At 37.7% G+C, this 71,844-nt stretch overlaps 5 protein-coding genes across 5 annotated transcripts; 2 read left to right on the top strand and 3 right to left on the bottom strand.

The window, feature by feature from the left end:
- Positions 1-15,865: 15,865 nt before the first annotated feature.
- LOC137391339 (AP-1 complex-associated regulatory protein-like) lies at positions 15,866-25,740 on the top strand. The gene is made up of 9 exons (XM_068077783.1): positions 15,866-15,913; positions 18,143-18,198; positions 18,497-18,551; positions 18,799-18,828; positions 19,283-19,308; positions 24,214-24,322; positions 24,425-24,585; positions 24,674-24,741; positions 25,282-25,740. The coding sequence occupies exons 2-9, from the start codon at positions 18,161-18,163 to the stop codon at positions 25,341-25,343; spliced, it is 549 nt and encodes a 182-aa protein (XP_067933884.1). The 5' UTR covers positions 15,866-15,913; positions 18,143-18,160; the 3' UTR covers positions 25,344-25,740.
- A 3,339-nt stretch (positions 25,741-29,079) lies between these two features.
- On the top strand, positions 29,080-36,064 carry LOC137390946 (acetylcholine receptor subunit beta-like 2). Its single transcript, XM_068077260.1, has 6 exons — positions 29,080-29,280; positions 29,615-29,769; positions 30,609-30,790; positions 31,466-32,111; positions 35,537-35,729; positions 35,857-36,064. The coding sequence occupies exons 1-6, from the start codon at positions 29,080-29,082 to the stop codon at positions 36,010-36,012; spliced, it is 1,533 nt and encodes a 510-aa protein (XP_067933361.1). The 3' UTR covers positions 36,013-36,064.
- Positions 36,065-37,224: 1,160 nt separating this feature from the next.
- LOC137390945 (uncharacterized) lies at positions 37,225-42,394 on the bottom strand. The gene is made up of 8 exons (XM_068077259.1): positions 42,293-42,394; positions 41,185-41,374; positions 41,029-41,088; positions 40,133-40,192; positions 39,578-39,840; positions 38,342-39,031; positions 37,792-37,983; positions 37,225-37,580 (listed from the first exon to the last, which is right to left on the bottom strand). The coding sequence occupies exons 1-8, from the start codon at positions 42,392-42,394 to the stop codon at positions 37,491-37,493; spliced, it is 1,647 nt and encodes a 548-aa protein (XP_067933360.1). The 3' UTR covers positions 37,225-37,490.
- A 1,342-nt stretch (positions 42,395-43,736) lies between these two features.
- Positions 43,737-60,772, bottom strand: LOC137389746 (dual oxidase 1-like). Its single transcript, XM_068075832.1, has 27 exons — positions 60,629-60,772; positions 59,591-59,781; positions 59,035-59,236; positions 57,915-58,081; positions 57,460-57,623; positions 57,039-57,208; positions 56,625-56,782; positions 55,385-55,575; positions 54,439-54,551; positions 54,148-54,279; positions 53,858-54,019; positions 53,370-53,569; positions 53,023-53,208; positions 52,838-52,912; positions 52,474-52,609; positions 51,586-51,679; positions 51,050-51,228; positions 50,498-50,791; positions 50,224-50,394; positions 49,904-50,134; positions 48,790-48,930; positions 47,819-48,100; positions 47,191-47,420; positions 46,323-46,465; positions 45,953-46,130; positions 45,585-45,713; positions 43,737-44,236 (listed from the first exon to the last, which is right to left on the bottom strand). Exons 1-27 carry the CDS (start codon positions 60,726-60,728, stop codon positions 44,114-44,116), a joined length of 4,542 nt encoding a protein of 1,513 aa, XP_067931933.1. The 5' UTR covers positions 60,729-60,772; the 3' UTR covers positions 43,737-44,113.
- Positions 60,773-62,534: 1,762 nt separating this feature from the next.
- On the bottom strand, positions 62,535-69,582 carry LOC137389509 (uncharacterized). Its single transcript, XM_068075526.1, has 4 exons — positions 68,552-69,582; positions 67,683-67,826; positions 63,714-64,208; positions 62,535-63,197 (listed from the first exon to the last, which is right to left on the bottom strand). The coding sequence occupies exons 1-4, from the start codon at positions 69,573-69,575 to the stop codon at positions 63,076-63,078; spliced, it is 1,785 nt and encodes a 594-aa protein (XP_067931627.1). The 5' UTR covers positions 69,576-69,582; the 3' UTR covers positions 62,535-63,075.
- Between the last annotated feature and the right edge of the window lie 2,262 nt (positions 69,583-71,844).

Below are 71,844 nucleotides of genomic sequence, written 5' to 3'. Positions count from 1 at the left end.
TGTATTAGAATACGGGAATAGAAAAGCTGGGAGAAATTTCAACAATAATGAATCAATAGTCCGGAAGTTGAGAAAGCAAGAAGATTATACGTGATAAGGAAAAACCAAAATGTTTCAGAAGTAACAGTTAAAGGACAAAATAGAACAGTGGGTTATTGGACAGAGAGCAACAAATGAAGAATCGACTAGAAAATATCACAAATATGGATGAAGTCCCTCTCATCTTTGACATCCCTGTGAACCACACAATTGAAAAAACGGACTAGTATGGTATGTTTACGCACCACAGGGAACGAGAAGTCATTCTTCACTGCAGCTCTCAGTGACCAGTCTACAGGCCCGAAATTACCACCCATGTTAAGTTTTAAGAGAGAGAGACTGACCCAAAGAGCTGCATGCACAAAGTAAGGATCAGTGAGAGACCAAAAAATTAACATCAAAAGACCGGGTAGCTTTTCCCAAAAGTTTTCCATCCCTATTTATTCATTACTCCATGCGTGCACATCGCACTGATATTGTCAACAACCAAGTGAAGCAAACTAATACAATGCTTGCCATCATTCCAAATGGATTGACCAAGGAATTTCAACAGCTGAATATTGGTGTCAACAGGTCACTTAAAATTTAACTGCAAGCTGCCTAAGAGCGTTGGATGACAGAAGATGAACACACATTTACCAAGACAGGGAGGCAATACCAGGTGAGTTATACAACTATCGATCAATGGATCGTGGATGCCTGAGCTATGGTATCAGTCTCAAGTGTCGTCTGAGCCTTTATGAAGACCAGAATCATCGGTGAACAGGCCAGTGAGAGCTGCGAGAATGACTTTGCTGATGATGAAAAGGATCCGAACTTGCTTGACGTCAAAATCACCCAACTGTTCAATTCAGACATTGAATGTGAAAAGTTTAAAGGATAAGTGGATGAAAAATGCAATGAATACAAAATCAAGCGAGTTTACTGATTTTCATGTGTTACCATTTTTGTGTTCCGGCTGAACAAGTTTTCTATTCTTTTATTAACCTACAACTGAACAATGTTGAGAAGTGTTGTGAGTTAGTTGAATAAACTTCAGCATAATGTGCTTGACACTTTGTTCCACCTATTGCGCATTATAATCCGAAGCGCTTTATATGTGGGCAATGATAGAAACTGACCGATGAATTAATGGTTTACCTTATAAACCGGAGTGTCTTATAGCCCGAAAAATACCAATCTTAAAAAGCCAATAGTCATTTGAAACTAGCTGCATGGTGGTGCAGCACAAGAGAGAACGAGTAAAGCTTTTGCACATGCTTGCGGATTATGTAGGTCTAATGTATGGTCTAATAATGGTCAGCAAGGCATGCCACGTCACTACGAGTGGCTAAGAACATTTGGAAGTGAAGAATTAGCAGTATTTTTAGTTTACAATGTGCTTGGACTAGCTTCGTCTGAATTTTGCAAAAAGGACTTGATGATAACAGTGTCAGGATGCTGAGATGAAAACCTGGTTTTGCTGTTAATTTTAGACAGTGGATAATTGAACTATTGGCAATGGCCTGTCAACAGTCCATTGCCAGTGGGCAATGGACTGGCAATTGCCAGGTTGGCAAGTAGCCTAGTTTGGGAATGGCTTACAAAACTTGACAGAGTAAGTTAGCGGTTTGCTGATGAGCACGAAATTTCTTTACGGTGTCTAGCTGTGTATGAGCAGTGGTGCAATGATGTTATGGAACATAATCAAAAGGTCATCAAAATCATCCCCTATAGAAAACTACAACTTTTGAAAAGATTTTAGATATGGTATATGTGTGATATAAGCCAATGAACTCATCATAATCCTGACCTCACAATCAGGTCTACGAGATAAAGACTAGAAGCCCATTATCTTTAACTCTTTTAATGTTTACCTCTAGATCAGTACAGATGTGTTTATCTTGTCTCTCATGAGTAATATCTCTAGGAACTCATTAAACTGCGAACAGTTCGCAATTGTAGCCTATGAAGAAAATGGAAGATACCTCAAACCAATAAAAGCAGCTGTTCAAATGATATTGGTGAGTGTCATTCAATATTAACAGATGGCAGGCTAATGAAAGTACTTATAAGAATTCCGAGTTACACAAAAAAGAGCCAAAATTCTTTTCAATTAAAAAGAAATACTTGAAACTAACAAATTGTCTTGAAAATTTTTTTATAAAACAAGTAGAGCTAAGCGTTGAAAGTGCCCAAGTCAAACTTTGGAAATAATTGAGTTATACATGTAAATACTATCTTTGGGATAGCAAGTTAATTTTCCATGCCAATTTTTCATTTTAGAAGGATAGTATATTGCTAATGTAGCGAATTTACTAGGGAGTTCATACATTTCATGACAAAAGCTCAACGCATCTATTTTATGCTAAAAAATAACAGCAACCCTCGCAGTCATTATTTATCGAAAGATTTTATCATCTTATATTTCATCTCAGTGCTACGTGGATACCTCTATACATCATTTTAAAGTGTACATTTTCACTTAATTAAATAAAAAGTTTTTGTACTATGACTACAAAGAGTTACAAGCTAAACTGACCTCTAATTCCAAAACTCAGAGTTAACTTGCCAATCATTGCATATCTCCAAAACGCTCTTTGAAGTTTTGCAATTTGCTTCAAGTGTTGTTGCCCTAGAAAAGAATTTAGCAACAACGCAGAAATATCTCAAAAGCAAAAAGCTGGCTATAAATTTGGTCTCAAATCATTTCAAAGTTTTTTTGCAACATGAGGCTGATCGACCAGAAAAGAGCTTACATCATTCATCTTCACTAGCAGGTCCAACAAGCAGATTGTTAAGGTGGTGACTTGTTCAATGAAAAGTGTTTCTGGCACAATCAACAGATGGAAGGGAACAGATGGAAGGGTACAGGCTCAACTGATGACTGCAAAGGCAGAGGGCCCAAATGAATAATCTCTACTAGAGATGACCGCAGCCTTGTACGCTCGTCATTTTTCAACAGAAGGAAAACCAGCACAGATTTGCATTGGGAATGGAGAGTCAATCGCAGTGAAAGCATCATCTTCAGTAGTATGGAAAAGATTAATTTAAAAATGGCATGAGAGGGTGTCAGGCATGACGAAAACTACTGATATCAGATCAATGACAAAACAAGCATATAGCATAGGTCAAGGCTCATCGTTCCTGGACTTCTGAGCAGTGGGTGAAGTTCTTTTTGGCAATAGGTCGACATTCACACTGTAGAATCATGCTGAAAACAATTATGTTAGAAGATCCAGGGAAAAATTCAGCCTTCAGTGTATTCTGTGATCGGGTGGAGGTTCACGCCTGCAGCTAGAGTCGGATGTTTGAAAGTCATCAAAAGAATGATGAATGCTAACAAATACATTGCATGCTAGTATGCACTAGAAAAAATGTTTCCCAAATGACTGGCTCTCCCAGGATGACAATATGCCATGTCATAGTGAAAAGATTGTCCAAAAGTGGGCAAATGATCAAAAGCTTGAGTTTCTTACTTGGCCAGTGCCATCTCCCGACCTCAATCCAATAGGAAATCTATGACAAAAAATAGGTTCAGAGATCAGCAAGTGAAAACCAGCTACCAAAAAAGAAATGATTGAAAAATTTATAGAGACCTGGTGCCACATAGTAACACTAGAAAATACTCGGAAGCTTGTCGACAGCATGCCAAGCCGGTGTCCAGCTACCATTGAAAACAAAGGCTTGCCAGCGATGTAATAGTGTTCAATTTCTAAAACCAATGGCATTGTAGGAGTCGTTGGGTTAAGGAAAGGAATACTCTGGCGCATCAGTGCCATAGAATAGGTGTCACATCAGTTATATAAGCAACCAACATCTGTACAAAGAGTTCAGTTCACAGTTTCCCTCTATGTGAACAAGATCTAATGCTAAACTGCCCTTGATGCTTTTTCTATATTTATGCTTGGTTCATAAACTATAGACATGAGTCAGGTTTTTGTTAAATAAAAATAGAGTTAAAATATATAGTTTCAATTGCATGTTTGAACTTGTAACAAATTCTGGATAAAAATGATATAGCTTTTGTTAGCTTTCCTTCCTCACTGCAGCCACAAACTACAGCTATTAGATAGGAGTGTATATAGGCAGTTGAAGAAATACTTTGATAATTGACAAAATTTCTATTTTATGATTCAATAATAAACATACAAAGTCACCACAAGTTCAACTAATCAGATGTAGAGCATATGAAAAATGAGCTGGACCAAAAAATTAGATACAAAAGCTAATTAGCTCCAGTATTAATAAAATAACTGACCCTTTTTGAAAACAAATGACACAGAAAATAAACAAATTTAAACCACGCAGTGCAATGCAAAAAATTTGCTCCCATACGCAAACAAAAAAGCCCTTGAAAAACTCAATGCGTCAAAAAGTTTTACTGACTAGACGACCGCAGATAAATGCTGTAAAAATTAACTGTGATGAGAATGTACTATAAACAGTCGGAACAAAGCAAAAAAATTATATAATAAGAAGGACAAAGAGTCAGAAAACTGGAAATCTAAATTTGATTAAAAATGAAGAATCAAATAAATGCAAAAAAAATGCACATTTTTCCACACGCAGGTTGCCGATCTATTCCGCAGAAATCAAAATAAAAAATTGACATTTTTGATGTTTGTAAAACTTCCTTACAGAATAGGAGTTTACCAATGTGACAGACAAGCCCACTACAATTATATAAAACACAAGATAAATAAAATACATAATATCATATTAAACCAAACAATTGAACTAATATTTTTAATTTTTTATAATAAAACACACTTCAAACTTGGTTTCACTTGTGGCACCAGCACTCAAATCATGAAGAATAGTTTTTTTCAAAACCCAACCTTGAAGCCATGTCATAGTACAACAGGACATCAATTTTAAACCCAGTCAACAGAAATCATATCAATACCAAAACCATGCTATGCCAACATACCAAGACCAACACAAACGAAAAACAAGAAAGAAAATCTCGGAGCATAGAGCTTAGTTACCCAAAACCAAAACAAAATTAACACCAAAATAGTTACCCAAAAAGATGTAAACCCTCATTCTCAAATTGACAGTTTTGATGCTATTTGAGTAAGTATCTTGGTCATTTTTACTGAGAAAGCATCATTTGCAAATCAATCCGAGTTGTATGAATGCTAAGTTACGCAAGAATACAACTCTTGAAAATAAGTATGAGACATCAAGCTGACTCAAACACTGGACATGGGATGCTGGTCTTGCAAAAGTCAGAAAATAATAAACAGAATGTATCAACAAAAATTATGAACTTCTAAAAAAAAGACACACCCGCAAAAGATAAAGAAAATGGAATCTAAACGTTCAGATGAGGCAGCCGACAAAGGAACAAGCAAAAGCCATTCTCTAAAGAAAATGTGAATTTTCCATTTTAAATCCAAGTCATTGGCAAGCCTATCTTTAACAAGACTATTCCAACTTCTCACCAGAATTGATACTGGTCTTTGATGACTGGTGATGGATGGTCACTAAAGTTTGAGTTCTCACACTCATGTCTTGATTAATAGATTACAAGTATAACGCACCAGTGATACTCAGTACTCCTCTAATAAACTGCCTCATAAAATGGTGGCACCTTTATACAGTCAAACAAGAGTTGAAGCGCAGTTTCCATATATGCCGCCAGCATCCGCGACAGGCTCACAGAGACATTGGCAGTGAAATGGGAAACTACGCGCCAAGGCCACGAGTAGCTGCTGGCAGTCAGAGCAGGAGCTCAGCGTTGTTCAACTTTCGCAAGGAGAGGCAGATAAAACCTTCTCAAAATGCACTGTACATGTGAGGGTCAGCACTTTCCGAACGGCATGGTGAGCAGCAGCAGCATGCCCGATGATGGAACACAGTTTTATCACTGGCTCGGAATTATCTAGCTCTGCACGACCAACAAGGTGAGGGTAAATTATTATAATAATAATAGTGGCGGTCGTAGATAGTGAAGAGAAAGAAGTAAAATTAGTATTATTTATGCAAAAACTATTATAATCGGTGATAATAATTATGATGAACAACAACATGAGAAAAACTAGTACTAAATAATGATACATAGTAGTGGCCTAGTGCACATATAAATATGTGCACTAGGCCACTACTATGTATTATTATTATTAATAAAATTACCAGCATACAGTATATTATTATATATATATTTAAATTAAGTATATACATAAGTTATATATAATACATATGTGTATCTATGACCATATTAATTCATTTTCTGGCATATGTATGTAGAAGTCTTTGCCGAATATGTATGTATAGTGTTTTGAGTATGGGATATTTTGGTAACTCAATTTTAATATTGCAGATAAATTCTACAAAAAAGTCAAACACAAAGGCAAATAAATGCCTGAAAGGAGATTTGTGACAAGTTCGCACTTAGTGCAAAGGAGTGCAAAACTAAAGTTAGGAACTTTCGGACTTTGAATGTTCTTTAAATAGTTAAATGAAAGAAGAGGTAGTTGAATGATGTGGATTAGAAATGTTTATAGAGTAACTTAAAGTATTATTTATGTTAAACCAAAGCTAAATATCAACCAGCATAATTTTAAATATCCCGAGACGCTTCTGGATCTAGAAAAGCACATACCGACCCACTACAGCCAGAGTTTGAGGCGGCAAAATTCCTCATTACACATATCAAGTACAAAGAACCCAAGTCGAATGAGACAGAGGAGATGAGAGCAGTAGGACAATCTTCATTGCCACCAGAGTCTGATGAACCTTCCAAACCTGGCCCTGCACCAGCAGAGACACCCCCTATCAATAACATCTACACCTGCGACATCAGAAAAAGCAACTCAAGCAAGAAAAATAATCTGGCAGAAAACTGTGGACAGTCTTGAGGCAATATAAACTAGATGACAGCAATTTTGTGAGTTGTTCAGTTTTAACTGTCCATAAATACAGTCAAAAAGGACTCAATTTTCAAAATGTTCTCTGCACATACAGATCATGTCTGTTTTGTTTAGAACAATCTAAGAGCTCGGAAAACATATAACTCATCATTATGCAGGATATACTTTAGTTGTACCATAAAATTGAAGTTAAGGGTTCTCAAATCGCCCGCAAAAAGCATTTTTAGTGGTTACACTATATTTGCTAATATTGGGGGAACTAAAAATGCCAGTTCACTGAATATTATTTCATTCTGCTAGTTACACTGTAAAACATAAAAGGGAAGCAATAAAACAATCAAAAATGTTTACAACTATTAGCTTTACTGTTACACGGCTAACCAAAAACATTGACAAGTTACTCTTGCACTCACACTATTCAACTCTCAGTATTTTTATTTCAAGTTATCTTAGCATTCACCATGAACACTCCATAGAATGAATTTCGGGCTTTGGGTGGCGGGACACCCCCCCCCCATGTTGTTGTTTTGTTGCCTTCATAATTCAATTTAATTATGTGTCTGGTTAGCGAACAGTACTAATCCTTTTGAGATTTTCATTCAATTAAAAGATATAAAAGATGTATGTTGATAGATTTTCAAGATCTGAATATAAAATCTAATACACTGCTGGCAGACGGGCTAACCAGCGCAATTGGTTTGCCTGGCCATTTGATGATCAAAGGAGATGATATGTGTTGTGTACAACGTTACACCACTGCATAAGGACACAGTGGATGTGCTAACAATCAGCATAACCTTGTTCATCATGAGATGCAGTCGACCCATGACCAATGCTGAAAAAATGAGAGCTCAAAAGGAGCGAATAAAAAAAGATCCTGTTAAGTATAAAGAGTTTAAAAGAAAGAAAGCAGAACAATCAAGAATTTCAAGGCAGAAGAGAAAAGCCAATATGACAGAGCCAGTATATAAAGCAGCAAAGAGCTAGCAACAAAGAACGAAAGCAAAAGCAGAGGGACCTAAAACGTAAAACTAACACCAGGTATGTAGTGATGGCTACAGCATAAATAGAGAGCATGAAAGTGAAGTATTAAGTTAGTAATATCACATGGACACTTTTTGGAGTGTTGCTGACCGTTCTTTAGTGTATTCTTATATTATCATGGATTTGTTTTTATTGTAGGCCCTTCTCCTTTTGGCTCTGCACAGTCTGCTGGAAAGGCATCGAGGAAAGCCGAAGCAGCTCTGCCAAGAAATCCCAGGAAATGAGCACGTGTACTTAAACGTCTCATTGATTAGTACGTTCCAGATGAGCCAAGCACAAGTGACTCGGCCTCAAGAGGAAGGAAAGGGCTGAGTGATGATATTATCAAAAGAGTCAATGACTTCTATGAGAATGATGACATCAGTAGGATGGCAGCAGGAAAAAAGGATTCAATCAAGGTCAATGGTAAGCTGGTCCAGAAACGCCATCTGTACAACAATTTCAGTGAGACATACAAACTGTACAGAGCTGAAAACCCTAATGATGCTATCAGTCGGAGTAAGTTTGTAGTTCTCAGACCCACACACGTGCTGCTATTCAATGAGGTGCGACACGCTGTCTGTGTCATCCATGAAAACTTCCAATTTCTGGTTGAGGCTCCTAAAAGAACAGGAAATGACTTGCCAATCACCGGAAGAGAGCTGGTTGACTTGTGTGTCTGCAGCAGAGAGAACCCCGTTTGTATGATGATTGAAGGCACTTCATGTGTTGGATGCAAGAGACGAGAAAAAGTCTACCAAACCCCTAGCTTTTCAGAGGCGACACAACTTAAATGGTACAGATGGTCAACAGCTGCGAGAAGAAGTTTGAAACCGATTCAGAATGGCACAGCGGGAGAAGCAATGGTTGCACTTCAAAAGCAATGGAAAGCCTATCTCAACTACTGCTTCTACAAAGATCACCAGTACTTGGACCAGAAAAGAGCCAGTTTGTCTGAGAATGAATGCATCATTCAAGTTGAGTTCTCAGAGAATTATCAGACTAGCTACCAGGATGAAATTCAGTCTGCTCACTTCACCTACAACAGCCCTGCAGAAGATCCATCATGTGATTGCTAGTGGAAACGAATCTGTAAAGTACTCAACCATCGCTGGAATGGAAACCAAGCGTCACCAGTTCAAAGTAGTCAGCAGACAGAGAGGCCACATTATTGATAATGACATTGTTGAAAATCTTTGATTGTGAATGTAGCACTAGTGTTGTCACCTTTATTTCAATTATCTTTCAATATAACCAAAGCGTTGCGCCTTTTTTTCACAATATTTTATATGTATAATCACAAAAGTCACACGACTATTTTTTAGATGTCACGTGGCTAACTGTTTTTCATTGAATTAGTTTGAGAATTAATTTTGTTTAATCAAAAGTAAAAGTGGACTTATCTCTTTGAACGCCCAGTTGATGCTAAATTTCCAGTAATTTTACTATAGGGCATCTCAATTCACAGAAATAATAAACCAAACACAATGCCTCCTATCAAGCAGAATTCTCTGAATCTCTAATTACACATGGCATTTCTATGATTTTACAATTGGTCTAAATCCAACTTATCAAGGCTCAAGCATGCTTCAAACACTAAGTGTTGTAGTCAAAAAATTATAAATTCAGAATATTTTGAATCATCATATAGCTAGGAAACCTTTACAAAAGTCACACGGCTAATTATGGACAACTCCAGCTGCTAAATGCTTACAGCATATTTTGTTGGTTTTTCCAAGCTGCCAAATGCTATGTCAGTTAATTCATTTTTTTACCAGATTCATTAGGCTATTCTTGCCGCAATCAAAGAACAGAAACAAAGTGAGACCGTTGAGGAGACGCTCTTTTGCATGGCTTTAGTATCCATGCTGCGGAAGTTGAAGGAAAGAATTTAACCCAGATGTCACCTAGATATCTTGAAATATCATATATTTGAAATAAATTAATAAACTAAATTTACTTATTATTAAAGTCACTTTATTATTTAGTTAAGTTTTCAACAACAATTATTGACATAATCCACTTGCCAGCTCAAGCTACCTTCCTCACTGTTAGCATAGTTTTTCAATTGTTCCCTTACAGATTCTGCAACATGTGCATAATTGGTGTCAGGCAAATTTCTCAAAATCAATTGCACCAAGGCAATTTTTTTGAACACAGTCAGAATTACCCCAAAAGCGATATATCCTTGTTGTATTTAGTTTTACAAAATTAATTTACAAACTTGGAATCTGGTTTAGCCTATTATATTTTTTTCACGTTGTCTCAACCGATTAAGTCAAGATGGAAGTGACGTACATTGAGAGCGAAGAAAGAAACTATGTTTAAATGACTATTTATACATAGTCATTTAAACATTTGAACAGCTTTGCTGCTCTGGAATAGCTTCAAAGGATTCTGGCTCAGTATAAAATCTATAAATATGATGCTATAACTCAGTCTTTCAGTATCTCTTGCTAGCTTCACGAGTAAACAAGATCCTATTTGGGCCAAGTTTGAGCGAAGCAGAGCTGGGACAGGCTAATCATCATACAAAATACATCAATCACAATGTAAAGACCATACAAGTTCAACCTAGCTTCAAATTTTTTTCAAAAATATCATAAATATCAATAAATATCATGATATATATCAGCGATATATTTTTAAAAATATCGATATTTTTGCCAACCCTGGTTTTGAGCATGGAGCCGCTGAAGGGGAAAACGTGAGGCAAAAACTTATATGAACACATATTGCTGCCATTGAGAGAATAAAATTACCATGGAGTAAACTTGCCAATGTCACCACAGACAGATCACCAAACTTAACTGGAAAAAATGTTGGATTGCTAAAAAATAATCCAGGATAAGGTGAAAGAACAAAACCCTGGGCAGGATATTATTTTTCTTCATAGCATTATTCATCAGGAATCTCGGTGTAAGTTTGCATTGCAGGTTAATTATGTCGTGGATCCAGTTGTAAAACTTGTTAACTTCATACGCGCAAGAGGACTTGATCATCGTTAGTTCAGTACGTTTTTGGAAAAGACTGATGCAAATCACCAGGGATTGATGTGCAAACACACTAGGCGATTTTATCGCGTGTGTGATGAGGAGTGCGGAGATATCGCGGGCGTGTGCCTAAACAAACTTGAGCGATTCACCAGCAAACGATAACGCGGGCACGCTCACAAACTGCCAATAAAATTCTGCACCATTAGTTTCTTCGGAGTTGTTAATAAACTTAAGTCAATATGGCACCTTCTAAACAACGACGTAAACAACTTCCACTTTTGTTATTAGGCCTAATCATGGATTGTACACTACAGGACAAGAAAAAGATTTTTGTATTTTTAACAGTAATATTTTACGATTTTTACATATAGTTTACTTAATAGTAGTTGTTTGTTTTTAATATAAATATTTACCATTTTCAAAATGGTCAACCTGCCCAACGATTAACTCTCAAATGTTAGTTTTCAACTGGGTTTCTTTGTAATTTTTGTTGTGTTGTGTCATACAGGACTGGTTGTGCTCACATTAAATCTATGAACAATTCAGTGTTAATTTTGATGTTTCAATCGTAACAAAATAGCAAAATGTTGTTGATGTATGTTGGTGAACATTGATACGAAAAAATCACCAGCCATTGAATTGCATTCTGAGAAAAACCAAACAATCGAAATGCATTTCGCGCGCGATAACGTTGTGATAAAGAATGTCTAGCGTTATCGCTCTGCATGAGCTCGCTGAGCGAGTTTTAGTGCAGATTAGCGCCACGCAGCGCGATATCACGCTAAATATCGCCTAGTGTGTTTGCACCTTTACTTTACCATTCTCGTGTCCGCTGGTTAAGTTTGGGGAAGTGCTTCAAGGAGTATGGAAGCTCAAAGAGGATATCATCTAATTTTTTGAATTGATTGGGAAATCCGAAGAGGTTCCCGAGCTGAAAGACGTGGGCTGGCTGTGTGACTTTGCTTTATCTGTAGTCGTATTTTCGCATATGAATGAGCTGAATGTAAAACTACAGGGCAAAGATCAGTTTGTGTACATGTACACAATCGTGCAAGCGTTCAAATCAAAGCTGGTTTTATTCTCGAGACAAATGTTAAACAAATCGATGGCAAGTTTTTTCACTCTCGTCAAGCTAAAAGAGGCCACTAGACACAAAGAAATACTGCAAAACACCGGAAAACTCGCACAGAGAATTTTGCCGTCGGTTCTCAGATTTTGAAACAATTGATAAGTCAATTAAGTTAGTTTCCTGCCCATTATCACAAGACCCTGAAACAGCGCCACCGGAGCTGCAATTCTGCTTCGAAGTTTGAACTTTTCTAAACCGGATCACTTTTACACTTCACTTAATGAAGCCATGTTTCCAAACCTGCAGAGAATGGCACAAAAGATATTGGTGTTGTTTGGCTCAACCTACGTTTGTGAGCAGGCGTTCAGCATCATGAACATCAACAAAGCTCATCGCAGATCCAAGTTAACTGACCAACACCTCTAACTCATCCTGAAAATTTTTACAGTAAAATTAACTCCAAACTTTGACGCAAAAAAGGGAAAGAAATGCAATGGGAAAGAAAGAAATGAATGTGTGCTGCACAAACCACAATATGTGGCATTCTGTTTTGCAAACTGGACTCTAATGTGTTACTGAAGTTCAGGAGATAAAAGAAATTATAAGAGAGGTCCATTGAGAGTGGCTTATGATAACTACCAACACTACCATGATAAGTTTTGCAGGTAATTAGCTTTTGTGGCTGCTGTTTTTACTTGATGCCATATAACTTCCAAGCGATATTCAATAAGTTATCAAAATATCCTAAAAGTATAATATTTTGTTAGTACCCAAGTATCCAGAAGCGGAGAGTCTAATACCATTTGAAAAGCTGCAGGAACATGAGATCTACAACATGGTGTGTAGACAGAAGAGGCTATGCGCCTACCAGTGTTGGCAAAAATATCGATATTTTTAAAATAATCATATCACTGATATATATCATGATATTTATTGATATTTTTGATATTGATGATATTTTTGAAACAAGGGATATTTTTGAAAAAAAATTTGAAGCTAGGTTGAATTTGTATGGTGTTTACATTGTGATTGACTTATTTTATAGGTTGTATGGGACCAGTCAGCAATGTTTAATACCAAACACTTGATATATTGTAGGCCTAGTCCCACGACCAAACACGAGCGGAGCGATGGTTTGGTAGATTTATGATAAATGCATGTGTACACAACTCACAACAATTATTCATCTACGGCTGTCGCAAACCCTTTTGCCGAAATCTCATCAACGAATTTAACCATTTTTCAATGGAGACGTTTAAATATTATAACGATACAAAACACATATAAACCTATTTGAATATCTTACCAAGTCTTTATTCTTTGTAAAAAATTCCCTAAACCTTACCCATCTGATCGGATTATACATAAATAGACAGATTAATTCGGCCTGAAATCGTTATTAAGACTTGACAAGCCTTATTTTTATTAAAATTAAGACCGGCAAACAAAAAGCCAATCGTCAGAGAATAGAACCATTAAGTCGTGCGCATTTCACGAAAACAAACATGCATGTCTATAGCATTGTTGAATTGCCGAAGTTTTCTGTAATTAACGTAGAAGTACTGAAAAGCAATAGTTTCTTTTTTGCCGATTTCAAAGTAACTGACATTTTGGACACTTACAATGAGTACTTTGGTATTCCAACTGATGTCCAAAGCAGTGAAAGTAAAGGAAACGACGATGATATTTTTTAACGATTCTTATGAGATTATTACAATATTTAATTACAAGAATGATTATTCGATTTTATAAGATTTAATAATAAGAATAAGCATTCGAATTTACAAGATCACAATATATAGTGACTGATGTTGGGCAATATGCTACTGTTATTATTTTTTCTAAAGTTTTGTTAAATAGATTTTCTAAAAAACTATTTAACAAAACATTTTATATTTAAATAGATTTTCTAAAAATCTATATAAATATCACAACTTCTTGGTATTGTTAGCTATGACGTTTTGAAATGTAAACAAAATTGTGCATTGGTTTTCTATTATTACTGTAGTACTATATTAATAATATTGGTTATTCTAATAATATCAGTGCATTTTACTTCTAATATTGCATTTCTCCTATTGCAGGGGAGAGATATAAACATATAATCTTTTCCTTTCATTATTGCTGTTTGTTGTACATAATAACACCCAGTACATTACAGCTATCAATGCAGTTATCCTATTGCACTGCAGTGCCATTTGACTGCTAATATTGCATTTTTCAACCATCAGTACCCTTTCTTTTTTCCAATATCACTTTGGTTGTGGGCTGTATGACAGGGAAATTTCTAGTATAATAATAATATTTATAAATATGAAAATGTTCGTCAAACATTGGATTGGAAATCATGACATGAATGCAAAGTGCAAACAAAATAGTGCAAATAGTAAATACACACTATGATAGTCCAAGCACGTTCTAATGTCCTACTCTTGTTTAGTTTAGGTATTTGTAAACAAACACCAGCTTGCCAGCCTTCACCACACCAAGACGATTTCTCAACTTGCTTTGAACCAGTCCACATGATGAAAACACACGCTCAACACTAGCAGTCAGAGTTATATCATCATATTTATAGATTTTATACTGAGCCAGAATCCTTTGAAGCTATTCATTGAAAGATTTTTACAAAAAATGATGAGATGAATTACTCTGTCATCTCAGTGTAATGTGCTTACAATTGTTTCTCGGTGTCAGATTGTTCAATTCAAAATCATGGATTAGGAAGTTCAAAGGGTTTTCAGCAGGCTGGTCTTCCAATAAGGCAATAAAATATAACAGTTTAACACGAGATGAGATAATCAGGTTAGGGAGATAGTACTGGGATGAAGGAATACAATTTAGATTTGAAAAACTCTTCTCAACTCAAACACTAATTAATTGGTCTAGCCAATGTCACCTCCTTGGTCTGGCGGTCTTTGTTTGTCTGTGTTGGGTAAGCCTAATAGGCCCCTATGTAAGTATTTGATGATTTTTGGTGTTATTGAGCATTTTTAGACTGTTAGCAGTAGTTGTTAAGGTGAAGACGGAATGATAAAATGGAGACCCGAAAATATAATATTTATCGCTTGATATATATCGACGATATACATGTATATCAAGCGATATATATCAAGCCAACCCTAGCGCCTACAGATCTTTGGCATTTTGGATGTACCCACATATTCACCACCTTGCATAACTGCTCTTACAGAAAAAAAGTCTGTTATGCAAAAATAGGAGTGAAAATTGGAAAAAAGTGGGTCTTTTCTAATAGTATAGGAGTTCGCTTATTCTTTTATCTTTTCTTGGAGTCTCCAAGAAAAATCCAGCTATTAAATTAGAGGTAATACGAGGTAATCTGTAAACTATATCTTAATCAGCTAAATATAAATGAGTATTAGTACGTTTTGCATGTGATTTTGTTTATATAGTACGGATCAGCCCCCGCTACATGTCCCATTGTACCCTGACGTCGGAGCATACTGGGATGAAAAAGTTACACAGCAAAATATGCTTATAATTGTGCTAAAATACTTTGCTGCTCTGGATGTTTTGTGTAAAGATCTGCAACCTACACCATCTTTTGATGCCAAAGAATTACGAAAGTAGCTTCATAATTGTTCGTTTAAAGTCAACAAATGTCAATTTTGAGTCAATGCACTATGTGCTAGTATATGATGACAATATGTAGTCTGATTACAAAATCTTCCTATTCGCGTCCTTTGCAAAACGGTGCAACTTGATGTGCGTTGGCCGCCAATGAGCCTCCTACCGCACCCACGTGACTGTTCATTAAATCGGTAAGCGCCTGCAATCGCTACTATAGCCTGGGTGTATTAAACTCAAAACCAGCTTTGGGCCTATGGCTTATGCCAACCAATGTCGGATTTACTATTTGTGACTATGATTAACATCCCCCATAGAAAGCCTTCGTTGACAGCTAAGTGGTAAGGGTATTTAGAGGTGTACTGGATAAAACATTTTAAGGAACAAGCTTTCAAGAGTGTGTCTCATACGAATATTTTTGCAAAGATATACATTTATGATCTGATTGTGCTTTAATACACAAAAGCAGTGCTTCTTTAGATTATAATGTTATTTTATCATAGTTTTTAGCAAATAAGCTACTAATGCTTCACTGGGAGCTAAAATGCTGGATTTCGATACAAAAGGAAATGCAATATTATATTAGAGCTGTAAATTATATTGGATGTTAAACATAGCCTAGGTATTGCTATTTTGTCACTCTTTTTGGCTCGCTGTTTGTTAACGTCTTTACTGAGCTTTGAAAACAATTTTTGGATATTCTTTCTATATCTTTTTTATTTGCTTTCGTTTATCGTTGGCTTGTTTATATCTAAGTGTAGTTATGTTAACTAAATGATGTATATTTCTTTTTTACATGTTTATGTTTTCTAGCTACTCAAGCGCTGCCTGGTTTATATAGCTTATTGAGTGATACCTACGTCTTAATCTACTCATATTCCAAGCTTCCCAGGTTCATCCTTTTATTTTGTTTGTTTCTGTTTGGTTAACTATAATTGGGTAAGCTTAGACAACACTCTACATAGGAGTCTCCATCAGCCTTAATGGCTTGTGTATTTTTCGGTTTTGACACCCACTGATCATTTCGAAGCATGTTTATTCTCATTTTACTCTAAACGTTAAGCATGATACTTAGGTATAAGGCTTGCCTCTCTCTTAGCTGTTTTTGCTCTAACTGTAGTTTTATTGTAGCTTACCCATGCTACTCTGCAACTGTCAACTGGTTTATTCCATATAGAATGTTTTCAACTGTATCTGATTTTTCTTGCTTGCACTTTGGTAAACTTAACTGCTTTTATAAGCTACTTACATTATAAAGTTTTAGTTTTAATTTTGAAATGCAATATTGTTTCATTCTTATTGTTGTCTTATGCTATTACCCGGCTGTGAAAATACTGATGAAGAAGTGGTATACGATCTTGATTGCAACTTAGTAGATCTCTTATACCGATCTCAAGCGAACACATTGGAGCTCAAGGAAAATTACATTGGGCTTTTCTGTGGATTTTTATACATTTAAAAGTATTTTAAGTCAAAAAGGTGAACCAACCACTTGCACACATTGTGGCCTGCTAGCAAAACTGAAAACAAGGAGAGGACCGTTTTATAATATCCTTTTTATTATATCGTAGAATGTTATATTTGTGATCAGGTTATAGATCCAAAGTATGTCTAATGCACATGTACATAGAATGAGCTCATTAGAATGTATTTCATAATCAAAGACGAATTTGTCATTGTTTCTTGCTAAATAACAATGTATATATCTTACCCATAGACCTATAATAACAATGTATATATCTTACCCATAGACCTATAATAACAATGTATATCCTACCCATAGACCTATAATAACAATGTATATCCTACCCATAGACCTATAATAACAATGTATATATCTTACCCATAGACCTATAATAACAATGTATATCCTATCCATAGACCTATTCACTATACTAACTATATTAACTATACTATATTAACTATATTGTATAGTTAATATTTCTATAATCATAGCTATTTTTCCGCTCAGTCTTCCTGTTGTTAACAAAAGATTTAATTCCTCATGTAATATTTAGTGCATGAAGGACTCTTTCTATAGCTATAACAGAGCTGAATGAAGTACCATTGAAGTAGCAATAGCTGCAAAGAATCAACATAATCAACACGGCTAATATGGTGTTGGAATTGTTTTAAACTGAGAAAATAACAGACATTTTTCAAGTTAAGTGTCATCACTGTTGAAAGCCAAAAATGGTTGCCAAAGCTTTTTGTAGTGTTCTTGTTGTTTAGTTTGTCCTTTGTTTAACATTCTTTGTTAAATTTTGTTTATACACAAACTTGTCTTACCTTTCCAGTCTTGTTAAGAGCAAACAATGTAAATGCTGCGCTGTATGCTAAACCTAATGAGTTCTTTAAAAATGCCTACATCTTGCCTTTAACCTCAGTTTCTAACTACTGTCAAATTCTATTAATAACATAACAGGTTATGCTAAATTATCGTTTTCTTACCAGATTGCTATTGCTAATTACAACTCCCAACATTTGTGGTAACAGTTACAATTTGTTCATATAGTTAGCCATAGTTACAATTTGTTCATATGACTATGTATGTATAATTATTGTTGTAGGTTATTCCTGTTTTCAGTATGGGAAACTGTTGGTGTGTGAAAGCCTTCTACAAGAGGTGAGTGGGTAGTAGTTTGTGAAAGTTGATGTATAATGTGGAACACGAGTTAGATAAGCTAGTTGATTTTGAAGTCCTGTTGCACTGAGAGAGCCCAGTCAGGATATTTTTGGGCCAGTATCAGCTATTAAAAAACATTGTATAGTTTTGGCAGTGTCAGTGATAAATACAATATAGGAGGAGGTAGGCTGTTTACAAGGTTAAACTATACGTATCGAGTGTCTCTGGCTTGCTCTTCCTTGAGCATTCTGTTGTTCATTCTGTAACAAATGATATTTTCCTATTGGCTTAACTACAGGCGGGTGCTGCGGCAATACACATCACTCGACAGCGGGGCTGGTCCAGTGCATGAGGTGTGTATCTTTACTTCACTCATTTGGTATTAATGCAGTGACGTACTCATTTCTGTAATAGCAAAGATGTAATATTGGAATCATCTCACAACGGTATAGTAATCTTAATATTTTGCCACCAGCCTCTGGCTTAGCTTTGAGATGACACAAAACTCTTTAGATTTCAGATTTGCTTAGTTGCCATAATTCTGTTGAAATATAATAAACTCTGTAACTGGTATACAATATCAGTCTCATTCGTTTTTAGGCAGAAGATCTGTTTGATGATGATGACGGGGTAAGTAGACGCTTCACCTTATTAACGCTTCTTCTCAATCTGTAATCAGATACCTCTATCAACAATACTGGTGAGGGCGTGTCTCATCTTACATCCCCCTCTTACCTTCTCTCTTTCAACCCTATTACGTCCCTTTTATACCAGCTCTTACATCCCTTTTCTCATCTCCTTTTCCACCCACTCTCAACATTCTTCACGCACTCCTCTTTTACATCCCTTTTTACGCTTCTCATAAACCCCATCTTGCACCCCTTCTTAAACCCCTTTTGGCATTCCCTTATACTCTTCACATTCCTCATACACTTCCTCTTACATCCCCTTTTACACCCCTTCTTTACACCCTTTCTTCCATCTCTCTGTAAGACAGATTAACAAGTCAAGTATGCTGATTAAATAGTCACACCATCTTTTGACGCTGTCTCTAACTTGTCCATATTTACAATGTATGTTGTAGGATGGACTGATGAGTTCTACAGCCAGGTTAGTCTCATGTTCTTGCTTTTTCCTCTTCTGTTCATCAGTTGTTATTATTTGGAAATTGGGGAGTAGAGCAACTAGTCTGTCTGCAGCATAATATGGAATGTATTGCTAAACATTGGGTTAGATAAAAAGCTCTCTCTCTTTAGATATGTACTAGTTTATCTAGTGTCCCCTTCAGATACATGTACTAGTTACCATGGTAAGATATGTACTAGTTTATCTAGTGTCCTCTTCAGATACATGTACTAGTTACCATGGTAAGATATGTACTAGTTTATCTAGTGTCCCCTTCAGATACATGTACTAGTTACCATGGTAAGATATGTACTAGTTTATCTAGTGTTTCCTTCAGAAACATGTACTAGTTATCATGGTGAGATATGTACTAGTTTATCTAGTGTTCCCTTCAGAAACATGTACTAGTTATCATGGTGAGATATGTACTAGTTTATCTAGTGACCTCTTCAGATACATGTACTTGTTACCATGGTAAGATATGTACTAGTTTATATAGTGTTCCCTTCAGATACATGTACTAGTTACCATGGTAAGATATGTACTAGTTTATCTAGTGTCCTCTTCAGATACATGTACTAGTTACCATGGTAAGGTATGTACTAGTTTATCTAGTGTCCTCTTCAGATACATGTACTTGTTACCATGGTAAGATATGTACTAGTTTATCTAGTGTCCTCTTCAGATACATGTACTAGTTACCATGGTAAGATATGTACTAGTTTATCTAGTGTCCTCTTCAGATACATGTATTAGTTACCATGGTAAGATATGTACTAGTTTATCTAGTGTCCTCTTCAGATACATGTACTAGTTACCATGGTAAGATATGTACTAGTTTATCTAGTGTCCTCTTCAGATACATGTACTAGTTACCATGGTAAGATATGTACTAGTTTATCTAGTGTCCTCTTCAGATACATGTACTAGTTACCATGCTAAGATATGTACTAGTTTATCTAGTGTTCTCTTCAGACACATGTACTAGTTACCATGGTAAGATATGTACTAGTTTATCTAGTGTTCTCTTCAGATACATGTACTAGTTACCATGGTAAGATATGTACTAGTTTATCTAGTGTCCTCTTCAGATACATGTACTTGTTACCATGGTAAGATATGTACTAGTTTATCTAGTGTCCTCTTCAGATACATGTACTAGTTACCATGGTAAGATATGTACTAGTTTATCTAGTGTCCTCTTCAGATACATGTATTAGTTACCATGGTAAGATATGTACTAGTTTATCTAGTGTCCTCTTCAGATACATGTACTAGTTACCATGGTAAGATATGTACTAGTTTATCTAGTGTCCTCTTCAGATACATGTACTAGTTACCATGGTAAGATATGTACTAGTTTATCTAGTGTCCTCTTCAGATACATGTACTAGTTACCATGGTAAGATATGTACTAGTTTATCTAGTGTCCTCTTCAGATACATGTACTAGTTACCATGGTAAGATATGTACTAGTTTATCTAGTGTCCTCTTCAGATACATGTACTAGTTACCATGGTAAGATATGTACTAGTTTATCTAGTGTTCTCTTCAGATACATGTACTAGTTACCATGGTAAGATATGTACTAGTTTATCTAGTGTTCTCTTCAGATACATGTACTAGTTACCATGGTAAGATATGTACTAGTTTATCTAGTGTCCTCTTCAGATACATGTACTTGTTACCATGGTAAGATATGTACTAGTTTATCTAGTGTCCTCTTCAGATACATGTACTAGTTACCATGGTAAGGTATGTACTAGTTTATCTAGTATCCTCTTCAGATACATGTACTTGTTACCATGGTAAGATATGTACTAGTTTATCTAGTGTCCTCTTCAGATACATGTACTAGTTACCATGCTAAGATATGTACTAGTTTATTTAGTGTTCTCTTCAGACACATGTACTAGTTACCATGGTAAGATATGTACTAGTTTATCTAGTGTTCTCTTCAGATACATGTACTAGTTACCATGGTAAGATATGTACTAGTTTATCTAGTGTCCTCTTCAGATACATGTACTTGTTACCATGGTAAGATATGTACTAGTTTATCTAGTGTTCTCTTCAGATACATGTACTAGTTACCATGGTAAGATATGTACTAGTTTATCTAGTGTCCTCTTCAGATACATGTACTTGTTACCATGGTAAGATATGTACTAGTTTATCTAGTGTCCTCTTCAGATACATGTATTAGTTACCATGGTAAGATATGTACTAGTTTATCTAGTGTCCTCTTCAGATACATGTACTTGTTACCATGGTAAGATATGTACTAGTTTATCTAGTGTTCTCTTCAGATACATGTACTTGTTACCATGGTAAGATATGTACTAGTTTATCTAGTGTCCTCTTCAGATACATGTACTAGTTACCATGGTAAGATATGTACTAGTTTATCTAGTGTCCTCTTCAGATACATGTACTAGTTACCATGGTAAGATATGTACTAGTTTATCTAGTGTTCTTTTCAGATACATGTACTAGTTACCATGGTTAGATATGTACTAGTTTATCTAGTGTCCTCTTCAGATACACGTACTAGTTACCATGGTAAGATATGTACTAGTTTATCTAGTGTCCTCTTCAGATACATGTACTAGTTACCATGGTAAGGTATGTACTAGTTTATCTAGTGTCCTCTTCAAATACATGTACTAGTTACCATGGTAAGATATGTACTAGTTTATCTAGTGTCCTCTTCAGATACATGTACTAGTTACCATGGTAAGGTATGTACTAGTTTATCTAGTATCCTCTTCAGATACATGTACTTGTTACCATGGTAAGATATGTACTAGTTTATCTAGTGTCCTCTTCAGATACATGTACTAGTTACCATGGTAAGATATGTGCTAGTTTATCTAGTGTCCTCTTCAGATACATGTATTAGTTACCATGGTAAGATATGTACTAGTTTATCTAGTGTCCTCTTCAGATACATGTACTAGTTACCATGGTAAGATATGTACTAGTTTATCTAGTGTCCTCTTCAGATACATGTACTAGTTACCATGGTAAGATATGTACTAGTTTATCTAGTGTCCTCTTCAGATACATGTACTAGTTACCATGGTAAGATATGTACTAGTTTATCTAGTGTCCTCTTCAGATACATGTACTAGTTACCATGGTAAGATATGTACTAGTTTATCTAGTGTTCTTTTCAGATACATGTACTAGTTACCATGGTAAGATATGTACTAGTTTATCTAGTGTCCTCTTCAGATACATGTACTAGTTACCATGGTAAGGTATGTACTAGTTTATCTAGTGTCCTCTTCAGATACATGTACTTGTTACCATGGTAAGATATGTACTAGTTTATCTAGTGTCCTCTTCAGATACATGTACTAGTTACCATGGTAAGATATGTGCTAGTTTATCTAGTGTTCTCTTCAGATAAATGTACTAGTTACCATGGGAAGATATGTACTAGTTTATCTAGTGTCTCCTTCAGATACATGTACTAGTTACCATGGTAAGATATGTACTAGTTTATCTAGTGTTCTCTTCAGATACATGTACTTGTTACCATGGTAAGATATGTACTAGTTTATCTAGTGTCCCCTTCAGATACGTGTACTAGTTACCATGGTAAGATATGTACTAGTTTACCTAGTGTCTCCTTCAGATACATGTACTAGTTACCATGGTAAGATATGTACTAGTTTATCTAGTGTTCTCTTCAGATACATGTACTAGTTACCATGGTAAGATATGTACTAGTTTATCTAGTGTCCTCTTCAGATACATGTACTTGTTACCATGGTAAGATATGTACTAGTTTATCTAGTGTCCCCTTCAGATACTTGTACTAGTTACCATGGTAAGATATGTACTAGTTTATCTAGTGTTCTCTTCAGATACATGTACTAGTTACCATGGTAAGATATGTACTAGTTTATCTAGTGTTCTCTTCAGATACATGTACTAGTTACCATGGTAAGATATGTACTAGTTTATCTAGTGTTCTCTTCAGATACATGTACTAGTTACCATGGTAAGATATGTACTAGTTTATCTAGTGTCCCCTTCAGATACATGTACTAGTTACCAAGGTAAGATATGTACTAGTTTACCTAGTGTCTCCTTCAGATACATGTACTAGTTACCATGGTAAGATATGTACTAGTTTATCTAGTGTTCTCTTCAGATACATGTACTAGTTACCATGGTAAGATATGTACTAGTTTATCTAGTGTCCTCTTCAGATACATGTACTAGTTACCATGGTAAGATATGTACTAGTTTATCTAGTGTTCTCTTCAAATACATGTACTAGTTACCATGGTAAGATATGATCAATTTTACACTGGTCAAACAGATTGTCTAGAAGCAAATGTTCCTAAGCTCACCATGTCTTTACCGGATTCTACTATCAAAGTATCTGGTTCATATACTGTGGAGTTATCCTATCAGTCTGATTTATTAATTAAGCAGTTCAGTCCTAAGTTATAGTTAATTATAGACATACACAACACTCACTTTGTTCTTTACAGCTGAGCTTTTTCTACCTGCGCATGAAGAGTTTAAATCATTGAACAGTTCAATTGTTAGAGTTCAATTGAGTTTGATCAATTCTCTATACCTTTTGAAGAGGTTGATTATCTTTCCTAACTAGTTCGAAGAAGTCTGTCTTCAGTTATCTCTATGTTTTGGTTATCTCTATGTTTTGCTTATCTCTATGTTTTAGTAGTCTGAAATCATGAGCAAAAGAAAAAGCAAACTGGTAAACATTTCAGTTTAAGGCACGTTGTATTCACTAGTCAGGAAAATTTAGCAGGAAATTCACTGCCTTTGTGTTGTCAGCGCTGCCGGGGTCATAGTTCATCTCAGCTGCCACAGTGTATTCTAGCCATAGCTATATTCTCTCTTTAGCCCCTCGGCAGCAGCAATAACAGAAAATGAGAAGCTGCTGCTCAGGTCTAAAAACTACGCAGCCATAATCAGCTCTCAAAAGACATTTGATGAACAAATTGACAAGCAGGTACGACCTTGACATAAACGTGTCTTGACTTTTCCTTGCCACCCTTTCATGTTTTTGCTTAGTGAATTAGGGCTAGAATTACTGATCATGCTCTCTGTACAGTTGGCCGAACAGGAAGAGAAACTGAAGCGTGAGGAGGAAGAATTGTTAAAACTGAGACGTTCTCAGCAGAGTAGGGTGGGTACAGGAGCTTCTAGCAAATCATCCAATCCAGACTCTGATGTGCCCTGGTCTGCGGATGACGGCAACTCGGAGTGGAATGTGTGAGTATGCACACCGTTATGAGTTGTTTGAGTTCTTTCTGCACTAACTCTGTCAGCAGTTTCCATGACTAATCATTGGGTGCTGTAGAGCCGGAGGAGAGAATGATTTTGACATGTTCTTGGATGCAATCAGTACAAGGGAGCAACCATCAAATAGTAAGTGGTCTCAGTGTTCCCTACCTATTATGATATGACTTTTGCAACAGTTATTGGTCGGATGCGATTGCCAAACGAATCATTTGCCTTGTTCAGTCTAATCAGGTAAATTGGCATTTGCGCTGATATTCGCCTTATCAATAGGTAGTAAATTGACATCTCTATTGCTATCTACTATAATAATGGATGGTAAATTGACATCTATATGTCAATAGGTAATCGCCCAAATAACGATTAATAGAATAATTACAAGTGATAACATAAGCTCGATGAACTACATCAGAAAATGATAGGAGTTACCTGCTCGTGTTCTCATTGTATCTAGAATATAAATGCAAGAGAGAGCAATTATCAATTTTGCGCTATGTAGGTAGTGCTTTGCAATTGTTCGCAATATATTTGTGACAAGCTCACCATATTGTTTTCTAAATTTGCTAAACCGCTATGGGTTTATCTGGTTACCATAATCATGTTAATGGTTACACGTAACCCAATGATATGATGTTAGCCCCAGTTCCTCACATATCTGGTGAATTTTAGGTGGAGCATGTGATGATGAAATAGACGAAGCAGACTTTGTCAGCGGTATTACCTCCTCTTGAACCGTTTTTACCTGAATTCAACCTTTTTGGATACTCATCTCATTTTGTGCTGTACAAGTTTACTGTTCCAGTAGAACTCTTTTTTGTACATGCCATAACTTGCTAATGACTTTCTAGCCACTTCGGCATGCAGGGCACACAACTCTTGATTTTTTTACACACTTGTCTCAGGAGTTGCCTGTACATACAATAGTGTGGACACACTTGCAATGTATTTATTATAAATGTATTTAACAGAAAGTTAAAGTGAATGGTATTTGCAAGCCTTTTTGTATCCAGAAGGAGTGCCTCTATCCTCAGAGCTTCTAGTCATTATCCCCGAGATCACTTCCTCCAACCCAACTCTTTTTTTATCATTTCTGCTAGGTACAACCAATATATTTAACACTGCAATCAATACATTCCATTTTACTGTAGTAAAAGTTATAAAATATATACCACATTTCGTCAAAACATATTATGATTGGGAGCTACATAAACACCAGCTAGATTTCTGTCTCAAAAGGTTAAACTAGGAAGCCAGTTACATGCAAATCTCTGGCAAAATACCGAGAAACAGACATACGTGTACCGAGTTCTAAAATGGCAGGTAGTTGGAAGTGAGCATTGAAATACCTTACGATGCGCTAGTAAGGAAATTAACATGATGCGTTCGACTCTGCAGGCTATTTTAAGTGGCGACCAGAAGTGGCCAGAGTTGAGTGACTGCCAAATCATAACACCTTCTTTCTCTTCAGTTTCTTGTAGAAAAGAGTAATAAAAACATCAATCGTCAATAAGAGTTTATTCTTTTGTTAATACGATGATAAAAAGAATGAGTCATGATTTGGAGATATTCAGAATTTATGCACCGGTCGACATTACGCTATAGTGATACCAGTCATAGTTTATCGGTTCATTGTATGATATAAAGTATCAATGTAACTGCTTATTATTCTTACAGTCGAAATCTTTCAATGATAAAAATGGCAACAATTTGCCTTAAGGGCATGTGACAGGGGGTCTGGTCTGTAGATGGTCGCAAAGAGGCATCTCTGCTGGCTTGTTGGAACTATATTTGAGAAATAATATGTAGTATATCTACTGAGAAAAAGGTATAGAAGATAATAAAAAACTGTTTTTACTCGTGAGCCAGCTTTTGCGAAAGGTCTGCATGACCTTAGTAGTATAGTGTGAGAATCACAGCTACAGCTATCAATGGATGAGTGATTTGACCGGAGACACTGAAGTTGGCTGCAAATGCCTAAATTCAACATCGGCACATGAACATCGTCACACTTCCTCAAGTGCTGAATAATCACTGAATTAGCTGATACAACACTGACAGTGCACAATATGTCTCTTCAAATGAAACTGCTCAACTTTATCTTGATTCCACAAAATGCTGTTTCGATGCATTTGTCTGAAAGGTCATAGCCTTAGAGCTGTAATGATATGTAGCATGATGTAATCTGCTTACATACACTTATAATTACCTATTAAAGGCACCAGCTAAAACTTTTGTATGAAAATGCTGGCAATCTTATGAGTGGTAAGTGCATTCATCACGCATTAATGATTCCGGCTAACAGATCATATTGCCGGTGGTGACTAAGCATCAACAATAATATTAAGAGTTGTTCTCTCATTACTGTTATACATGTAGATATGTAGGCAAGTAACCATTTGCTGTTAAGGTTAATGGTAGACACTTTAAATTTATGTTGAAACTTTCAATAATTCATGCATTATTATATTTCATTGATACCGTTGTGATTAAACCAAACTATGCACTGCTATGGGATACTCATAAGAGCTGACTTCTCACCACTAATTCTTTCAGAACATTTTAAGTCATGGAATCCTTATAGGGTAGTTAAATTATTTGTACAGTGTCAGACTTCTGTCTACATGCTCAGAGAGCTCTAGTACTGGAAGCTGTAGTTGTGTGGAAGTCACAGTTTTTTATGAGAGATGAAGATAAACACTTTGGCGTAAGAAAAGAGAGTAAGATGTGCTCTGTTTGGCTCATTTAACAAAGCTATTAAATGTTTTCAGGGAACAGCCATATTTCAGTGGTTACTGACTTATGATCAGGAGATGAGTCACATAAGAACGATTGGTGGTGTTAAGAAGGGCACAGATATGGCACAGAATTACTTCTGTGCCATATCAGCTCGTAGTCTATAGACTTGCTCAAACAAAGGTTTTCTCACAGGGCTATGAGACTGTGAATCAATCTATAATCAATAAACTATAATCAATCTATTAATTTTTATCTCAAAGGTTTTTATTGTTTTTCTTTTAATAAAGAACGAAAAGAGACATAACTCTCACATAACTGGAGCTAACAGCAATGACCTGTTTAGCCGTAGTTTATCTAGCTACCTCTTGTTTTGTTAGTAGACTCCTTGAGCCCGTTTGCAAGCCTCAACCTTCTAAAACAATCACTAGCTATTTGCAATGATCCAAAATTTATTTCCACTAATTTAAAAGATTTTTTATCTTTCGAAATTCAAAATAATACTCAGAATAAAAAGCGTGAGTGACTTGGTTCTATTCTGATGATCCTGTTGGCAGCATATTATAAAATATTCTCAAGTGATCGAGATGACCGATACTTGAGCCATGTGTGAAAGGGAGCAGCTTATGGTAAGTGCATTGCAAATAGTTTATCTTTTTACTGTATTACGACGAAGTTGATGAGTAACAAGCACCTGTCTGCACATGCCATCCTATAAAATTAGAGCTTGAATAGAAGCCATTAGTATTTACCTTAACACATTCTTAAACAAGATTACGTGGTGTACACAGGCAACCTGCAAGTGAAGACTTTCTGCGCACCACAGTTAACAAAGATGACTCGAGGTTGGTTCAGTCTGCTGTGATGCCTGTGGGCTATACAGTGTTATTATAGTGCTATGTCTGAGTGTCTGTGGGTTATACAGTATTAGTATAGCGTTATGTCTGAGTGTCTGTGGGCTATACAGCATTAGTATAGTGTTATGATTGAGGGCCCGCTATCTTTATAACGACCTGACAAAGCTTGTCTGCCTTTTCAGCCGCTACACACTTGGTGTTGCTTACAGCATTTGGTCATAAGATATTTGTTCTCCTTGTGAGTGAATGATCTAACTGTTTTCTTTGCTCACATTTAATCATGCAATTAGTGAAATGGAGAGGGAGTAATCGAGCATTCAATAGCGCTCCTTTTGCTGCCTCTAATAGAATGACATAATGTGCTATTGTTTGACTAGAAAACACACGGATACAAATGTATTAGTCAATCAAGCAAAGTTCAACTGCAACTTCTGCGGGTGAAAAATAGAGACTAAGAACAGTTAATTGGCTCATCCAATCGTAATGCCTGCTATGGGTATATCATGAGTGGCAGCATACTACAGGTGGCAGCATACCATAACTATGGCAGAATTCGTGTTAACTGGGTCTAATAAAGCTTAAATATTAAAGAAAGAAAGAGCAATCCGCTGCAAATGGCTAGTAAGTTCTGTATAAAATAAAGTATATTATTATTTATGAGATTCTATTATATGCTGGGTATTTCTCTGGTTTGTGCAGTTGGTATGAGTTTTAAAAGATAGATTTGGGAAACTTGAAGGTTGTTATGTCTACTAATCATTATTCCAATTTTAATATGATAATCTAGGTATATGATACCTAGCTCACCCATTAATCAGATTTCAGTGTTGCTTATTGGTGGTAATGCTTCCTTTAATTAAAGCAGGTCACTGTACAAATGTATTTGATTATAGAATGGATCAGTGCAGTTGTCCTCATCGTATTATTCAGCCTTCAAGGAACTCAGGCTAATGAAGATGCCAAAAGGCTATATAAGAAGCTTATGAGTGGCTACAACAAGCTGGTCAGGCCAGTTGCTAACAGCACAGAGAGACTGAACGTCAAGCTTGGCCTAAAGCTATCCCAACTCATTGGAGTCGTGTGTATCTTTGGCCATTATGGTCACACTGACTTTTTCTTGAAAGATAAAATTATAAATATATTATTAAGGTTACAGCACAAATGTGAAGCGCTGTGAATAGGATTAGCTAAAGAAATGTTGTTGGGATCAAATCACCTCTCATTAATATGTAAGGACTATAATGACTCAACACCTGCTCTTCTCTCACAGATATAGAATCAGTTCATACTAGAAATGCTACACTTAACAAATTTACATAAGCATATCATGGCTACAATAGATAAGTAACTAGAATAAATACGCACAATGAGCAGAATGTGTGCCACTAACGAGACCGCATCTGTATTTCTAGGATGAAAAAAATCAGATAATGACAACTAACGTGTGGCTGGAGCAAGAATGGTTTGATGTTTACCTCAAGTGGGATAAGGAGGAATACGGAGGTGTTGACCACCTGTATATTCCAGCTGATGATATCTGGAAACCTGATATAGTCCTTTACAATAAGTAAGCTTACGTCTTGTAGACGTGTAAAACAACTCTATGTAAAAATACTCATGCTTTTACTCTTTGCATCTCATTTTGCTGTCAATGAAGGCACAATGCAAAACTCTATGCTTATGATGATCGTAGTAAATAAGGGTGTAGACATTGTCGATTAGCCAGCCTTCAAGTTCTTCGGTTTGTCACAGACAGTGAAAGAACTGCTAGTATCATGAGAGGATTATAGCAAAGTAGCCTATCTATATATAAAAATCTCAATGTTTATCGATTTTCTGTTAGTCTGTGGTTTGTGTGTCCAGCTATAGCGATTAATTTATAAGAGCGAAAAATACACTTCACACTGAATTTGAACCCAGAACTTCCAGGTCTGCAGACCAGTGGGCCAGACCGCTAAGTCAAGCAGCTACATTGCTACACAATGGAGTAATTGTGGTCATACTCATTACATCGGTTACAATATGCACGCTTAAAGCACTTAGGAAAATACTATTGGTGATAACTAGCATGCTTAAAAATCATGATTGCGTGAGAGATCATTACACGTAACGTAAAGTTATCAAGTTGGCCTCAGATGTGGCTCATATTGTAGTAAAGATTTAGACTAGCTTAAGTTACTAGCTTAAGTTACTCCAATTTATTGAGTAAATATTTTATTACTTGTGCAATGCTGGACATTGAACTAGCACATGTATATGTAGGTATAATGCATGGCATGAAGTGTTTGATAGCGAGAGAATAACTCCAAATCACTTTCTTTTAGGCTCGTCGGCCAAGTGGTTATGTATGTAACAGCTACATAACTTAGTCGATTAATAATGTTATAAAAAGTTATGAACTTTTAGTGCTGATGGAAATTTCCAAGTGACGCTATCAACTAAGGCAACTGTCTATTATGATGGGAGAGTTCTGTGGGAGCCACCAGCGATCTATAAATCTTCCTGTGCTATTGATGTGGAGTTTTTCCCATTTGATCAGCAGACCTGCACAATGAAGTTTAGTTCTTGGACATATGTACAAGAGCAAGGTGAGTTTTTGTCTCTCCCCTAACTAAACACCATCTCTAGTTTTTGCACATAGGCAAAGAATTGTTGCCACAACTCTTTACAACATTCTTGCCTCAGCTTATTGTCATAAGTTGGGAAGCATAACAGGTCAGCCCTAAAGCAATTTTGGTGTAAGATAACCAACATAAATAATAGTTTAGACTGAGGCTCTACTTTGTGGGACCAACAAGTTGAGGGAAGCATCGAATGCTAATAGTTGAGGCAAGATATATCAGAGAAACTTTCAAACAGACAACCACAACATATATCACTATTTCAGCAATATATTCATTGAATGCACCCTAATTGTTTTTGCACTTTGCCTGACAGAAGCAGTATATACCAGAGTGTTGATCAGGTATCTATTACATCTAGCCTTAGAGTTGGTGGTTGTATCATTCTAGGTTTCGTACAAAGTATTACTGAGTTTAAGGTACAAAGGCACTTTAGTAAATAGTTCTGTATAAGTACAGCCTTTTGTGTAAGTTCTGGCTTGTTTACTTCTAAGCCGAAAAGATGAAGTTCATCAAACAGATGACAGCTGATTATTGCTGCCTACATATTGTGATGAATGTAGTACCTTAGTAAGTCACTTATCAGAGCAGCTAGTTCAATGTACACTTACTACTAACATACTTTCCTTTGACTATTCACAGTTGACCTGAAGCACATGTACCAAGCAGAAGTGCCAGGAGTGGTCGATATTAAGGACGCCATAGATTTGGCCGATTATTATCCATCATTCATTTGGGATGTGATGTCAGTACCTGCAAGACGTAATGAAGTCCAGTATCCATGCTGCATCGACATCTTTCCTGATGTGACATTTAACGTTACGATCAGAAGAAAGACGTTGTTCTACACAGTCAATCTTATCATACCTTGTGTGGCCATCTCCTTTCTCACCGTGCTTGTCTTCTATCTACCCTCTGACTCTGGAGAAAAAATAACACTTTGCATATCAATACTTCTTGCACTCACTGTCTTCTTTCTTCTACTGAGTGAGCTCATTCCACCTACATCACTTGTAATTCCTCTCATCGGCAAGTACCTGCTCTTCACTATGATTCTCGTTACTCTTTCTATCGTTATCACTGTCGGAGTGCTGAACCTCCATTATCGCTCGATGAGCACTCACAGCATGCCACCATGGCTGAAGACAGTCTTTCTTGAACGCCTACCCAAGTACCTGCTTATGAAGCGACCCAATTATAATGAGCTAAGTGACAAAAAAGTTACGAGCAGAAAGTGGAAACCGAGTAAACTTTCAAAAAGAAGTTTAACAGGAAGTCTTCATCGAAGGTGAGTGACACTCATTCATACGATGCAAAGGAGAGTTCAAATATAGCCTAAATATTTTAACTATTTTATGAGAAATCTTATTTAGACGCCCATGCTAACAATTAGAGAACTAGTTTAATTGCATCTCACCTACAGGGCCACACAACTCCCTTGAAAGAATAAACAATAGGTATGGTAGAAACTGGATGAGTTGGAAGTAGCTTGAATTATAGAGCTTTTAGTGATTTCATGTAATAGCGATTAGAATTAAAGTTCTGGACACAAAGTACCACCATAACAAAAACAATTTTGGCTATAATTGCTATGGTCTAGGGCTTTAGGGCTCTAGGGCTCTAAGGCTCTAGGGCTCTAGGGCTTTAGGGCTTTAGGGCTTTAGGGCTTTAGGGCTTTAGGGCTTTAGGGCTTTAGGGCTTTAGGGCTTTAGGGCTTTAGGGCTTTAGGGCTTTAGGGCTTTAGGGCTTTAGGGCTTTAGGGCTTTAGGGCTTTAGGGCTTTAGGGCTTTAGGGCTTTAGGGCTTTAGGGCTTTAGGGCTTTAGGGCTTTAGGGCTTTAGGGCTTTAGGGCTTTAGGGCTTTAGGGCTTTAGGGCTTTAGGGCTTTAGGGCTTTAGGGCTTTAGGGCTTTAGGGCTTTAGGGCTCTAGGGCTCTAGGGCTCTAGGGCTCTAGGGCTCTAGGGCTCTAGGGCTCTAGGGCTCTAGGGCTCTAGGGCTCTAGGGCTCTAGGGCTCTAGGGCTCTAGGGCTCTAGGGCTCTAGGGCTCTAGGGCTCTAGGGCTCTAGGGCTCTAGGGCTCTAGGGCTCTAGGGCTCTAGGGCTCTAGGGCTCTAGGGCTCTAGGGCTCTAGGGCTCTAGGGCTCTAGGGCTCTAGGGCTCTAGGGCTCTAGGGCTCTAGGGCTCTAGGGCTCTAGGGCTCTAGGGCTCTAGGGCTCTAGGGCTCTAGGGCTCTAGGGCTCTAGGGCTCTAGGGCTCTAGGGCTCTAGGGCTCTAGGGCTCTAGGGCTCTAGGGCTCTAGGGCTCTAGGGCTCTAGGGCTCTAGGGCTCTAGGGCTCTAGGGCTCTAGGGCTCTAGGGCTCTAGGGCTCTAGGGCTCTAGGGCTCTAGGGCTCTAGGGCTCTAGGGCTCTAGGGCTCTAGGGCTCTAGGGCTCTAGGGCTCTAGGGCTCTAGGGCTCTAGGGCTCTAGGGCTCTAGGGCTCTAGGGCTCTAGGGCTCTAGGGCTCTAGGGCTCTAGGGCTCTAGGGCTCTAGGGCTCTAGGGCTCTAGGGCTCTAGGGCTCTAGGGCTCTAGGGCTCTAGGGCTCTAGGGCTCTAGGGCTCTAGGGCTCTAGGGCTCTAGGGCTCTAGGGCTCTAGGGCTCTAGGGCTCTAGGGCTCTAGGGCTCTAGGGCTCTAGGGCTCTAGGGCTCTAGGGCTCTAGGGCTCTAGGGCTCTAGGGCTCTAGGGCTCTAGGGCTCTAGGGCTCTAGGGCTCTAGGGCTCTAAGGCTCTAAGGCTCTAGGGCTTTAGGGCTTTAGGGCTTTAGGGCTTTAGGGCTTTAGGGCTTTAGGGCTTTAGGGCTTTAGGGCTCTAGGGCTCTAGGGCTCTAGGGCTCTAGGGCTCTAGGGCTCTAGGGCTCTAGGGCTCTAGGGCTCTAGGGCTCTAGGGCTCTAGGGCTCTAGGGCTCTAGGGCTCTAGGGCTCTAGGGCTCTAAGGCTCTAAGGCTCTAGGGCTTTAGGGCTTTAGGGCTCTAGGGCTCTAGGGCTCTAGGGCTCTAGGGCTCTAGGGCTCTAGGGCTCTAGGGCTCTAGGGCTCTAGGGCTCTAGGGCTCTAGGGCTCTAGGGCTCTAGGGCTCTAGGGCTCTAGGGCTCTAGGGCTCTAGGGCTCTAGGGCTCTAGGGCTCTAGGGCTCTAGGGCTCTAGGGCTCTAGGGCTCTAGGGCTCTAGGGCTCTAGGGCTCTAGGGCTCTAAGGCTCTAAGGCTCTAGGGCTTTAGGGCTTTAAGGCTTTAAGGCTTTAGGGCTTTAGGGCTCTAGGGCTTTAAGGCTAGCTGGTAGCCAATTGTATAGCTGGTAGCCAATTGTATACATGGTAGCCAATTGTATAGCTGGTAGCCAATTGTATAGCTGGTAGCCAATTGTATAGATGGTAGCTAATTGTATAGCTGGTAGCCAATTGTATAGCTGGTAGCCAATTGTATAGCTGGTAGCCAATTGTATAGCTGGTAACCAATTGTATAGCTGGTAGCCAATTGTATAGCTGGTAGCCAATTGTATAGATGGTAGCCATAGAGTGCAATGGAAATTCTCTTTCATGTCAACTCATTTCTGATTACAAACAATACTAAATATTAAGTAAAATTCACACTCCTTTTTTTGATAATTATTGAACAAATCCCATCTTGTGCACTTCATCAAGCCAAAGAGGTGCTAGTATTATCTGTGTTGGACTATGGTCACTGGCTTGATTTGGCTCATGTTTAATCACGCCTTTGTTTTCTGCTTTACTAAATGCACATGTACATGTGTATATCTATCTGTGGGAACAGGTAGTGAGATGCAACCAAATACCATTTTTAACTTGACAAAGTATCTTAGAAATAAGGCTATAATCAAAGGCTGTCAAAGTTTATGCTCTTCCCTAAAAGGTTACAAGTTCATTTATAGCTTGTAAAACCTTTGGCAGCATTGTCTACCAAGTTTTTTTCAAAAGAAATTATCAAAAAGTTAGCAACTTCGAACAAGTCTAAAATAGTTTTATCTTTTAGACATGGTTGCAGAAAAAGGGCTATTTCATGACATTCCGTTTAATGTCAGTCAGTCATAAAACCACCCAGCTGCTAGACATCATCAAAAGATTAGCTCCCACTATTTGATTTAGTCGCAATAATTCAACTCCACAGCAGACAATACCTCATCCTACATAATCTTCTTCATTCAAAATACTATTAATCCAATCATATAAGGTGTTTTAAAGGCATTCAATCCAATCATATAGGAAGTTATAAATGCTTTTGAATGATGATAGATGGTTACAAAGGTTTAGTTGCCTCTCAAATTATATAATATTTTGACCTGAATATAACATTTTGCACACTTGTCTACAAATATCAATTCGCGTATATATTCTAATATATATTCGCGTCAATTAGAAATAAACAACTGGGTGCCACCAGGTAACTCTATTGCAATACTGCCATGCAATAGCAGCTCAGAGAAATGATTTCTAGCAGTTAGTAGAGGTTGTTAATAAAGCTGTTTATTGACATGCCCATGTTAAATAAAAAGTGCTGTGTTATCAGACAAGCAGCCGATATCCATGTTTTTTATTGGGTATATATTTCATGTTAGAGATTTGCTTAGAGTGAAAATTACCTTGTTGAACTTGTTGAATTTGTCTATCATCCAGTTTTTGCGAATTGGCTTTCCATGAAAAATCTAGTTGTTGAATACTGCCTGTAGCCGGCTGTCTAACATTATGGGTGGTCCTGAACTTGAGACCTTGCTGTCAGAGTGCAAGATTAATGGAAGAGAGAATGGGTGGAATATCGAGATGGAAGATAGAGCTGACAATTTTACAACAGAAGAGATGAGAGCTTTGGAGAATGTAAAGTTTATTGCAGACCACATGTACGAGGAATCTGAAGAAGATAAGGTACGCGGAGGATCAAGGTTAACAACTTTAATTTTTTTGAGACATATTTTTCTCCTAAATTGTCCCATAAGAAAAGGTCACGCTGATGAAACATTTAGTAAGGATAGATGTGGTCTCTATTTTACAGATAGCTGAAGATTGGAAGTACATCGCTATGGTTGTTGACAGGTTCTTCCTTTGGATATTCTCCATAGTCTGCTGCGTTGGTACTCTCTGTATCATACTGCAAGCTCCTAACTTGGTTGACAAAACTGAGCCTTTAGCAGCCAATGGAGACTTCTAAATTCTACCGTAAACTCTTTAGGTATCACCTTTGTAAGTTAATCTTTTGATAGCTAATAGCTTGTGGTATCTTTTGCTCTTGAGGCACAGATTACGATTCTAAATGTAATAGTTTAGAAAAACATTACCACGCTTTTCTCATATTACCAACGCAAATAACCGTCTGGAGATTCTACATTCAGACAATAAATATTTTTACACAACTAAATCATGAATTTGCACTTTAATAGTTATCTATATCAAACATAGAGAGATCATGACTCCAAATAGTGTCACTAACTCAGCTACTTATGTAGATGTACTGTAATATAATTTTCTTGTACTTCAATAACCAAAATATAGGACACATTCATTTTAAATTTTCAATTTGCTTTCTAAACACATTTATCTCATTATGTTTGTGGTTTCACTTGTGAACTACCTTTATTCAAAGACTAGGCTGATTGGCAGTTCGGAAAATCAAAAACCTAAGATACGGTATGTGTGACACTATTTTGTCAGCTAAGATACGGTATGTGTGACACTATTCTGTCAGCTAAGATACGATATGTGTGACACTATTCTGTCAGCTAAGATACGGTATGTGTGACACTATTCTGTCAGCTAAGATACGGTATGTGTGACACTATTCTGTCAGCTAAGATACGGTATGTGTGACACTATTCTGTCAGCTAAGATATGGTATGTGTGACACTATTCTGTCAGCTAAGATACGGTATGTGTGACACTATTCTGTCAGCTAAGATACGGTATGTGTGACACTATTCTGTCAGCTAAGATACGGTATGTGTGACACTATTCTGTCAGCTAAGATACGGTATGTGTGACACTATTCTGTCAGCTAAGATACGGTATGTGTGACACTATTCTGTCAGCTAAGATACGGTATGTGTGACACTATTCTGTCAGCTAAGATACCATGAGTGATTTGTCTGACACACCAGTTTTTTTTACTACTTACCTAGTATCAGCGAACAAGCCAAGCATTACTTCCATTAGATTATGCTAGTACTGGATGCTGCCTTGTTTCTATATTTTATAGTTAAAAAAAACAAATGATTTGTGCGCATGGCTGCTAATATTGAATGAGCATGGGTTATAAAAAGACTGAGGATGCAATTTGCTAATATAAATAATGATTAGATACAATAGAACTGTCAGAATGCTGGGATGCTAAAAGATAAGCAAGCATTTGATAATGCCAACAGGTGGCACTTGTACGCAAATCGATGGTGAACCTCAAATGAATTACTCCTTTGGAATACCTCTCTTCGACCTACTTAGCATTAATAAAAGTTTGAATCAGCTGTTGTTCAAATAAATATATAAAAAATATATCTTTTCAATTGATTAAAGTATAAAATTGTTGAAGGACTGATTGTCTCTCAGAAAAATGAATACTTGTGTATTTCACTAGAATTGATTTATTAACATAGCAGTCTTCAAAGGAAGATAACTCCTGGCACGGCTACAAACAGGTCATTTTTCTTGCTTGTCATTTTTGCCATAGTCTACTATCACCTGGCCATCTGTGGCATCTGTTGGTGGAATCAAAAGCACCGTTGAGAACTATAAAAATGTATAACAATTTCTAGGGTGAGTTGTGCGCTATAGCTGTGTGTAGTAGTTGTCTACCCACTATCATGTCAAGGCAATCAAACATAACCATGCAGGCCTGATACAGGCTTTCAAGTGCAAGGAACGATGATGCTGTGTTCTGTAAACCAAATAAATTAAGACATGTGTAAAAGAGAATTAAAAAGAATGCTAACACGCAGACCTCTTCAGTGTTGTTAGTCCAGCAGCCTGTATTGGCATAAACTATCTGGTTCCCTCTATAGTTTTTATACTTCTTCAAGTCCCATCTGTGTGTATGAGCCAGCACCAACACGTCTTCATCACAGCGTCGTATGAACTTCTTATAGTCGCCAGTAGCAGCTTTCAGCATGTGAAAAACATCTTGTCTGCCGACCTGACCAAAAATTATAATTGTTGGTAACAAATATTTTTCGTTTTGATGCTTTATATAATGTATGAGCTGGTTGCATTAGAGAAAACTAGATAAAAATATGGGTTTGTAACATAATATTTGGAGTTAAAAATTACAATACAATGTTGGCTGAACAAGTACAACCAACCATGTTATAACATCCTGTCAACTTTCCTGAAGGCAGTAGGTGGGTAACTTTTTTTCATTTCAATACAAAAATTCATTGTTTAGTGACAGCTTTTACAATGAATAACTGGTATATGTATATGACTCAACTTATTAGTTTACTTGATTTATATGAATAAAGGATATATGTTAATGTTAGAAGGTACATCCATACCATGGCACCACACAGCCGCATCAGTGGGTAGTCAAGCAGGGTGTCCAGACGAATCCACTTGTCAGCACCGACCTTACACTTGGCATTACGCAAGAATTCAATGTTTTTAACTTTGAACGCTCCTTCGAATAGGGTTTCAAGTAAACTACGCTGCTGGCCGGGATGTATCAGGGTATCGACAAGGTCATCTTCAAGCGCAGCAGGCACCATCGATAACAACGTTGTGGCCAAACCTATAAGCAGGTCTTCTACTTCTGATTGAGCCTCTTCTTTACCTGCAGTGGCTACGGCTCGGGCTATGTAATAGCCTATCGGCCGATGAGATAGCAGATTATTGGTATGATGCAGCATGTAGCTATTGAATATGTCCCACTCATGTCCATGTGCAAATCTAACTCTATGCTCTGCGTCTTCACCCGTTTGAATTCTTAAAATTAAGGTGCAAGGTACAAAGGTCACAGGTGCATCAAAGATGTCTGCCACATCTTGTTCGGTTATCTCATGATCATGGTTTCCTCTCACATAATAGACTTTAACTGAGCAATCATTGACAAGTTTGTTTACAGCAGTAGAAAGCACAACGGCAGCCTCCTTCCACATCTCGACTCTCTCCGAATTATTAGGTGGTACCTCAGCAAACTTCTCCAACCACATTTCAAACACATCTCCTAGCAACACCACGCAGGCCACCTTCAAATGACAAAATTGTGCAAGACCTTGGATAAATCAGGGCACTATTGTAGTTATTATGTGCTGAATGCTATATTTACATGCGCTGGCCAAATAAGCTATTTAAGAACGTTGTGGGGGTGTTGCTATTTGAACATAACAACAGCATCTCTAATTAGCTGATAAGGGAGTTTCAGTGCCTGTCACTCATATCATTCTTGAACAACCGCGCTTGTCTTACCATGATTTCATTACTAAAAGGGTTGGTTGTGTCTAAGAAAATTTATAGTAGGAGGTTTTGGTACTTCTGCAACATGATGAGGTTACTAGCAAACTGTCAGTTGTTTTACTCTCTTTGCTAATCAGCATCACCTGTCTCTAGTCATCATCCCCCCTCCTCCCCCAGCCTCTAGTTGTCATCACCTGGTATTAATCAGTATTACTTGCCACATGTCATTGCCACTAGCCTTTAGTCATCGGCACCTGTCGCTAGTCATTGTCACCCTTTCCTTCCATTAGTCATAAACAGCCACCAGTCTTGGCTCACCGCCTTTGCTGTCAACTCACCTCTGTTTTAGCGGTTTCTAATATGCCATTGAGATATTTTTCCAATTTCCAGTCCATGCCCTTTGCCCAGCTGCCTCCAAGGTGCAAATCACTCAGGGCTATGACCTTGCGCTTCTCAACCTCCCGAACATCTATCTCGTCTTCCAAGACACTGCAGAAGCTATCATTTGGCAGGGTATAGTTGAAATCTTTTCTACGTTTCTGCGGCCAGTTAGTTTTGCGGGTTGATACATCAATCTTTTCTTCACTTTCTGCATGTGGCACTAAAAATAACTAATTTTTAGTTCGTTCATGGAGCACAACACTTATACGAAGGTATAAAAGCCAGCTTTGCTGTGAGCCAACCAGCTGGTAATAGATTTCTTGCAGCATTGTTTCATTTCAGATGACAAACTGAAGACTTGTCACCAAACAAGAATGCACACCAATTTGGTCTTCTCAGAAAATATGCATATGCTTATGATAATCGAAGATTAGACTTGCCAGGAATGTAAAAAAAGAGAGCAGTAGGTGGAGCCAGCTTTTCACAGACCAGACAACTAAGATACTACTCACATGAGGCGCCGACATCAGTGACGGACACGTAGGATGCACTCCCATGCAGAGCAATAACCCCTTAAACACAAGTACAGTCTACAAGTTACAGTTGCCACATAGGGCTAGAAGTAGTTATACATTGTGATAAACAGTTATGAGAGCTAAGGCTATAAGGGTCAGGTGCACACAAATATGAAAAATGCAATAGCGAAAGAAGCCAAAGAAGGAGAGTTCTGAGCATTAGTATCAAGAGAACATTCTCTTACAGCCGGGTTCCGCTTGTAGGCTCTCAAGCTTCTGATCTGCACAGTGTTTATTGTGTATAAACAGGCATACAAATATCAAACAAGGTTTTTACTATAGTAAATTCATAGAGTAAATTTATAGAAGTAGACCCACAGACTTAGTTCACAATTACAAGTTTGTTCAAAATGTAAAGGTATTAATTTAAGAGTCTTCCATTGAAGTTTGCAGAACTCTGCAAAAAATATTTATCTGTTTTGCTTTTCAAAAATAAAACCCCAAAATAATCTACTAATTTACCATACTGTATCTATCGCACTATATCTACCGTTCTGTATCTATCGTGCCGTATCTATCGTACCGTATCTACCGTACGGTATCTACTGTACCGTATCTACCAAACTGTATCTACTGTACCGTATCTACCATACTGCGCAGTGCTTTCGCACTAAGCTGTCTTTTCTGCTTACTTATAATCTGACTGGATTTTCACACTGTACAGCCAAACCCTTGCCAGACTCTTGGAGCTGACAGGTTTTTTTCAGTACATAGCAGTACATCACTGACAGAATGACTAGTGACAAAACATGCAAGACACAATCAGGTAATCAGTGCCATATTTAGTTGAATACTTATCTGGTGATAAGTGCCACATGTACGTAAATACTCACCTGGTGATTGTGTCATACTATCTGTAGGTGAATACTCACCTGGTGATTGTGTCATACTATCTGTAGGTGAATACTCACCTGGTGATTGTGTCATACTATCTGTATGTGGATACTCACCTGGTGATTGTGTCATACTATCTGTAGGTGAATACTCACCTGGTGGTTGTGTCATACCATCTGTCACGTCGCTGCCATTAACTGTACCAGAAGAGAAGTCAAAGTTAAAATGAAGTTCTTGCTCCTCAGGCAGTGGAAGAAGACACTCGGAGTAGTCATTGACCTCCTCTGTTGTAACTTTCTGTGAGTGAAGAGCTTTTCTCACATACTTCGCGCATTCTTCCTTGCCCTGTCACATGACATAGACACATGATAGGCACAAACGAAACACACTCATGACATGCAAGCATGACACGAACGTGCACCCATGAGTCACACATAACTCACATGCATGACATACCCACCTGGCATGTGCTTTTGGTATTCACATATGGCATGTGCTCTTAGTATGCTCACATGACATATGCCCTTGGTATACACACATGACAGGTACATGCTGCTATTCATAGAGGTCATGTGTAAGTGCACTTCCAGACACCTGTAACTAAGGTATGCTGGCAGCTAGTCATAGGTGATTGGAAAGACCTTCCTCATAGCAACAAACGACAAAAAAAATTTTGCGAAATGCGTTAGTGGATTATTGCTTTAGTCCTGTATGTGTCACTTTGGTGTGTTTTACAAAAAGGAAGATGTCTACGGAGTCAGAAGTCAGAACAGGCTGTCACTTTTATACACACACAACCGGGTCATAGATGCATCTTCATTGTCCTCTGCTCAACTCATCACAAGAAATAAATCAAAGTCTGATCATAACCATTGATTACTAGACTGATCGTAGCCTTAGGAAAGAGAAGCGAGTAGAGCATCTAAATAATTAGTAGTCAATCTGCACACATGAATCAGATAGAGAGCTCTTACCTGGGCACATGGTTCACAGAACTCCTAAGGAACAAGTTATTATACATGAGTCATAATTGTCAACAATGTTGGTAATCATCTGGAGTATGAGTATGATACGCGTTCACCATTAAATTAGTCTAGCTCCTATTTTGGGAATGCTTACAAAAGTGCCAACCATTAGATGAACCTCCTTTACTGCGTTATTGAAGGGACGCAATTCCTCTGTCCAACACCTTTATTATAAGCTCTTAAACAGAGTTATATCCTGACTCTCATCACAATCATGATCAAAATTATTTTCACTTACCTTGTCATTGTTATTGTTGTTGTTGTTAACCTCTTTTTCTGCCTCACTGGCCTCGGCAGCATCTAGAGTCAGGGTTCCCGAAGAGGTGCATGAGTTGCCCATAGTGATCAAAAGACAATGGGCTGCCAAGACGTCGCATCCAGAGCGGACTGAACGCAGTATCACTGGCTGACTACCGCTCTGTTGAATAACAAAGCCTTATCTGTGAGGTCATGGACTTTCTCTGATATTAAAATGGCTCACCTTGGATGCTATCAAGTCATTACAATGTGTTCATACAATCAGGTGATAAGGCATTACTGGTGATACAGCCTACGCAACAACAGAAGAGCAGCTAATCATTTGACATGAACTCAAACATACATAATAGCATGAGGTTCACAGTAATGTTTAGAGGACTTTAGCACGTAGAAAATAGCTGATAGAATCTAGGCTAAATTGCAGCTTTAAACATTGGCGAAATTGCTATTGACAACAAACTTTTACAATTGATCTCATCAGTTTTAATAACTTTAAAAACTCTCATACATTGAATGTAGAATACCTTTTGATTGCAAAAAGATACAAACATACATTTTTCAATTTCTGAAATAGCATTAAAAAGTCTTTTAGCAGGTAAATTAATTTTTTGTATATAATTATTAAGTTGCAGAACCTTTGATATCTGTCAAGATTAAGACTAGTTTACAATCATATATCTAGAGAATCACTCTAAAGATAATTTAGACTCAAATATTAGAAAGACAACTCCAAACCTTAAAAATAATAGTTAATTTCAGTATATATGCGGAGATAGTCTGCACTATATGCAAATAAATAAAAACTCTTGTATTTCATGTTATAAATAAAAACAGCTATAAGCTATTTCGGTCTGTATGGAATGTTCGTATAAATAGAACTACAATATTCCGTTACGTTACTTCGTAACCAGCACAGATGTTGCAATACTGTACTGAAGTAAAATGCATGATGTAACATTACTATATACGTAAATCCCTCTTAATTCATTAGACATTAGATATGTGGTGGTAACTGGCTCGTTAGTTTAGTATAGCTGTCATATCTAATCATCACCTCTTCTAGCTTGTGCTATTCCTCTCGAAATGCTATTTATGGCTCTATGAGTAGATGAGTAAACAATACCTTCTTCTTATGTGTAACATAGAGCTGCATGTAGACTTATATGGTATATAGAACTAGTATAAGTTTAGGAACTAGGCTCAGCTTTTATAGCTGCCATATTCCAAGTCTGAGCTGTATGATACATTGTGATATTGTAAAAGAGTATTACCTGCTAAAGCTCGTATAGACATCTCCAAGTAAATCTGTTAGAGCTCAAACAGAATAAACCTCTCACGGGAGATTTATAGGCAACGTTCATTGCACCACTTTCATACGATCTTAAAATGAAATGGCTTTATACAGCGAGAAAAACCAGCTTCAGTTTAATGGATCATTGACCTTTATTTCTAAATAAACTCGATCTGACTAAATAGATGTGAATGGCCATAAAACAATAGCTGTGTCGAAGTGTAGCCAGAGTAACTGCGTATTAGATCACCTTAATGTACCGTAATCATAGATTTCACTCAGATGCGGTCATACAGGCTTTAGTTTTAATAAAACTGCTAACTAAAAATTATAATTTCCAACTTATAGTAAATATTAAGAACGTTGCTGATAAGCAGAAAAGTCCAACAAATCAACATGGAATAAAATCAAAGGACTGCCGTGACTAAGAGCCACTAGTCTTATAAAATAAAAGATAAAAAATATATAGCTACTGTTTATGATTAGTAAATGAAGAGGGCATAAATGGTGTTAGAAGTTTTCATAGTGGTGTTGAAACTGAGAATGGGTGGTGGCTGATGACTTTATACAAGCCTGCTCGACTCCTTTCGTAAGAGCGGGAGGTCCACAGCTAAACACTCCTATATTCTTTACCTGTAAACAAAGCAGCAAATGTCACAAGTACTTTAGGGGGCCACTCATGGTAGCTTACTAATATGATAGCACTGGTTGTATGGCTGCCACATGCTGCATTTCATGGAGCTCTTACTGCTTTCTTCAGCTCATAGACAACATGCACTTATTTAGCCAATGGCTACGGCTAAATAAGGTTAATCCTCCAATAGATAGATTTTGTTAAATAATAAAATTGTAATATTTTATAGTAGGTCTATTCATTTTCAAAAGGGGAATGTTTTTAATTAGCACCATGATGTGTCATTTCAAACATTGATGAGTCAGCAAAATAGATGAAAAAATTCTATATATGAACATTATGACTTTATTCTTTTATTTGCTAGCTTTACCATTCACAGCAGCACAATGAAATCTGAAGTTTGGAGTTGCAATATCTACTGCTTTATGAAGATATACTACTTTTTAGCAGCATTATGGATTAATATTTGATGGTCGACTCGTTTGCTTGAGCGATGTTATTTTTGATGAATTCAACTTAGAAAATTGTATTCTCCCAGTTTCTAGTGATCTTTGCTGACGTGATGTCAGTCCATAGCTATGTTTATACCAATTTTTCAATGTATTGGCCGATGGTCAATCGCATTTGTGTCACGGACAGCAACTCGTAGACAACTCACACTTATAGACAGAACACATACATATATACAGCGCATTCATAGAAATAGCACACTCATAGATACAGCACACTCATAGATATATTACAGTCATAGACATTGAAAGCTTATAGACATACGATACCAATAGACATATTACAGTCATAGACATATCACCCTCATAGACATGAACACTCATAGAGATATCACACTCATTGACGTAGTACACTACTTAACATTGTACACTCATGAACATATAACACCAATAGACGTATCACCCTCATAGACATAGGACACTCATAGATACGGAACACTCAAAGACATATCACACTCATACACATAGGACACTAATAGACATAGGACACCCATAGATATATCACAATCATTGACATAGAACACTCATAGACATATCACACTCAAAGACAGTACATTCCTTGACATTGTACACTCATAAGCATATCACACCGATATACATATCACCCTCATAGACATAGAGCATCCATAGACATAAAACATTCATAGACATATCACACTCACACACATAGGATGCTCATAGACATAGAACATCTATAGACATAAAACATTCATAGACATATCACACTCACACACTCGGGATGCTCATCGACATAGAACACCCATAGACATGGAGCACTCATAGACTGATATGTATATAACTGAACACATGTTTTCAAAAGGCAGATATGGCTACTCACCCTTAAATGCTCTTCAGAAATTGTCTTGAATATTTCTAGAAATTTGGGTCGACCAAAATTGGTCGTGGCCTTTAATCCAGTAAAAAGACTCGCACCTCCAAGTTTTTTAGCGTGTTCTTCAAACACATACTGCAAGCACAAGAGTGTGTGTCAGCTCTGCTGAGGTACAGACGTTAAGGATTATTTTGAAACTAAAAGGCAAGTTGTACATATGAAGGTGAGAGTGGACACTGTGTCACGAGGTGTGATGATGCACCATTGAAGCATTAGGTTAGCTTGAAGCTTAGCCTTGGTCTGTAGTTTTAAGTTCTACTCAGCAAATAGCAAATGCTCTCAGGCTAAGTTCATGTTAGCAACAGTAAACTCACCAACATGCTCGTTCGCAGATCGAATCCCTGAAAGAACTGTGTTATAAAGATGTTGGTAGAAACGGTGCTGTTAATATCCACTTCCTCTACCTGCTTCAAGATGTCGATAAGCCACTCAAAACTGCGTTGGTTGTTTGTGGACCAGATGAAGTAGACTTTTTGGCATTTAATTTTAAACCTACAAAAATATTTTATAACTTCTAAATTGGGTTTTCCTCACACACCACTTATCGGTGCAACTTATGTGGCTCAACAGATAGTTACTTAGGTTAACGCTAGCAAAAAAGGGAATACTCCGGTGCTAACTGTAAGCGTTTAAAATCCATGGAAGACTTTCGTCTTGGAGATTTTAAGAAGCAACAAGGCTCACCTGTTCTTTGTTCTCATCATGTGCACAAAGTCTTTAAGTATAGAAGCATATGGGGTGACGCCAATACCAGCCCCAACGAGTACAGAGACCTCAAAGTTATACCAATCCTGTTGACCAGAACCAAAGGGCCCATCAACATAGACCTACCAATCATAAGAGGGATATACATGTATATTGAACATATTATTTTTACAGAACAATTTTTTTTGTTGGAATGTATCCTAGATGCATTGAGCGCAGAATCAACAGAGACCATTATTGTTACAAGTTGTAATTTATGTTAGCACTAGATGAATGCCCGGCTTGCACAGGTAATAAAAAAGTTTTTGCACAGAAAACTTATTTTTAATCAACATATTTAATTACTATTTTAACATTTAAATTAAGGTGTTTGTTTATATCTATGTGTGTCTGGCCAATGCACAATTCAAATATTTGACTTATGCATTGGCTGAACACATGACGATTATGATTGAGCTTATAACTGTTACGCATCATGATCTCTCATGCAATCATGATCTTCAAGCGTGCTAATAGTAACCGATAGTATTTTCACAAGCGTTGCATAAGTATGTGTGTAATTATTCCACAGTCGCCTGTTTGCAGAGCTGGTGGTTCCGAGTTAAATTCCAGTGCGAAGTGGAATATTAGTTCCAAGATTAAAATCGCTATAAATGAACACATGAATGACAGATGACAGACAGATGAATGACAGATGACAGACACATGAATGACAGATGACAGACAAATAGTAAGATTTATTTATATAGATGATGATGTTTGTTAAAACGCTGCTTTATTGCTGCCCGACAGTAGCTTGCATGTGGCAAGACACGTAGGTAAAGGACTCGTAGGTAAAGGACCTTACGTTGGGCATCTCTCGCTCATTCCTCAGGCTTGCTTCCATCACACTTCTCAAATTCAATGTCCACGGACCGACTCCTCGAACATGGAGAGACAGGAAGTCCTCATGTGGCGAAGAAGTCAATGTAAATGGATGATATTCGTGTACACCGAGAGCATCACAAGCTATTCTAACCCACATTCCTGACTTGTATTCAAAGTTTGCGGGGCGTTTGAACAAAACCCTTGTCACATCTTCAAATAGAACATTAAAAATTGTTAAAGACGTATTAAGCAGATCAATTTCTAAGATTTAAAAAACATACTTATCCTTCAAAATGGAGGCTGATACAATGTCACTCTTTTGGCAGTAAGAGTCATAGAGTCAGTAACAGTCTATAGACAGTATGATCATATCAATAGTAGGGAGATACGCTGACACTCTTGGCTAATAAAGAAAGTAAAGAATTTGTAAAATGAGCTGTGTTTGAGGATTTACAGAGAGTATTGCAGAGAGCGCTTGTAAGCTTGGACTCTGGTCTTCTCTCTAGCCAGTGGCAACAGGAATTACAAAACACAAAAGGAAAAATGAACGTGAGCAGCTATTTATAGCCAAAATGGAATACATCTCGGTAATGCTAAGAGCTACTTACTAGATGGTAAAATGTCTGCCTCTATTATCTTCAGCTTCATCTTCCTTCTAGTGACACTGAGAACTTTGTCTATGATGTATAGAGTGCACGGCCCGATAAAGTAGGTGAAGAACTGAGGCTTCTGTGTGAGCCAGAGCAGGCCGTGAACAGTCATAAGTATATAGAGGAATATGAAGAGCTTGTGTACAATCCAGAAAGTGCTGTGCATGTAGCGTCGGGCTGTTTGTGACGCGAATATGTACATGACAATCAAGGTCAGAAGGAGCAGCACCCCAGTCACGCCTGTCAATATATGCAATTGGTTGCTATTAAATATTCACAGTACGTGTTGCTTTTATGGCTTTCTTTGGCAGATATGAAAATTGGTCAATTAACTAGGGCAATTTTTAAATATAAAAACTAAAATATCATGAGTAATAAATATTTTTGCATTACCATGCTTTCAAAACTTTGTAACTAATCAGCCAATTACTTTATATTTATTTTGTTTTTCTTGTTCAGGCCATATATTTCAATGTAAAATATACCAAAGTTTAGGCTAAAAGGTTTTGTAGTGTAATATTAAAACAACAGAGCTCTAGATAGGAATAAAACAGTGTAGGTTCATTACATAAAATAGTTTTTAAAACACTCATCTTCTCAGTTAGTTTCATCTACATTGTAATTACTTGCATTCTTCAATCTGAGTAGCGCAAGTAAAGGCATGAAACATTTATTAGTTGAGAAAGAAAAAAGTCAAATATTCTTTGAAACAATTTTATCTAATTTATTAAAGAAAGGGTTCTTTATTAGCGGTGATGTGTTTAGTTTCTATTGCACCTGTTGGTATAAACACCAAAATATGGTTGTCAGTTAAACCAGTCAGGTAGGGTGTGATCAACTGTACTTCAAGTCGTCACTAAACCAGCAGACAACAGGATCGGCCACCGACATTAACAGTTTACATGTATGTCGAGGATGTTCCAACTCACCTGGTAAAGATGTGTACAGAGTTGGTCCGACTCTGATGAATGCATCCGAGTCATAAGGAGTTGTCTTAAAGAAACAGGCGTGGCTGGCCGGTCCAGATGCCAGAAAGTAGTAATTGAATCCGTAGGCAACTGTGTGCACGGCTTCAAAAGATATCAGCAATAGTCTCATTTATAGTACTCAAAACTGGGGGTACTTACAGCAATAGTCTCATTTATAGTACTCAAAACTGGGAGTAATTACAGCAATAATCACTTATAGTACTCATAACTGGGAGTACTTACAGTAATAGTTACACTTATAGTACTCATAACTAGAAATATTTACAGTTATAGTTAAAAACATAGTACTTATAGCTGGAAGTAATGAGAGTAAAACCTTGAGACTACAAGTTAATCCATTCTTTTATGTTTCTTGTATTAAAACAGCCATATGTGGAACAAATGTTTTTGCTAACATAGGGTATGCAGTATTATATACACTTATAGTACTCATATGTAGTATTTTGTTTGACTTACTCCAGATTTAAAAAAACACTTAAAAGTACTTAAAGTTCTTAAACAGAGTATTAAAACAAACACATGACATTAACTTAGGTGAAAGACTGAATGTAACAACATAAATTTCATGTTAAACTAAGTTAATAAAGTGATAATTGCTAAAAAGGTGTTTTAATATAGGTACAATATTTTGCTTTGGAGACATTTACTTTGGAGACAGGTTTAGGTTGACAATAAAATCTGGCCTAACTTACTCTATCTTACAGTAAATGTAGTTTAATTAAATTAATTAATGTATTTATTGTTATTATAATGTTTTAATTCTAATTTTTACCATAATTTTTATCTTTACTTGCAAATATGTTACTTTGAAAGTGAAGGTAAAAAATGTGGATTTAACTTTGTATAGTAGAGACAAGCATTTGCTCCAAGCGGTACATCCGTGAAGGTGATGGTAAGTAGATTTAACTGTGTTCTGTTAAAGAACTGGTCGAAATCGTCTATATATAGTTTTGAGTCATTCAGTGACATGAGTTCATAAAAACTGTCATATCATGAGAATAACTTTAGATAATTATGCAGAATCAAGTTCAACTAGGATGATGAAATATCTTACCGGTGAATGCCAGGGCAGTCCAAGCGACTATCTTGTGAAACACGATGTTCTTGTCAAAGGGGATGTAGAGATTGAGTACAGTTTCTCTCATAAATCGAACCATATTATAGCACATGGTTATCAGAAGAATGGAGAAGGTGAAGGATATGACTTCAGCCGCCCCTCTTGCAAACGCTACTCCTAGGCTAAGCGTCTGTCGTGCCCCATTGTGTTCATTAGAGTGGTAGTAGTCTACAGGAAGAAGGTAATAATATTTCATCTAGCTAAAAGGTCAGCGTTAAGTGAACTGAGTCAGATAATTTAACTTGGCAGCCACTCACAGATGAATCTCTCGACAAACAGTCCAGTGCAGACGGCATAGAAGAAGAAAAGGACAGCTATTTCCCGTTTTCTGTTTTCGATGTAATGAATAAAGGCCTTGTACTTGGCGGTCTTTGGGTCAAACTTGGGAGGGGCTTCATGTTTGAGTTGAAGACTTGCTGGCTTTTTCGCTAGAAATACCAAATAATTCACGGCATCAATTTCCCTCTAGTCAGATGAGACACATATAATGCCATAGAGCTATCATAGTTTAAAATTATAAAAGTTACTAACCATTCCTTCTGTCAAGTGTTTGGTCCGGGGTGTCACAAAATCCGATTCTAGCACTGTGAACACTCGCTGCATCATCGCTGAAGGCTGACTCAAGGTCATCGACAGATAAGGAAGATGCGGAAGTGGCGAGGGAACCGATATCTCGCTGGCTGTAGTTGGAGCCACGCCTTACCGAATCCTTGCTGTGTAGCACACTATTCATAGAGTCTGGTAGGGACTCTAGTTTGAGTTGTTTGTGACTTGTGCCGAGAATCTTTGACCGTGTCTTCTTTGGAGCAGGCGTCTTTTTAACACCTACAGTAGTGTAACAAACAGTGACTTCTTGATGTGTCTGTTAGTTCTAAGGACAATAAGAGACACTCCAGAAAAAGACTGATGATAACAGACTAGCTTAAAATCTCAAGTTCATAGTTCCAAATGACATCAAGGAGATGTTCAATAAACGTGTTAATACTAAAAAACTGACAAAAACATGTAATAGCAATTAATTGTTGAGCAATTACCACAATAAATTCATACCAGATGGAATGTAATACTAAAATAATCGGCTACCTTTCCAGTCGACTCCAACTTTGAGCATGAAGTTCTCATCCTTACTGGTCAGCAACCTTTTGAACTCGTCAAAATTAAGTTCGTCTTTGTCAGAGAGACCGGCACAGTCGTACATCTCATTGACGATCGGTTCAAGGTCGGAGTTATGCTTGCTAGGGCCTGCCAGATCTACCAGTGACCTGCCATATACAAACACACTCAAACACGCTGTTTCATACTATGTTAGGTACGCAGTAACTCGTTCAAATATCCCGAACCAATTTGCTATCTCAACCTTATGAATTAAAGGAGGAAGTAAGAGCAATAAAGCAACTTAACCTTGACCTTTCTGTCGTAGACTTAGAACTGAGCACTTGTGTACTATTAGAAACATGATTTTGAACACTTTTTTACTATCATAGACCTGGGAACTTGAACACTCATTTCTAGTTTAGATATTATAAGCAATGCATTTGCTGCAACTAGTTGGTGTGGTTGTATTTGCTAACCTTGTCTGTTGCGCAAGTTTCACCACTGCTAGTAAGTTCATGACATACCTGACCACTTGGGACATTTCTGTTCTGGCAATCTTTCCATTTCCACTGAAGTCAAACATATCAAAGAGTAGTTCCAGTTTCCTGTCCGGAGAGCCTGTAGTAGGAGATAATGATAATAGATCAGGCTACAGTGTACGTTAGAACACTTCCGCTTGACAAGAGATTTTAACACTTATTAAAGTTTTCGGAAATTTTCAGGAATAGCTAATTTACTTTACTAATGCTGCAAATTGATGTAAGTAGACCAAGGATAAGTGTGATAGAAATGTATTTATAAGGAGTTACAGTATTTCATAACCTAATCGCTACTGTTGGTAACTTTCTACCGATAAACACCTGCTACACAAAATGTGACACACACCGTTATTTCCCTGAATACTCAGCTGGATGGTGGGTAACTTATAAAAGGCTAAACATGATACGGTTAGAATGTCATATTAAAAAAGAGGTACTGTATACTTACTTTTTCGCTATTGTTTTGGATTTCACTGCGAGAGTTTTAATATTTACAAGAGCTAAAATTGATTTCTGAATATAGTAGGTAGTTTTAAAGAAACTAGTGAATGAAGTAGTAACTAGTAGTAACTACTTACTACTAGTTACGTCTGGTTACGACTGGTTATTACTAGTTACTACTACCACTACTATTTACCACTAGACAGTCTCATATTCTTAACATTCATTGTGCAAAGACCTGTAACAAAGTATTGCCTAAAATATATAAAAGCAGGCTGAAGATTTTGTGTTTGTTAAAAGAGCGCAAATGAAACAAGCACATAAAATGCAAGAGATAACTTGTATATAAAATATCAAAGGCGATCTTGTCTATTAAAGAGCAAAGGCTATCTTGTCTATCAAAGAGCAAAGGCTATCTTGTTGTATACTCACCCTTTGACATAATAATAACAAGCTCAAGTATTTCTCTGAACCTGAGAAATCCTCTTTTCTGTTTGTCAGCCACATTAAACATAAGCTCGACAAATCTAGAGTTTGCCTTCATGCCAAGAGAGTCAGCAAACTCTTCCTGCAACGTTCACAAGCAATCTTTAAATTCTGTGAGTAGATATTCACTTGAATATAACTTCTACATTAACGCAAGTAAAATAAACTGCAGCTTCTCTTTTGCCTCTCTGATAGATGAATAGGAACATTACAGTTTCTCAAGGGTTGTCTTCTCTATTTAGGCAAAATCCTTTGATCAGTGTGAAAAAATGTTCTCCAATGAACTGCAAAGATTGTATGTTAAACAGACCTTAGAGATTTCGAATTCAATGATTTCTCTGTTAGTTGCTGGTTCCCTCGATCGCATATCGCTGTTATTGAAGGCCTAAAAGTAATAAATGTTTAAAAATGTACGAATTCTCTCGATATCAATAAATAGCTTTATGAAATGGAAGAAATGAGACGTACAGGATTCTTAAAGGTCTCATGATTTACCTGGGCAAAAACATTCCTGAAAAATGAATTGAGATTTTCCTTTCTCCGGGACTTGGTCACAGCCCTTCTGGATATTGCCTTCCAACTAGCAGGCTGTCGAACTAGCAGTTTACCATTTTCATAAACATATGTATTCAGTTTGGCGCAGAACCTCTGGCTATGGTCATGAGATGAAAAGCGAAGAACCTAAGAGAAATAGATGTAAACAAAGATTAGTTAGACAGGTTAGACAGAGGTCATATTACTATGTAGTACTATGTATGCTACAGTCTTGTAGTAGCACATAGAATGGGCCGCTACTAGGCTGTTTATAGCGATGAGATAGCTGCTGACTTTTAACCACTCACCAAATCATAGCTCTTGGGCAACTCTATGAGAACTGTAAATGGAGACTTGGGGCAGACGTGTACAGTGAGAATCTCATAGACAGCGAGATTAGCAGAACGTATAGGAATCCCTTCTACAGTTTGCACATAGAGGACATACTTGCTGTTGTCAAGCACTACTCTTACGTTTTTCACTTCCTCTTCCCCGACCCACTCACTTGCTGCAATTCAAAATGTAATAATTAGTTCTATTGTAACATAGTAATCTAGAACATGTGCACCTCTGCTTCAAGCTAGACAGCATATAAAAGGCATGGTCAGTGTCAGTGATGAATGTCATAAGTCATAACCCATCTGTTCATCAGACATGTACAGACAGGTCATAAAGTTAATGCTGTGTGATAGAAAGTGGTAGGTTCACAGGCTAACAACTCTTGAGAAAGCGATAATAAACAACAAGCCTGACTAAGACTACGATGCAATATTTGAAGAGGCGGACAAGGGCTTACCATAAATAACATTGCCGGAGTCATGGCTGGGAGCGGTAGTTAGATTTGTCATGTTTGCAATTGCGCTCACAGAAGCATTCAACTCCTTCCTGTAAACTTGATGGCCCTGTTTCCTCCTGTTCTCTGATATGGTGTAGGCTCCATAGGCTAACCCGATGACAACTGCATAGGAAAGAATATGTCAAACAGTTGCAATGCAGTAGCTGTTCATGCATTGAACTGAGTGAAACTTCATCAACACGGGGAGCGTTCACTACTCCCCGACTTCAGCACACAAATTATTGCCTTACCTAAAGGGAACAAGCCGATCCATATCCAGGAAGCTATAAAAGCAAACTCATTCCCCGCGAAATAGTCAAATGTCTTGAGCCCTGAGCAGTCTGGCAAATTCGAGGCATTGTAGAGTGGAATTTGACATCTAGCTATGTAATACAATGCAACATTATATAATAGAAGATGTTATTTTATATTTTAGTTTTTAGTTATTAGTTTAGTTATATTTTAGTTATTTTATATACTATACATGTAATTCATTATAGAATAGCGCAAAATAATATAAGATGTTAATGTTATTATATTACCATCTTTGATAGAGAATGCATCGACCACATCGACAAACTCGCCAAGGGCCTTGGCCAAGACATCAGCCATCTTTATAGCCTTAATCTCAGCTATTTCATCGTCCTCGAATAGCCTGCACAGACATAGAGGGTTTAAGGTGGGTTTCATTATACAGGCATCGGATGTCACTTGGCAGCACAACGTCAGCTATAAATTCATCTAGTTTTTCTATCAACAACCATAAAATATTCTCTGTACACATTATACATTATTATTTATATGACTCTTTTGGTGCAAATATAAATTAGAGATTTGACAAAAACTGAAAGAGCAAAGCAGTTTCTCATGTGGACGTGACTGATGACATCTGTATGGCATGTGATCAAGGGTGTTCTCGGAATCCTACGCATAGCGATCACACACACATAGGGTACATGTGAGCTGTTTGATTTCCAGTTGCTCACATTTCCAGTCGTCCCGATTTTAGGACAATTGACATAGTTTCTGCTTGAAAAAGTTGAATAAGGTCAGTTGACAGTTGATAAGCTCATGGGTAGCCTGAGATCTTTAAAAATATTTAAGATTTTAGACTACAATAATTGAAGAGTTACCACTTATAACAAACGCTATCAGTGTCTGCTAAAATGCTTTATTTTATTCATTTGCGAGTCTATTGTTCAATAGAGTTATTAGCTTGTTATTCACATGTCACGAAAAGTTGCATGAAGAGGATAACTCCAGGTTTTTAAGGACTCATGAAGTAGTAAATAAATCACCTACCCTATTCCACAAAAGATTTTTTTAACATTTTTAACATCTACGCATGTGGAATCTAAAAGCATTGTTTGGAATGGGAGTGGTATCGAAATATCAAGTGCCATAACCTTAGTTGTTTAGCTCAACCAGGAATACATATAGGAAGCAAGTGTGGTATTTTCTCATCTCCTAATCAGTAAAGAGACTTACCCATTGGGTTTGTTTTCAAACCAGAAGAAGTCAGCATCCCTTAACCTCGTCAACTGCCGCTCTATTGTCGTTTTGATAGTGTAGCCTGGATAGGTCTGTGTGGAGTTGTCTCTCTCTAATATAGCGAGTATGAATGTATCCATGTTGCTCATCTCACCATAGAGGTCTTTAAGGACTTGCTCAGTTTCTTCCTGTTAAATACAATAATATCTAGCATTTACTCAACTCACCAAAGTCAAATGACTGGGGTGCTGGGGTGATAGAGCGCTGAAAGGCTGCCGTGTCAAAGATTCAAAGTGCTAAGGCTCTGTGGCACACATAGTAAAATGTTTCCGGTTACTTCAGCATTGACCTTTGCTTCTGATGGCAACTGTCAATCTATGTTTGTTCATTGACATTTGTCAATTGGCACTTGTTAATTGATACTTGCCAACTGTCGACTGCCAGTTGTCAATTGACATTTATCAATTAACAAGTGTCAATCGAGGATTGACAATCTTAAAATCATTGAAGATAAACAGTTGCATCAGGTTTGCATCTTATGGTTCCTATGTCAACTGAGAGCAAGTACCACTACAGGCAAGCAGTTGGATACAGTATTTGCCATACAGCCATAGATTGCATACTTATTCATGTTAACACAATAACTAATTGGTTGTTTTTATTTGAGTTTCATGACCTCCAAAATTGATCAGTAAGACTTGCGTTAATTTCAACTTTGTTGAAACTAACAGACTGTAAGTATCCAACTCAAATGTTTATTGATAAACACACATTTCCTCTACAGCAATTAGTAATTTACATGTTCTTTTCTTATACTGATAAGGAGTCGTTGTACCAGATAGTTCGTAGACCAACAAACCTAACATGTGTTGCAATCTGATTGGTGAGCAGATAAGTCTAATGAACAGTGCTACGGTCTATTTCCTCAAAAATCTACCCCCAAGATTTCAAAGTGGTAGCAGCCTATCATTGGCTGTGATAGGCTATCCTCGATTATAGAGTCGTGTTAGCCAAACATAAATTTTTACTAGGTACTCGTGATTTCATAACTCATGCCTTTTTAGAGAACCGGTAATGCTACACAGTAATGGTTAGTATTTCATAAGACCTGTCTCAGGTGGTATGCCATAGCTAACCTTTAGACAAGGAAATACGCACGCGCTATCAAAGATGGCTGGACATTTACATCTTAGTATAATTGATGTGATAAAGGTACGAGAAATCATACTAAACCTACTGGCAGATTCAAGTATGGGAACAATTCAATCCAGTTGTCATAATGCTGATGATCGGCTACGAACCGCTCACCGACCTTGACACCAAAGTCTCTGGCTCGAATAATGTACTCGGCCGCAGCATCCATCCTTGAAAAGTGCAGAGGACCAAACGAGTAGTCTGCAAACCATACCAAAAGTTATTAGCTTATTTTAACGTCTATTACGTCTGTGAAATTACAAACAGTGATTATGCAGTAACCTTGAGTGTTGTTGTCATCACTTATACGCCTATCAATAACTTTTAAGATGATATTACTTGCGACACACGTTATCAAGGTATTTAACAATCAATATCCATGAGGCTTCAAAAGCGTGGCACGATTAACATCCTGTGGGAATATGTTCTAATGTAACCGAAAAAGTGGTAATTATACCAAGCAAATCCTCGGCTATGATCTGGTCTTCCCTTTCTGCTGGCATCGCTGCCAAGCCTAGCAGGATATTTCTAGCGAGGTCACCTTCATACTCCTCTATCAACCGCTGTCCATCGAACCAGGATTCGCAGAGTCTAATGGGTTGATCAGCTCCACAGCCGCTTTCTTGCCTAGAGCAAGAGCATATGTTAACGATGTCCCCGCAACACCCCAATTTTCTTCATGACAAATGCTTCATACAGTAAAGCAAGCAAGAGCTATATAAATATTCAATGATAGAAATGATTCAATTCTACCACACTACGAGCCATCAATCACCACCAAGATTGACAACGCTCATCATAGGAGGGGACTTGGCAATTGGGGGTTCTTTAGAGAGATTGTACTCAAATGTGACGCCGCAGGGATTTACAGAACTTACCTGACAGGTATTCCTGATGGCATCAAGGTCATGACCCACTTGGAGGCTACGGCAGCATAGATGGAGTCAATCTGTGGAGCGATAGAAGGCTCATATCGTACATACGACAGATCGTCGGCTGTCTTGTTAAGGAGGAGGGGTAGCCACTCATACATGATGATTGACTAAAGGAAATATATTTTTGTTTTAACTAATAGCACCGCTATATGAGTTGACTGGAGTACACACAGCTTGCCGTGTTTACAACGAGTCAATTTTTTTACAAAAGCAATTTCATGACCATGCTAAACATTAGAGCCAACGTCTGCTACAGTAAATGCATCTGTGCTCAGCAAGGCATAAGCTGTGTCTCAACTTCTCCTCAATATAATGACAGAAGGAAATGGAATCAGTCTATGCTTCACCAGGGCAATAAATAAATACAATTGCAAATCTCAATATACCATTGAGCTCACCTGCAAAACTGCGGTTGTTTTCAAACGTGCTTTGACAAAGAGCTCACGATCATTCAAAGATGAACTTTCAGCTTGCATCTCTTTGGCGACAGCGTTGTGATATCTCATGAACAATATCGACAGCGACATGATGGCAGGATTTTCATGAGCTCTTTTGTCACCAAAAGCTTAAAATTCAAATACAATAATTCATATCAAGAGTAAATGATAATTTATTGATATTATCAAATTCTTTGTGTAGTTCTATCACAGTGCTAGCTAAGGTGGGTATAGTTCTATGGCCGCAAAAGCCAGTTGACTAGTTTTAAGGCAGTACACGCCTAGTTTAGGACTTATATGGCCTTACAAGCTCCGTTGAATACTTCTATGACAGCACAAGATCAGTTGAGTACTTCTATGACAACACAAAATCAGTGGAATACTTCTAGGACAGCACAAACGATTTGAATACTTTTAGGACAGCACAAGCCTATTTAAGTACTTCTATAGCAGCTCAATCCCACCTTTTCTACGGAATCAATGCAGGAACCACTCATTCAAGACTACCCTCAACAGTAGTAATTCAGTGAGCACTTCTAAGTGACTACTAGATTGTAATTTCTACTTGCTAGCACGCCAAAAGTGTACATGATCCGGTAAGAGAGAGAGAGTGGCCTTGCTCAAAGTAATGATGATAAAGATCCACAGTTCTACACCATTCCTGCTAACGGGAAACATCTAATTCATTTTTGTTCCTTTTCATCTGCATTTCTATTCTCTAAATATGCATGCCTTTAGCAACATGAATGAAAACTGTAAGATAGTGGAAACGGGAGAGACTAGAAAATGCTAGTAAAAGTGATTGAAAGACGACTAGCTCTGGACAGTCGACTCTCTGTCGGCTCTCTGTCGTGTACCAATAGCCTCTGGGCTGAGGCCCTTCACCCTAACATATAATCTTATTATCTTAATAAATAGAATTTCTCGGTGACAGGGAAGATTTAGTTGCATAGCATTGTGACAGTTTGGCACGACTATGAGTTATTTTTCTATGCTTTCATTGAGTCATTCTACATTATTCTTCATTATTATACAAAGTGAATGCCACAAGTCCACAGACGAATACAACTTTCCTACTTACCCCACATTTCAGTTGGCTTCGCTAACTTATGGCTAGAGGGAGGGGGAAAGTTATCAAGAGGAAGGCCTTTTTTGTTAAGAGGCGGTAGACCATTGTCATCCAGGTCAAGCAAACCATCTTGAAACTTTCTAAGCGCGTCTGACCAGAGACCTGATGGGCCATATATGAAGCTTCCATCTATCCAGCTCGTGGCACCATTTACCTACAGAGCACAACAATAGCAAACTATAAGTGTATTTTGCTGCATGGTTTCTAGGCTTTTCAATGGCATGATATGTTGGCAGTTATAATGCAAATTAAGTGCCTTCGGTTACGAAACTAATAGACAAACAAAGAAGAAACGAAAGACATGAAATATGTGAGAGGCATAGATAATCTGGAATCCGCTAGTTTGGTTCTTTTAGCAATAGAGCCAGTACAGTTCTCCCTGTCTAGGACTTCTCTAGTGCAATAAAAAACTAAGAGATAGATCATTCATGACAGTTCATGCTACCGTAGAATAGGCACAGTAATGTAGCCATCTACATCTAAGTGCCAATAAAGCCCAGTTCAGTACCTGTTTTCTAGGGTTTGCGGAATATACTCCTGTTTTCTTATCATAATTGGAACGATATACAGGCATCATTATCATTTCTTCTTTTTCCCTGTTTTTTGTGAATGTAGAGTCATCACTAACGTCTATGCCGCAGAGCTCCCTCGGACACGAGGGCTCATCTATATCCATAATCTCACGCGAGATCAACTGACCTGCGAAGCATAATTAATCTAAACTGGATGAGAGAAGAGAGAAGATGAGAGATGAAAAGCGAAGTAGGCTGAATCAGGATGCAATACGGTTTAACATCTGAGCATTTGATGACTGCAGTTTAAAAGCCATTCATTGCGTCAAAAAGTTTTGTTTTGTTTAGTAAGAGGCCAGACCTATACTTTTTGTTTATTAACATTGCGCTATGCGTTAAGTTAAATCATCTTTCCGCTTTACGACAGCTTATCAATTTTGTTTTGCAACTTTTGTTAAGAAGGGCACTTCAGAATAGACACTTCCTGAAGGGTGAATAAGTTGTTTCCTCAAAATGTGCACGTAGACGAGTTGAGTAAAAAGGAAGCCGGCCGTGTAACGATCTCAGAGTCATAAAGAGTTTATAGAGAATGAGCTGATATACTTATGGACGGCAGACCAAACTTGTCCTATTTTTCATCACTGAAACTTTGTTAACTTCCATATCAAACTATTATCAGCCATTATCCCAATTAATTAAGGCAGAGAGGAGACACCCTGACAAGGCACTTTTGTAGATAAGATCAGAAATCAGAAATAAACCAACAGTGTGATTCGTGGGAGTTACGAAGGAATGGCCAAGCTATACAGTTTTATAGTTTTACAGTGTGGGTTTTATAGTCATGTTACCCAATCCACTTAACAATACAATAGCTTTGTTTTAAAAGGATTTTCTCTAAATTTAGCTATATAGATTTGATGGACAGCGAACAGTGAGAAGTAAAACTTCTTTGAAAACCTACATCCTTGCTACAGTTGCTAGAGAATTATCGGTAGCACTCAGTATTAGCTGTTTGGATAAAATTGAAAACTCACCAAAATAGGGGAATAGGGCTGTAAATGTAGGAGAAGCAATTCCAGAAGGCCCTTTTAGCAAGTTTCTTGTAATGTGGCGAGCATTAGGTCCTGGGGCCATCTTTCGAGTTTTGTCCTCATAGCGGACTGGCCCAAACTGACTATCGGTTATTGGTTGGCCTGTGCAAGACGATTGGGTAAGGCTATGTTCCAGCATATAGATACACAGAAACAGAGACAACTTTGTAACTAATAAAGGTTATACACATTTTCTCTACCCTGAGCGAATTGCTCCTAATGAAGTGTTTCATAAACAATGTACCGATTTAAAAACTGATTTTAGGGTCTTTCAAGGCAGGGTCGAGAGCAACAAGTACAACAGAGAGCGAGGAGGTACTTTGGTAGACATAGACGAAGGGGTAAGTTAAAAGGGAGCATCTTTGATAGTAAACAGAGAATACACTTACCTATAGAACCCCATTCTGGATGTGATGGATTGTTAAAGAAGCCTTCAAATGATCTAATAAGGGATGGATTGTATTTAGATGTCCGTGGATCTACAGCGCCTGTATAGCCTGCAGTAAAAAACTCTATTATCAAAAATTCAGTAAATACCTCAATTATTACAAAGACATTTGCAAACATGCCCCCCAGTCTCTCACTAGGTCGAAGAAGCTACTAGCCTGTGATGAGAAGAGCGCCCAAAGCCAGCAAGAAGAGCTCCATGCCGGTCTGTTGTATTTCTGAGATTTTAAGCTACTAGAGATCGATCAAGTAGCAAATGGTGAGCATGCTATTCAGCAGAACTTTATGAATTAGAATGTAGGAAAGAGGAGCACCGCTGCGCTTAAGTAGTCACGAGGAATCAAGCTGATAGCGTTAGCTACCAATCTGGAGTAAATACTGCGTATAGAGAGCGAGGAAGCTCATGGAATTGAGAGATGTCATCATAATATGTGGAAGCTATGATTGATGATCATCAAGTTACAGGAGAGGAACTTGTGGGACAAACAGAGCTATAATAGAGTCTTAAGTACAAACATAGAGTCATAATAGAGAAGTCTGTAGTATAAACATAGAGTTATAATAGAGAAGTCTGTAGTATAAACATAGAGTTACTATAGAGAAGTCTGTAGTATAAACACAGAGTTATAACAGAGGAGTCTGTAATATAAACATAGAGTTATAATAGAGGAGTCTGTAGTATAAACATAGAGTTATAATAGAGAAGTCAGTAGTATAAACACAGAATTATAATAGAGAAGTCTGTAGTATAAACATAGAGTTACTATAGAGAAGTCTGTAGTATAAACACAGAGTTATAACAGAGGAGTCTGTAATATAAACATAGAGTTATAATAGAGGAGTCTGTAGTATAAACATAGAGTTATAATAGAGAAGTCAGTAGTATAAACACAGAATTATAATAGAGAAGTCTGTAGTATAAACATAGAGTTATAATAGAGGAGTCCGTAGTACAAACATAGAGTTATAATAGAGAAGCCAGTAGTATAAACACAGAATTATAATAGAGAAGTCTGTAGTATAAACATAGAGTTACAATAGAGGAGTCTGTGGTGCATTTTGGTCAATTCAGGTGGCAGCAGGATTATTTTGAGCAATTCAAAAGCACAGTTTAGTTCAAACTGGTAAACGTGAGTTTGTCCTCGAATGAGAATCTTCTAGAAGGTGATTACAGCAACTACCCAAGCTCCTTCAGCAGTCAGCTGTAGTCTGTTAGCTGACAGTCAGCTAGCATCTGGCATCAGACATTAACAGCGCATATATTACAGACTAACATGTATTTTTCAACTATATTATCAACATGAGAAAAATAGTAATTGGTCTCATACCACATATCTTCATACAATAATAAAAGTACTCTTCATACGATAACAAAAGTATTGAAATATAATAAAAAGTTTGAGCAAGATGAAAATAATAGCAAATAAGATGTTCCTGATTGGGTAGATAAATTTCTATACATATTATGAACTATTATAAAATAATACATGATGACGCAGGGCAAAGCTAAGTGAAAGGACGGAATGAAATATCTAGTGATAATTTACAAGATAAAAGGCAAGGAGAATATAGAAATCATGCACAACATTTAGTTGACGGTTCCTTTGACCAGCAAAGGCCTCCAAGTCATGGATACGCTGGATGAGAAATCAACATATGCTCAACACGAAAGAGGATTTAAGGACATCTGCAGCAAGCACCTGTCGCAGCAAATTTCAGGTGATCAACGCCTATGAGCTCGCTGCACGGAAAGCCAATAATGTAAGAGGAGAGAGAGTTGGTGCTATTGCCTCCTCATTATTCTCATTGTCAATAAATATTAACAATAAAAATGTCTAGCTAAAGATATCTCTTTGCTGCAAGTAAAGCTGCAGGCGATAGCAAGCGTCTGTTCACTAAGCATCTGTCCTCTGCACTATAATACAAGCTATAAATCTAGCCAGCTACATTTGGGTCTCAAGAATGCTAAGTGTAGATGATGTAGTAGGGGCGCTGAGAGGGGTTACTGCGTCGTTAGATCTGTTTCTGGGCTTAACTTTCTTTCTCCGAGTTTGTTGATTCGGTTCTAGAAAGATAAGAGAAGCAAATGAATAGGAGGAGCGGTATGAATCAAAGCTTATAGTCACCTATATCACATCCCTTCATATCTCTATTAACTTAGGAGGGGTCACCAATCTCAAGCTAGAAACTACTCGACACATGAAACACCGGCAGTTATTATAGGATATACATGTATATATATTCATTGAAAATGAGGTGCTCCACGAATATCCCAACATAGCTCAGTCATTCCTTTCAAGAGCAATAGTCAATGTGTGAACACCGTATAATAACAATGTACACTTTTAGAATAATACTATTGGTGTACATTTAACAGCACACCAAATGGTTGAGCCACTCTCTATATCTTCTGCAAGATCAGTTAGGTACGTGTATGTGTACAAAAAACATATTTTAAATCTCAATGTAATGTTACCATACCACAAATGCTGAAAGTAACAAAATAAAACGGAGCTGTCAACACAACTGATAAATTTCATAGTAAGATAACTCCTGCACTTAGTTATACCAGTGAATTTACCTTTTGTAATGTTTAGGTCATCTTGAGAGGATACTATTTGTCTTTTGTCTACGAAAGCGCTAGATGAGGAAAAGGTGTCTTCTGATGATGGTTCCTTGGGGAACTTACTCCGTAGAGGAGGGGTAGCAACAGAATAGGGAGAAATCTCTGAGCCCAGTGGTTCAAGCCTCGGAGGACGAGCTTTGCGCTCAAGCATCTCACCATTAAACACCTGACTAGTATTCGTTTCTGCATCCAGAACATTTTGCCGCTTTTTTTTCCTTTTCTTTTTTTGTGGTTTAACTTTAAGGTCCGCGTTGTTTTCAATGTCGGGTGCAATACTATCAGTGACTGGCTGATGAGCCTGAGATATGCTAGATTCTTCCACTCTCTTATCTCCGCTTCCACCTAAATGTGGCTCACTTGGTGCTTGATTAGGAGAGTCGTCAATGCAAACACTCGCTACAGCTCTTTTTTTCTTCCTCTTTTTCACAGAGCCTGATGTAGAGCTGTTACCTTCAATAAAAGAATATGCTGGCTTGTACACGCTGAGAGCCTGAGACTAAGCTAGCATTTCATCGTGATATGAGAAGTAACCAACGAGATCTAGAGTGCTACATACATGTGCCCACCTTAGTGTGATATCTTATACAAGTAAGTAATACGCGGTCATTTATTCTACACATACTGATAAACTAAATGTTATTTTCAGTATGCCGATTTTCATGAAATGTGAGCTAACTAGAAATGACTTTATTCATTTGATAATGACCCACGAATGAACCCAATAGAAATGCGTATTTTAGTAATCAACAAACACGTTTGCTGTAGAGCAAGCGGTTCGACCATCACAGCCTGTTACTGAGAGCTATTTATTAAAATCTAACACCACAGTTTTAGTTACGTCTTGAGAGGCAGCTGCTTATCTGCTGCCAACAAGGGCTCAGGTATCATCATGCTTACCATCATGTATCCCAATCAAACCCAAACCTACTGTAACTCTTCCACAACTGTTAGAGGTAAGAGAGAGAGCAGCTGACTACATATGTACCCCGTGCGCATACCTCGTATGCATACATCATGCGTGTAAGGAGTAAAAAAGTACCCATAGTTATATTAAAAAGCAAATGATGTACACGTACTGAGAAGGCAGCAGCCAAAATACATACAGAAATCCTGGTATTCCAGCATATCAATAGTGTCCTAGGCTATATATTTGTAGAAATGACTGCTCATCCATAACGGGCAAGTTTGGTGAACTTTTCAGACTGAGGTTGTTGTTATCAGTTATTTACAAGAGACATACATGTAAAGTATAGAAACCTAAATATACGTATAATATAATACGTAGTATACTGGATTGTGTGCGACATACTCATTCATATCGTGGTCTAGTGAGAAAGCCACAATGCAAGTTGGCATGTAGGTCATTTATTTACACCTACAATCTTTAAATAGAATTGATGATGTTATAATCAGCACTGTCTCGCGTAAGACTCTTGTCATGAGTAGACAACTACCAACTATGAAAGTTTTTCATTAATGGATGGATAACTCCTTTTACCTACACGCGCTTAAAATGAGTTGCTTTAACTCACATACATGTAAGTTAAAGCCATGATCCCATAGAAACTGTAGTGGGTATATCTTAGCTAAATAATCCAAGTTTGTAGAGAGCAACCACACCAACACCCTGCAATTTTCTGTCTTATGATGAAGGATTCCACAATTCAATCTTTTGTAAAGAAATAAATATTACATTTGCTAATAACATGTTGTCCAAGCAAACATGAGTTGCAGTTGCGCCCTGTAAAACCAGAGTAATCATGGGTGAAATCATTTGGCTGCATGCTTTTGCACTTTTGCCTTTAGCTGCCCTTCCCAACTGAACCTTAAAGGTTGACTTGCAACAAAATTTACATTACAGTTATTTGGTATCAAAAGATTTACCATGTCTTACTGTGTTGTAGATGCCAAATATGTGGAAATGTGATTACAAGCTCTTAAAAGCTCAAAATCGAAAAGCTGCCGTAGATTGGAATCTCTTTATTTTGATGACGTTGTCATTAAAGTTTGGTTATTGTCTTGTCACGTAATGTTCTCGTGTGAATTGAAAGGCCAATAAAAAGCTCAATATAAAACTTATCGTAGAACTAGTTTACGACAAACACTTCGGGGTTTACCGAAGACCCCGTATCAAATATAGATGCTCGCTACTTTACAGTTTTGTTTCGGCTTGGTCTAATCGGCAAGTCGTAATCTGATCATGAGACCCAATCCTTCGCAAATAATTTTTGCAGCACTTTTCGATTATCGCAGGTGACCGACAGGCTCGTCATGTTTATCAGACAATGATATGTACTCCTTCGAGCTAAGATTAAGAAATTAAACGAATTTTTATAGTAAGTTATAAGATATCAGTGCTAAAAGTGACAGCATTACAATGACGATAAAACAGACACGTAAGAACAATAGACATAGTTTTATTGAATGCGTGAAGTATGTTTGTGAAAATATTTCGACGAATAAGGTTGCATGAAAGTGTAAACAGAAACCATCTACCACAACTACGTCACATTTGAGCCGTTTTGGAAAGAGAATCCAAAGTACGGCGGTCTCGTGTGGCTGCGATTAACTGTTAATTTTTTAGCTTTTGAGATCTTGTAATCACATTTCTACATATTTTGCACCTACAACACAACAGCATAAGACATGGTGAATCTTTTGATATCAAATAACTGTAATGTGAATTTTGTTGCAAGTCAACCTGTGTTTCCGTACTTCAAATGGGTTGGAAGTTACCAGCTGCCGAGGAATTCGCAGCCTACCGTTTCAACAATTTGCAGTTACACTATAGATCTTTCTAAGATTCCTGATGCATCCCTCAAAACAAAACTTGATAAAGTAGACTCTCTTTCAGACCACGGTAACGTTTCAATTCATGTATAATCGATTACCAGATCTAAAAAGATAATGATTGCATCATCCTCGTATGAACAACCCATCCTTGGCATGTAAATGTTACTGTAGAGGCAAACATCAAGCCTAAACGGTGGTGAGTAAAAAGAAAAGAACTTCCGTAGCAGAGACCCGCTTGGTTGCGTGTGCTGAAACCTTTTTACCTCTACTGGGGAGAACTTATCCGAGTATTATCGATTTGGATTCATCAGCAGTCAGCGTGTTGAATATTTGAATAGTACTCTCTGTACTAGTACTGTACTAGTACTGTACAGTACTAGTACTGTACAGTACTAGTACAGTACTAGTACAGTACTGACTGTACTAGTACTCTCACAGCGAATACCTTCGCAAATATTTAGCAAAGCGAAATGGCGACGAACGCGTTCGGATTTTACTGCTTCCATGATATGGAGTAGAAGCAACTCTAAAGCCAGCACGGATACGCACTGATTGAAAGCATGCTTCCCTTAACTAGTGACCATCCCTTAACGCTCTTCGTCGCTTACACAGACGTGTTACAAGTAGCCAATTGCGCTAACTGGAACAGCTGCTAGACAACGCATAGGAAAAAGACTCTTTTATAATCTTCGATAGGCCAATGATTGGCCAATGTATATACATGTCTATATAAGGTGAACTTCACAACCAAATTTAGTGGTTCATCTTCCATTTATTTTCAACTCTGCACCAACCTAAATATCATATCTAACAAGATTAATACAAGTGGGTATCTACGATTAGGTATTACGTACTGATGTCTACATAATCGTATCCTAGAGCTTTAGACACTGTTTGACTTCTGCTCTACATAATTCACCAACTCTCTAAATGGGTTTGTGAATGAGACAGACTACAGGCCAATTATGCTATTGTCAGGATGTAAGAGTGAACTAATTTACAGTTACTAACTATAATGCACCATAACAAAGTCCTTTAGTAACACCCACTCCTGTCAACCATATAATTGCCTAACGCACTGTATACACTCTTTAAACTGTTAGATGTATATCAGTCATTCTCTGCTCTTACCTGAATCGTGAGCGTGGCTGTGAGTCTTGGGTTGACGCTCCAGAGAGCGGGTTGGTAGGTTGCTACCCGCAGACCTGACAGATATTGGGTCTGACTGCGAGTAGGGATCCGTCTCATAATCACTCGTCTCTTCACCGCATGTTCCTTCAAGAGAATGTGATGGTGAGAGCGGGTTCCTATACAGTTATGCTAAGGATTCTCAAACTCTACCATATTACCACCAAACAAAATAAGACCAACTCATAAAAAGCACTGCACCTGTGTTCATTTACCAAACTAATAGGTTATAATATTTTTCTACTATCTATGTTTTTTCACCTGCAGTTTATTGACTAGGATAAAGTGTAAATTAGGTTACTACATACATTTCGAAGCAAAACTGGGCTTACAAAATTTTGGAATATGTTCTAAGATTATGTTCCTAGATCAGCACCCTTGATTAATGTTATAAATGCTGTAGACTTCTGCAAGGTGCAAGAATCATCAAAAATGGGAATTCATACCTTTGGCTAAATGTAATTTATAATATAGGTGCACAACTCCAACTGAACAACTGATGAAAATAGGTATGATCAATTCACTGTGTAGTGATATGACTCGGCATATTAAATGAGCGTATAACTCCTAACAGACTATTGCCGAGTATTTTAGCTGTTTCGCATTAAAATCAACTGAACATTGTGTATGTGAAGCAAAATTCTGAGATTATTTGGGATTTAATAGAAAGCAGTAAAATCCATGACGTTCACCAGAATTAATGATGAAGGCAGTTCCTAGATAAATATGAGAACCATTTAATCTACATCACAATAAACTTGAAGATGGCATCAAGGACAGTGATATCAATTGTTAAGCCAACGTAAACAAACCTCTCATTTGACTAGCTTCATCGTAGTACTGCTCTACTACTGCGGCTGTGCGGATCCTTTCATAATCTGTTTTTGTTGTGATATCCATATCAGCATAGAATGTTTCAAAGTCCTCTGGGTCTTCGTCTGGATTACCATGTACATGCAAACCATCCTTAGTAGCTGTTAGAGTTGGTATTGGAAATGATGCTTGAAATTTGGGCGTATCAGCCTTCACAGGGACTGGTGGAGATCTTCCCTTGTTCCTTCCATTGTTGTTTCGGTCTTTGACACGTGGTGAAGAGTCTAAAACGCTGTTATTCTTGCGACAAAACAAGAGATCTTTAAACTTTTGCCAAATATCTTTGCGCCATTTGAATATGACAAATGGAAGGAGGCCACAGTCACAGAACTTGAGCCAGACGAACGCCGTGTCCAAGTTTGCTGCATACTCAAATTGTCCGTTCACTTGGGCTGAGTGAATGTACTGCTCAATGGAAGAGAGAGTTATGTATGGCAGCTCAGAAACGGCCCATGTCAGGTAGAGTATAAAAACAACGCCGGCTGACTGCACCTCTGGCCAAAGCTTGTACATAGCAGATGATTCTCGACTCGTTCCCATACTCTCTGCCTCCTTTTCGCTCAAAGCCTCTCGGGCTATGTAGATAAAAAAGAGCACATTGACAAGGGCGGGTAGAGCGAAGCATATAGAGTACAATGATATGAGATAGTTGATGTCGCTACCAGCTTCTATGCTGCATATATATCTGTTCCCAAAGGCTCTAGTTGGTACCGAGCCTGTGCTGAGAGGCAGAGGAAACAAGACAGCCACTATCCAGACTAGCAGAATGAGGAAGGTGGTTTTCCAGAGGCTCATCTGATGCGCGTAACGTTCAGGATTAGCTATGGCAAATACTCTGTCAAGGTTGAGTGCGAGTATGCTGAGACAAGTAGCGATGGAAGTGGAAAGGAGAAAGTGAGCGACTACTCTACACATCACGTCGCCGTAGTCCCACGTAGTTGTTACTGTGTACCCGATGACCATGGGCAGCCCCAGGATACAGGTTAGCAGGTTGATTAGAGTCATGCTGATAACATGTGTATTAAAGCAGACATTTCGAAGTGAAGCGCTCTGACATATGGTGACCAGAAGAATGAGATTGCCCAGAAATCCTATAATCGTGATAACAGCAAGGGTAGAGGCTCGCTCTACGAGTGGCTGCAGACTCGTCGTAGTCACATATGCAGAAGTTGACATATTTGCAGATTTTGTCTCTCACTACAGCCAACTGCAAAGTAGAAATATTTAAACATTAGTGGGTCGGTGGGTTCAATAATCAGAGGTGCAATTAACAAGCGTTAGGTCGAGCAACTCGCAATGGCTGAAAACAATAGCCAACTAAGAGCTGATATCGAACAAAATGTTGCTTCAAAGGATTAGAAACAATTAAATCAATTTCCAATCCAAATTCCCTTCACACCAACTCTCAGGACACCACCCATGGGATTAGTAAACGAGTGACCAATTTCCGTGAAAACCATGTCAGATAGTGCATTTCCTTGGCTCACCAAAGATTAGATATTTCACGGACACGCTTATGAGTACACACAAAAAATAGAGGTGGAAAATTATACAGATTTTCCAACAATTTTAAGATGGTGTGTTTACATAATGCTGCTGGTATCCCCCAAATAAGTATGGGAATTAGAATATGTTTTATGGAATATATGGAATATATTTTCAGATCTTGAAAACCATGTGGCTTATCACTTAATACAGTCACAATGCATATCTGCCATCCATGATTGGAGAAATAGCTTCCGCAGCTGCTGAAATGACAGATAAGTTTTGCCACCTAATATAAGTAGCCAGTGCTCTATTCCGACTAACTTCATAAATGCCAACTTATGGCTTCAACTAGCTTATAAATAGGATGAAACCACTTCCACTTATCTAAGGTAACTACCTTTACTCTGCAAGACTGATGATCACAAAGGACGCAATAGCTGTTGACACTATTTGCGGCCTACAGCTATAAAAGTAATGTCATATAATTTAAGAATATACTGCAGAAGACATACACTGCGCTAGCAATACAAACTGAACAAACAGTCAAACTCAGAGAACAATCTCTGGATTTAGTCTGCAGGTAATATGATGATAAAACCAACAATTAGCCACTGAACAAACTAATCTGGCTTTTATACAGCAAACACGACACTGGTAACTAAGAAATTCAAGCTCTCAAACAAACCTTCTTTAAAACACACAGACTAACTGTTGTCAAACTAAATTAAATAGCATCTGTGTGATGCAATGAAATAATAGCAGGAGACCGCGTTTCTAGATAAAAACAGAATAACATTTTTGAATCGAAATGAATTCTTCAAGAATGCTGTTAAGTATTACCAGTGTAGCATACACGTACAGCAAGCTGTAGCACAATTGAAGTGTTGAGAGAAAATCTTTCAAGAAATATGGCTGTAGTTATAGCACATACATGCTGTAGAATTATCTAGTTGAATACACTATTCGACAGAGACACATTTATAGTACCATTCTGTAATCCTCTAACTGTCTACTATTTACAACTAGTGATACTGTTAACTTTCTCATCTAGATATTTTAAAGCTTTTAAAGATGCACAGATGTAAAGCATAAACAACATTTAAGAACTGAACTTGTAAATTTAATAAGAATTGGATGTTTACATTTTAACATGTAACCCATTTAGGCTAAACAACCATAAGTTAACCTACAACAACAAATTTCAATAATTATATATAGCCTGAGCAATCCGTGATCCAGCTAAAGTTAACATTGAAGCATTCAGGCTAAACCGTGCATAATAGCACCGTGCGTTTAGGCATTCAGCCTAAACGTGTGCATAATATCTTACTTACAAAATGTTGTTTTGGACAATAGCGTTTATTAAGCAGAATTGTTTGATCACAAAAATGAGGCTATGCTTACATCCTAAGGTAGCATTTTAAATGCAAACGATGTGCTCACCCAAATCTAACAGCCATAAATTGTAGACAATCATTTGTAAATTTTCCAACGGTAGAATTCTGCAGTTAGCAATAATGAAATCTTCTTGGTCATAATTGATCCGGGTTAAATCAACTTAATGTCGTTTCACCATTTGCCATGCATTTTACATAGGTTAGTTTAAACAAACAGCTAGTAAAATTATTTTGCATAGACTATGCGGTCCAAACAAAATCTATGCTGATGTAAGACCAAGGCGTTTTCTAATCTAATCTAAAATTTTCCCACTACACCTAACTAGAAAGAAGGAAATGTGTGGGAA

Source organism: Watersipora subatra, chromosome 3 (assembly GCF_963576615.1).
Source record: "Watersipora subatra chromosome 3, tzWatSuba1.1, whole genome shotgun sequence".
Classification (NCBI taxonomy): domain Eukaryota; kingdom Metazoa; phylum Bryozoa; class Gymnolaemata; order Cheilostomatida; family Watersiporidae; genus Watersipora; species Watersipora subatra.
This window is presented reverse-complemented; position numbering and strand designations above follow the sequence as displayed.

Bases quoted from the DNA above. Each gene is read 5' to 3' on its own strand.
- LOC137391339 (XM_068077783.1), top strand. From the start codon at position 18,161: ATGGGAAACTGTTGGTGTGTGAAAGCCTTCTACAAGAG. The intron at 18,552-18,798 runs GTGTGTATCTTT...ATTCGTTTTTAG, and splicing joins GGGCTGGTCCAGTGCATGAG to GCAGAAGATCTGTTTGATGA. The intron at 24,586-24,673 runs GTGAGTATGCAC...TGGGTGCTGTAG, and splicing joins GGCAACTCGGAGTGGAATGT to AGCCGGAGGAGAGAATGATT.
- LOC137390946 (XM_068077260.1), top strand. From the start codon at position 29,080: ATGTATTTGATTATAGAATGGATCAGTGCAGTTGTCCTCATCGTATTA. The intron at 30,791-31,465 runs GTGAGTTTTTGT...GACTATTCACAG, and splicing joins GACATATGTACAAGAGCAAG to TTGACCTGAAGCACATGTAC. The intron at 32,112-35,536 runs GTGAGTGACACT...TACTGCCTGTAG, and splicing joins ACAGGAAGTCTTCATCGAAG to CCGGCTGTCTAACATTATGG.
- LOC137390945 (XM_068077259.1), bottom strand. From the start codon at position 42,394: ATGGGCAACTCATGCACCTCTTCGGGAACCCTGACTCTAGATGCTGCC. The intron at 40,193-41,028 runs GTGAGTATTTAC...CTTGTGTTTAAG, and splicing joins TAGTATGACACAATCACCAG to GGGTTATTGCTCTGCATGGG. The intron at 39,032-39,577 runs GTGAGTTGACAG...TGTCATTTGAAG, and splicing joins TAGAAACCGCTAAAACAGAG to GTGGCCTGCGTGGTGTTGCT.
- LOC137389746 (XM_068075832.1), bottom strand. From the start codon at position 60,728: ATGGCCCCAGGACCTAATGCTCGCCACATTACAAGAAACTTGCTAAAA. The intron at 56,783-57,038 runs GTATAATTACCA...TATGGTTTGCAG, and splicing joins CATAGCCGAGGATTTGCTTG to ACTACTCGTTTGGTCCTCTG. The intron at 48,931-49,903 runs GTAAGATATTTC...TATCTTTTGAAG, and splicing joins GACTGCCCTGGCATTCACCG to CCGTGCACACAGTTGCCTAC.
- LOC137389509 (XM_068075526.1), bottom strand. From the start codon at position 69,575: ATGGTCATCGGGTACACAGTAACAACTACGTGGGACTACGGCGACGTG. The intron at 64,209-67,682 runs GTAAGAGCAGAG...CTTTTATTGAAG, and splicing joins CAGCCACGCTCACGATTCAG to GTAACAGCTCTACATCAGGC. The intron at 63,198-63,713 runs GTAAATTCACTG...TTATCTTTCTAG, and splicing joins TGACCTAAACATTACAAAAG to AACCGAATCAACAAACTCGG.